Here is a 72,089-nt window from a genome sequence, read left to right as displayed (position 1 = left end):
CTATCATCTTTATTGAGGATATTGTGTACAAATTTTTATGATGCTATCCCAGAAACAATTAGTCTATGTTGCAATAGTGTACTGTTTTCAGAGCATGTTCTGCTACCGCTGATTCCTCAAGGTACTGTGTTCCACACTGCACTGTTCAGTAATATGCACAGTCTATTTCGCATAAAACTATCCACACACACAAGGTATTTTATATACTTCTGGCGTTCTGAAGCCTATATTGTCTTTCACAGTCCTCACAGGATGTCTGTTTTTTGTGTACATGTCTTTGGAAAGATGGCTTGCAAAATGTGACAGTTGTTGCAGCTGTATTCCTTAAACTTTTTCTCTAAGTGGCTCAGTTCCTTCAGCAGGTTTCCAGCATCTGAGTCAGAGTACGCTTAATGAACCAAGGTCCCAAAAACAGAACAGTTCTGTGACAGTTGGTGGCAGCTGGTAGCATACAGATATTGGTCTGTGTGGTTTGGTTTATGGTAAACACTGTGGCTGAGAAACCCACTTCGTTTACAACAGACCAGGACGGGAAGGAACAATAAGGTACTGTCCATCTCTACCTCTATTGTGAACTTGATGTTGTTTTGGATGTTATTCATATGGTTCAAGAATTTTACGAGCTTTTCATATCCAGGAGACAAGGCAATCAATGTGTTATCCATGTGATGATAAAAACAACTAAGCTTTGGAGGGGTTATTTCCAGGGTGATGTCCTCAAAGTGCTAAATAAATGCACTTGCTATAACTACAGCCAATGGGCTTCCCATCACAATTCCATCCATTTGATTAAAACATTTTCCATCATATAAGAAATACGATATCCTCAGTGCCTGCTGAAATAAGAATATTGTCAAATAACTGGAAGAGCAGATCTATAGCGTCCTTTGTAGGAATGTGCATGACATATGATATTACATCAAAGCTGACCATGATACCTCCTTCTCCAAGACTCATTTCTTTAGTTTGGCTTTCGAAGACGGTTGTATTCTTGATATGATGCACATACTGACCAATGTGCTGAGTAAGGTGGCTGACTAGAGGTTCGCTAGTCTCTAAGTTGGCAGTCCAATAGTCCTTCCGATGGGATGGAGGGGGTGTGTTCATCTTATAAACTTTTGGAAGGCCCTGCAATGTAGATGGTCAATGTGCCTGATGGAGGAGATTTATTATGACTTTCTCTTCCAGTGAGGTGCACTTGAAAATCTTCCTCATTGCTCTGGTGTTGATTCCCTTGAGAATTTTTATACTTCTCTTCCTCCAGCATCAATAGAATCTTGGAATCATGATAGGCTCATTGTATAATTACAGCTGCACTGATCTTGTCAGCTTGCAGAATGTAATGAGAGGATCATTGCATAGCTTGTGAAGACCATTACACTCAGCTCTTGTCATGTTCAAGGTTGATGGCTTGAGTTTTGACAGAATGTAGTTTGTTTCTGATGACTTTCATCTACATTTTCATTGAGAATCTTGAAAACAGCTTGTTCCACGCCACTTATTACGTGAATGAAAGGGAAACTTCGTGGCAATGATGCAAAGTTAAGCCCTTCTTAAGAGCCTACCTGGCACCTGTGTAATGTTTCTCATAATCATGCTAAAAAAATTGCTCTGAGCACTATGGGACTTAACATCTGAGGTCATGAGTCCCCTCGAACTTAGAACTACTTAAACCTAACTAATATAAGGACATCACACACATCCATGCCCATGGCAGGATTCGAACCTGTGACCATATCGGTCGCGTGGTTCCAGACTGAAGCACCTAGAACTGCTTGGCCACTCCGGCCAGCCATAATCATGTTGATGGTGTGTTCTATTGTTTTACCTTCTGCTCCACATGTTGTTGCTTTGAAAGTAGACTGATTTACCGTTTCTTCCTTTACATTGTTTTCCTCTATTATGGCATCTGTTGTACTACTGTGGCTTCATCAAGCAAGTCCCAGTCCAAGGCTGAGAGCCAATCCAGTAGCCACAGGTGAATGGGACGAAACTTAGCTGATGGCCATTTATATGTAATTGCTTTGTGGTGTGACTTATTCTGTCTCAGAGTAGGGTGAAGGTGACATGACGAAATATACTCCTGACCACAGCAGTGTTGATATGGTGGTTCATGACGTCAAAATGCAGATGTATCTTCTCTTCACGGCAGCATAATAGGAAGGTTAGAGAGCTTAATAAACTAACATTTTCGAGATTTGGCATCCCCAGGTCATTACTGCTGCACCATGTTTCCTCCCCATAGAGATACATAGTACCGGGTCCAGCAAAAATACCTCCCATATTTCAGAAGGTAGTTACAAACAAACAAAGAAAGATACAGAGAAAATACTTTTATTTGTGAACGGCATCTACTATGCCATTTTACATTAGTTGGTTTTAAAATTTATGTTTGGTAAATAGAGTCCTCCATTGTTGACACATTGATGAAGTCCTTCCCAGAAGTTCTCCATAATCCTTTGTGTCATTTCTGGTAGAAGACCTCTATCATATGACAGTAGCAATTTGAACTAACCATTACAGATATGCCATCTACTTCAAACAAATATGGACTCGACACACCAAATTCAGCAACAACACAGCAAACTGTCACATGATGGCTGCAAAGTGGTTGCTGGTGAAGCTCCTGAAGATTTTCTGCTACCAGACAGCGGAAATTTTGTTTATTTACAGCACCTGACAATCGAAAATTGGGTCTTAACAGAAGAAATCAAAACAGCGACAAAGGGGGATGTTCTGAATAACATTTAGAGCTCTGCGAGTTTCAAAATCTCTTTATGTTAATTCTTGCGTAGCCATCATTTTGTGTGTGTGCATGTGAAGAACTCTCTGCAGAATTCATCTGACACTCCTGTCACACAATCCCAGGACAGCTGCATGTTGAAGTGCTGAACGCTTTGCGATTGCTGAAAAGATACTCTCGCATGGGCCACGTTTTCTGGCTTTGTCACAGTCCAATGTCAGCCAGTAGGTATTCCTTTCAGTGCAGAACCTGACATTCTAAAGTTAGGTACCCAAACTCGAATACATTTTGTGATTAACTCACCCCATAGGAAAAATCATTATCAAAATCTGAACTGTTAAGTCACCCAAAATTCTAATTGGAAAACAAATTATTTGTTATACTTCTCAGTTGGTCACAATCTCACTTTATTTATGAACGGAAAAACCAAATGTTTACGAGAAACTGCCTGAGTCAACAAAATTGTGAACATACCCTCCAAAACTTTAAAAACATCAAAGATAATCTCTGACAGAATTTAGAAAAGGTGACAAAAATTCGGGAATCACATACAACTCTGTTAATAATTACATGAAAACAGGGGGATTCACCATATATATATATATATATATATATATATATATATATATATATATATATATATATATATATATATATATACTTTTTTAGTGTAACCAGCATCTCTCAATACTACAACTCATAGCAATACCATATCAAAGATTTTAATACAGTGTGAACATTCCTCATGTGTTTTGAGAAGTGACATATGATTCGCGCACACGGCAGGAAATGCATCAATGGTGAAATAGCAGCTTTTATGTCTTTGGTCGGATCTCAGGCAGTTATGGCGGTCAACGTAATTTACGCACATAGCAGTATTTCACGACAAAATACACTTATTAGTCACTATCACTTTGCTGTACACATAACAATACATAAAATCGCCTAAAATAATGCGGTTGCAATAATTTTGACATGTAAGGGGAAATAGTTCTTATGAGAGGAAAAAGTTTATATTTAGCAGTGTTTCAACAATGACTACCATGCAACTATTAGTTCACTAATGATACTTTTATTTTCGATTGCAGAAAGCAAAAATAAACAAGTGAAGAACTGATTTGAATAGAGTCCATAATTCTACTACTTTTAACAGAGAAAGAAAGTTTTTAGACCAGGGGATAGCGAAATATCTTAACTTTTCGTTGCATACGAAGAGTTGCGCGGGGCACCACGACGTCGGCGGGTTACGATGTTGTGAGCAGGATACAGGCAGTTCCACTTGCTAATCTTCTCCGGCGAAACGCGAACAAAGTTTCTGCACAGCTGTATCAGTAACCCCGTGGCGATTAACAAACCTCAAATGCGACCGTTGTTGACATGTCCCCCCATGCAAAGCACATTACATACACAGTGTCCGTTTACACTTTGTACACTGTCCATTACGCTTTCATTTCATAGTTACACTGTTTGTCACATTCCTATAGCCGCAGCCACAAATACACAGCTCATGGAATTGTTTTTTTTACGTGATGCACACCGTAAACAATATCCACTCTGTTCTTGCAGTTCAAACTTCTGTAATGTCATTGAAAGTCTCCAGTTTCACAGCTTGACAGAACGCGAAAGACGATGGCTCCACCATCCAAATATCAATGCCAATAAAGTTCATTCGCAACAAAGCCTTGTTAGCTGCACTTTCATAGTTCAGTTTATATGTTCCTAAAGTTCGCTGTCGATAGCATTACGTACCGCAGCGGTAAAGCGAATTGACATTCTCATAGGTCGGTATCACTATCCATACAATCCCGGGTGCTTTTCATAAAAACATAGTACCATTTTCCCGCGCACGCTTCACAGACGCATTGTCCACCGTACCTTCTATTACTCATCGTCCGTTCGACTATCGATATCGCTATCGCTGTTCCCTGTCTACAGATGTTACATCATTCGTAAACTACATAGATCTTTATAAATGTTCTTGACTGCATTTTTCAAAATAATATACAAATAAAGAAATTTACAAATTTTTCCACAGTTACAAAGCAAGAAACATGTTTATGCATTGGCAAACGAAATAATCACAATTACATCTTTACATTTAAAAACCGCAGTAGTATGTTATATCATCATAATTACATACACCAGTAGGAACAAAAGAAAAAAATAGAAAACGAAAGTAAATCATGGCAAAAAATTTTATAAGTGTAATTAGCAATGCCTTGACAATTTCCCGTCAGGAACAGGTTCATGTTAGCCAAGCTTAATCCTAATGCGAAATGCTTGCTGAGTAGTAGTTACAGAACCATCATATAAACATACTCCTCCACAACAAACATGCAATGGTTACCCACCCAAGCCATTGAACATACTGAAAATGGCACATACACTGCTATCGATCGATATCCCCTCCACATCAGTATGCCCACCAAAAACATATACAGCTGCCTTACCAAACATGGGAGATCTTTTTGCTAGACTCTTTACATGATTGTTGGTTTCATGGCGGTATATACTTAAAAAATTCTTTTGGACCTCCACTCATTTCAAGTGGTTTAAAATCCACAAGCTTTCAGCTGAGTGCTCCTCAGCCATTATCAGGTGGAGACTGTCATATTAGTGATGGAGCCATCCTTATAGAGCCATGCTGCCTTATGTGACATCACTGGTGCACGCTCCAGTTCTATATATGGTAATGTTTTCGTTAAGCACCCGCTACACCCATTTCAAATTGCCAGTGGCTGGATCCAAAGATGTCCTTAGCTGTAGTCCATTGTATTTATTGAGAGTACAGTAAATAAATTTGTATCTCCATCATGTCTTTCATGATGCTATACCAGAAAGAATAATAACAGATACTTCATCCTCCCAAATGGAGGTCCACCACTGAGTGACACAATCTATGCCTGACACAATGTCCAGTGAAGACAATCACAGGAGTGCCACATTTGGTGTACTCTATCAGTTCAATGTCCTGATGAGCCCTCAAGATCTGGAACACTCTAATGAAAAGGGCGTGTACTATGGCTGAAAGGAAGAAAACTGTCACAGTGGGAGTGAGCCCCAGCACAATACTTATGGTGTCAACGTCAGGAGCTCTAGCCAGGGTTTTTGGAGATTTCTGCTTAGCCATAAGGCAAATACTGGAGCTGTCCCACAAATGACCCCTGCAAGATTCCTAAATGGGAGGCAAATCCTCCTAGTCTATTTTCCCCCAACGCATAATAAACAGACACAGAACAATGGCTGCAAAGAATCTGAGACCTCTCGCTCAGCCTGCCAAATCCTCTCAGGGAAGGGAATTAAAAGCTACCAAAAACGATTACAATACACTGTCCACTTTTTAGAGCATGTTCCACTATCACTAACTTCTCAGAATATCGTAGGTGAAAATGTCTCTTGTGTTATACATGGCACTGGTCAATTGTATGCACAGTCTGTTCAGCATGAAACTGTCCACACCTGCAAGGTATTTTCTATAATTCTGGTGTTCTGAAATCTAAATTGTTTTTTGCGCACCTCATAATAACTGTATTACTATTAATCATCTTGGTATTGAAGCTCTTTTTTCCGTGTTTGCTTTAACAATATATATGTTTTTGGATAGGGTCCGCCTTTAGCAAAACACAGTTTTGTTTTTTAACCCAAACATGTTTCACTGCAGTTGCAGCATCCTCAGTGGGCTTTTATTTTCCATCTGTTAAAGATAAAGAACGTTCTTTGTTGTTTTGTATACATGTAGCTATTAGTTTTTTTTATAAAAAATGTAATTATAGATATTTGAAAAAACACATAAATTATGAAAATCCATACCTTTTTACCACATGGTGTGGTTTTTTCTGACGTCTTGTGTTTCTACAATGACCGACAGTTTGTCATCTGCAACCACTTATACCTTAAAGTAGATAAATTGTTTAAGCCAAAATTACGATTTGAAGAACTATGTTATTATTATGCCTGAAATTATTTAATTCTATGTGTTTGTGTGTGTGTGTGTGTGTGAGTGTCTATTTACATGGTGTTTCACTTACTCTTTTTTCGTCTTCATCTCTGTCAAACACTGAATATTGAGTTGCCACTGCCACTGTCACTGTCACTCACTGTTTCACTGTTTATCAGCTATAAAAACAAAACATGGCTGGCAGTGGAACAGCTGGAGGTGTAAAAACAAGATGGCTGACAGTGGAACAGTTGAAGGTGTTCCTGGCGGCTGTTTTGAACCTTTCAGAGGTGACTGAGATATTTTTACTTTTTTATTATTTTTTTTAGTGTGTGTTTGTGTGTGTCTGTGTGTGTGTGTGTGTGTGTGTGTGTGTGTGTGTGTGTGTGTGTAAAAGGGGGAGACAGAGAGAGAAAGAGAGGGAGAGAGAAAGGGAGGGAGAGAGAGATTTTAGGTTTCAGGATCTTTTTTTTTTTTTTTTTTTTTTGTGGTTGGGGGAGGGGGGTTAAGATCTCTATAGGTTGGTTTTGTCTGTTAATTCTTTGAGGGCAGAGAACAGAGTGCCATTGCAGAGAGCTGTGTATTCATTTATTATTTGTTTGCCTTCTACTATGGCTTTTTGTATCTGGTAATTTTCTTCGATTATCAGTTTCTGTGAGGGGCTGTTGCTGCATTTGAGAATTTTCAAATCCGTGTTGATGTTTGTTGGGCTATGTTTCTTGTCCATGAGGTGTTCAGCAAATGTGGAATGACAGCTGTTACTTTTTAATGCTCTTTTGTGTTCTGTATATCTGGTATTAAAGTTTCTGGTTGTCTGTCCTATATAAACTGCTTTGCAATCCTGGCATGTTAATTGGTAAATACCAGATGTGTTGTGTTTGTCTGTGCTTGTGTTGGTTGTCCTTAGTTTTTTCTGTGTTGAGTTGTCTGTCCTGTAGGCTATTTTTATCCCTTGTTTTTTGAGTATGTTGCCTATTCTGTGTACTGTTTTGTTGTTATAGGTGAGAGTGAACCATCTGTTTGTCATTGTGGGTGTTTCCTGTTCATGTGTGTTTGTAGGTTAAGGCTTTTGCTTTTGACTTTGTATGTTGGGTGTCCTTTTTAGTTTTGCTTTAATTTTGTGGTTTAGTTTATCTATAGTGTTTGTGTCATATCCATTCTCCACTGCTATTTGTCTGATTGTCTGCAATTCATTCTTGTAGTTGTTATCAGTGAGTGGGGTTTTGTTTAGTCTGTGTAGCATGTATTGGAAGCTGGCTAGTTTGTGTGTAATCGGATGATTAGAGTCTTTGTGAATGGTTGTGCTAGTGGTGGTCGCTTTCCTGAATATGGAGAATTGGTGTTGATTGTTGTGTCTGTATATTGTGAGGTCAAGGAAGTTTAGCCTTTTGTCATGTTCTGTTTCTATGGTGAATTTTATTTTTGGGTGTACTTTGTTTATATCACTGTGGAGTTGTTGGATGCGACTTGGTGTTTCATCTATAAGGCATATGATGTCATCTACATAACGGTACCAATATATTATCCGGTATTGTTTGGGTCTAACTATTGTTTCGAATATTTTATTTTCAATGTGATTGAGAAAAGATGTTGGCTAGGACTCCACTGGCTGGTGACCCCATTGGAAGCCCATCTTCTTGTGAGTAAAACTGATTGTCAAAGGAAAAGTAGTTTTGTTGTGTGATAAGTTTTAGGATGCTAGCTATTTCTTTTATGTGGGGTTCGGGAATTTTGGCTTGTTCTTCTAATTGTTGTCTGATGATGTTGATGGTTTCAGTGGTGGGGATATTGGTGTACATGGATGTGATGTCAAATGATGTGAGTGTGGCTGTTGTGGGTATGTTGATGTCTTTGATTTGCTGTATCAGCTCTTCGGTGTTGCGTATGCTTCTGTTATTTGTGTATATGTAATGTTTCTGTATGTATGTGTGAATTTCTCTGGCTAAGTGGTATGTGGGTGCACTTCTGAAATTGACTACAGGGCGTATAGGAATGCCATCCTTGTGGAGCTTTAGTAGGCTGTTCAGTGTGGGTGCTTGGGGGTTTTTTTGTTTCAGCCATTTTGCTTTCTGATTTGTGAATATGTGTGATATATTTTTTAGGATTGTTATTGTGTTTTTCTGGTATCTTTGTGTTGGGTCACTGGTTAGCTTTGTTATGTTGTTGTCTTCCAGGAATTTTAAGGTTTTTTGCTTGTATTCATCCTGTTTAATTATTATCATGGTGTTGCCCTTGTCTGATCTTGTGATGAGTGCCTCATTGTTTTTAAGTTTGTCCTTTATTTTTCCAGAGGTTTTTTCTTCCTCAGTTTTTGTTCCTGTCAATATGTTGTTTTTGTTTTCTTTTATTATGTATCTTATTTCTTCTGTGATTAATTCTCTTGTCAGACCTGCATTGAAGTTTTGATTATTGTTTCTTTCTTGTTCTTTTATGATGTACTCACTTTCTGTGATAAGATTCTCCACCGTCTTGTGTGTGATGTGTGTGTTGACATTGTATTTTGGGCCTTTTTCTAGAAAACTTATTTCTTGGTTGGTTAGTGGTATGTCAGTAAGGTTTACCAGACGTTTGTGGAATGTGTGGTTTGCTTGCTTTCTATTTTTATGTGCAAAAGCTTTGTTTTGTTTTAAAAGAGTGTTTAGTTTTTGTTGTTGTTTATTCCATTTTGATTTTATTTGTGTTTCTGTGTTTTGTTTGACTGTATTCATGATATCGTTGAATATTTCAGAGACTTTAATGTGGTTTCCTAGTTCCAGGTGAATTTTGAATAGTTCAACATTGAGTTCTTGCTTTTTTGTATGTAGGTTTCTAATTTCTTGCTTCAGCCACTCAATTTCAGCTTTATGTTTGGCATGACGAGCTGCAGGTGACATACTGTTTACATTTACATGTATATAGTTTGGTATTACATTATATGAAAGACAAAGTCTATTGAATTTTATATTTAAAATAGTTTGATGTAACTTTGCTGTGGTGTTCCGGAATTTGTTGTAGAGCTTGCTCGGAAATGCCTGGCAAGGCGTCGAAATAATCATCTTGGTATTGAAGCTCTTTTTTCCGTGTTTGCTTTAACAATATATATGTTTTTGGATAGGGTCCGCCTTTAGCAAAACACAGTTTCGTTTTTTAACCCAAACATGTTTCACTGCAGTTGCAGCATCCTCAGTGGGCTTTTATTTTCCATCTGTTAAAGATAAAGAACGTTCTTTGTTGTTTTGTATACATGTAGCTATTAGTTTTTTTTATAAAAAATGTAATTATAGATATTTGAAAAAACACATAAATTATGAAAATCCATACCTTTTTACCACATGGTGTGGTTTTTTCTGACGTCTTGTGTTTCTACAATGACCGACAGTTTGTCATCTGCAACCACTTATACCTTAAAGTAGATAAATTGTTTAAGCCAAAATTACGATTTGAAGAACTATGTTATTATTATGCCTGAAATTATTTAATTCTATGTGTTTGTGTGTGTGTGTGTGTGAGTGTCTATTTACATGGTGTTTCACTTACTCTTTTTTCGTCTTCATCTCTATCAAACACTGAATATTGAGTTGCCACTGCCACTGTCACTGTCACTCACTGTTTCACTGTTTATCAGCTATAAAAACAAAACATGGCTGGCAGTGGAACAGCTGGAGGTGTAAAAACAAGATGGCTGACAGTGGAACAGTTGAAGGTGTTCCTGGCGGCTGTAGGACAGACAACCAGAAACTTTAATACCAGATATACAGAACACAAAAGAGCATTAAAAAGTAACAGCTGTCATTCCACATTTGCTGAACACCTCATGGACAAGAAACATAGCCCAACAAACATCAACACGGATTTGAAAATTCTCAAATGCAGCAACAGCCCCTCACAGAAACTGATAATCGAAGAAAATTACCAGATACAAAAAGCCATAGTAGAAGGCAAACAAATAATAAATAAATACACAGCTCTCTGCAATGGCACTCTGTTCTCTGCCCTCAAAGAATTAACAGACAAAACCAACCTATAGAGATCTTAACCCCCCTCCCCCAACCACCAAAAAAAAAAAAAAAAAAAGAAGATCCTGAAACCTAAAATCTCTCTCTCCCTCCCTTTCTCTCTCCCTCTCTTTCTCTCTCTGTCTCCCCCTTTTACACACACACACACACACACACACACACACACACACACACACACACACACACACACGACACACACAAACACACACTAAAAAAAAATAATAAAAAAGGAAAAATATCTCAGTCACCTCTGAAAGGTTCAAAACAGCCGCCAGGAACACCTTCAACTGTTCCACTGTCAGCCATCTTGTTTTTACACCTCCAGCTGTTCCACTGCCAGCCATGTTTTGTTTTTATAGCTGATAAACAGTGAAACAGTGAGTGACAGTGACAGTGGCAGTGGCAACTCAATATTCAGTGTTTGACAGAGATGAAGACGAAAAAAGAGTAAGTGAAACACCATGTAAATAGACACTCACACACACACACACAAACACATAGAATTAAATAATTTCAGGCATAATAATAACATAGTTCTTCAAATCGTAATTTTGGCTTAAACAATTTATCTACTTTAAGGTATAAGTGGTTGCAGATGACAAACTGTCGGTCATTGTAGAAACACAAGACGTCAGAAAAAACCACACCATGTGGTAAAAAGGTATGGATTTTCATAATTTATGTGTTTTTTCAAATATCTATAATTACATTTTTTATAAAAAAAACTAATAGCTACATGTATACAAAACAACAAAGAACGTTCTTTATCTTTAACAGATGGAAAATAAAAGCCCACTGAGGATGCTGCAACTGCAGTGAAACATGTTTGGGTTAAAAAACAAAACTGTGTTTTGCTAAAGGCGGACCCTATCCAAAAACATATATATTGTTAAAGCAAACACGGAAAAAAGAGCTTCAATACCAAGATGATTATTTCGACGCCTTGCCAGGCATTTCCGAGCAAGCTCTACAACAAATTCCGGAACACCACAGCAAAGTTACATCAAACTATTTTAAATATAAAATTCAATAGACTTTGTCTTTCATATAATGTAATACCAAACTATATACATGTAAATGTAAACAGTATGTCACCTGCAGCTCGTCATGCCAAACATAAAGCTGAAATTGAGTGGCTGAAGCAAGAAATTAGAAACCTACATACAAAAAAGCAAGAACTCAATGTTGAACTATTCAAAATTCACCTGGAACTAGGAAACCACATTAAAGTCTCTGAAATATTCAACGATATCATGAATACAGTCAAACAAAACACAGAAACACAAATAAAATCAAAATGGAATAAACAACAACAAAAACTAAACACTCTTTTAAAACAAAACAAAGCTTTTGCACATAAAAATAGAAAGCAAGCAAACCACACATTCCACAAACGTCTGGTAAACCTTACTGACATACCACTAACCAACCAAGAAATAAGTTTTCTAGAAAAAGGCCCAAAATACAATGTCAACACACACATCACACACAAGACGGTGGAGAATCTTATCACAGAAAGTGAGTACATCATAAAAGAACAAGAAAGAAACAATAATCAAAACTTCAATGCAGGTCTGACAAGAGAATTAATCACAGAAGAAATAAGATACATAATAAAAGAAAACAAAAACAACATATTGACAGGAACAAAAACTGAGGAAGAAAAAACCTCTGGAAAAATAAAGGACAAACTTAAAAACAATGAGGCACTCATCACAAGATCAGACAAGGGCAACACCATGATAATAATTAAACAGGATGAATACAAGCAAAAAACCTTAAAATTCCTGGAAGACAACAACATAACAAAGCTAACCAGTGACCCAACACAAAGATACCAGAAAAACACAATAACAATCCTAAAAAATATATCACACATATTCACAAATCAGAAAGCAAAATGGCTGAAACAAAAAAACCCCCAAGCACCCACACTGAACAGCCTACTAAAGCTCCACAAGGATGGCATTCCTATACGCCCTGTAGTCAATTTCAGAAGTGCACCCACATACCACTTAGCCAGAGAAATTCACACATACATACAGAAACATTACATATACACAAATAACAGAAGCATACGCAACACCGAAGAGCTGATACAGCAAATCAAAGACATCAACATACCCACAACAGCCACACTCACATCATTTGACATCACATCCATGTACACCAATATCCCCACCACTGAAACCATCAACATCATCAGACAACAATTAGAAGAACAAGCCAAAATTCCCGAACCCCACATAAAAGAAATAGCTAGCATCCTAAAACTTATCACACAACAAAACTACTTTTCCTTTGACAATCAGTTTTACTCACAAGAAGATGGGCTTCCAATGGGGTCACCAGCCAGTGGAGTCCTAGCCAACATCTTTTCTCAATCACATTGAAAATAAAATATTCGAAACAATAGTTAGACCCAAACAATACCGGATAATATATTGGTACCGTTATGTAGATGACATCATATGCCTTATAGATGAAACACCAAGTCGCATCCAACAACTCCACAGTGATATAAACAAAGTACACCCAAAAATAAAATTCACCATAGAAACAGAACATGACAAAAGGCTAAACTTCCTTGACCTCACAATATACAGACACAACAATCAACACCAATTCTCCATATTCAGGAAAGCGACCACCACTAGCACAACCATTCACAAAGACTCTAATCATCCGATTACACACAAACTAGCCAGCTTCCAATACATGCTACACAGACTAAACAAAACCCCACTCACTGATAACAACTACAAGAATGAATTGCAGACAATCAGACAAATAGCAGTGGAGAATGGATATGACACAAACACTATAGATAAACTAAACCACAAAATTAAAGCAAAACTAAAAAGGACACCCAACATACAAAGTCAAAAGCAAAAGCCTTAACCTACAAACACACATGAACAGGAAACACCCACAATGACAAACAGATGGTTCACTCTCACCTATAACAACAAAACAGTACACAGAATAGGCAACATACTCAAAAAACAAGGGATAAAAATAGCCTACAGGACAGACAACTCAACACAGAAAAAACTAAGGACAACCAACACAAGCACAGACAAACACAACACATCTGGTATTTACCAATTAACATGCCAGGATTGCAAAGCAGTTTATATAGGACAGACAACCAGAAACTTTAATACCAGATATACAGAACACAAAAGAGCATTAAAAAGTAACAGCTGTCATTCCACATTTGCTGAACACCTCATGGACAAGAAACATAGCCCAACAAACATCAACACGGATTTGAAAATTCTCAAATGCAGCAACAGCCCCTCACAGAAACTGATAATCGAAGAAAATTACCAGATACAAAAAGCCATAGTAGAAGGCAAACAAATAATAAATGAATACACAGCTCTCTGCAATGGCACTCTGTTCTCTGCCCTCAAAGAATTAACAGACAAAACCAACCTATAGAGATCTTAACCCCCCTCCCCCAACCACAAAAAAAAAAAAAAAAAAAAAAAAAAAAAAAAAGATCCTGAAACCTAAAATCTCTCTCTCCCTCCCTTTCTCTCTCCCTCTCTTTCTCTCTCTGTCTCCCCCTTTTACACACACACACACACACACACACACACACACACACACACACACACACACACACACACACACACACAGACACACACAAACACACACTAAAAAAAAATAATAAAAAAGTAAAAATATCTCAGTCACCTCTGAAAGGTTCAAAACAGCCGCCAGGAACACCTTCAACTGTTCCACTGTCAGCCATCTTGTTTTTACACCTCCAGCTGTTCCACTGCCAGCCATGTTTTGTTTTTATAGCTGATAAACAGTGAAACAGTGAGTGACAGTGACAGTGGCAGTGGCAACTCAATATTCAGTGTTTGACAGAGATGAAGACGAAAAAAGAGTAAGTGAAACACCATGTAAATAGACACTCACACACACACACACACAAACACATAGAATTAAATAATTTCAGGCATAATAATAACATAGTTCTTCAAATCGTAATTTTGGCTTAAACAATTTATCTACTTTAAGGTATAAGTGGTTGCAGATGACAAACTGTCGGTCATTGTAGAAACACAAGACGTCAGAAAAAACCACACCATGTGGTAAAAAGGTATGGATTTTCATAATTTATGTGTTTTTTCAAATATCTATAATTACATTTTTTATAAAAAAAACTAATAGCTACATGTATACAAAACAACAAAGAACGTTCTTTATCTTTAACAGATGGAAAATAAAAGCCCACTGAGGATGCTGCAACTGCAGTGAAACATGTTTGGGTTAAAAAACGAAACTGTGTTTTGCTAAAGGCGGACCCTATCCAAAAACATATATATTGTATTACTATTATTATTTCTTACCTTTCTCAGACGTTATGTCTGGTTAAAAATGAAAAGTGACGCAGACCTTGATCAAGCGTCACTTCTTTTTAACTGTACAGTAAATGTTACATTGCATTTAGGAACTTTCGGGTAATTGAACATGTATCAATATTAACAGATTTCTGCAGTTGTATATATACGTTTGGATGTAGCTGTATTGCGTTGATGTACTGGTGGATATTGTGTGGTATGTCTCCTGTAGTTGATAGTATAATTGGTGTAATGTCAACTTTATCCTGATGCCACATGACCTTGACTTCTTCAGCCAGTTGGATGAATTTTTGAATTTTTTCGCCTGTTTTCTTCTGTATATTTGCTGTATTATGTATGGATATTTCGATTAGTTGTGTTAATTTATTCTTTTATTGGTGAGTATGATGTCAGGTTTGATATGTGGCGTTGTTTTAACTGTTATAATGGTTCTGTTCCAGTATAATTTGTATTCATCACTCTCCAGTACATTTGTGGTGCATATATATACACCACAAATGTACTGGAGAGTGATCAATGCAAATTATACTGGAACAGAACCATTATAACAGTTAAAACAACGCCACATAATATATATATATATATATATATATATATATATATATATATATATATATATATATATATATATATATATATATATATATTCCTGGAAATTCAAATAAGAACACTGTGAATTCATTGTCCCAGGAAGGGGAAACTTTATTGACACATTCCTGGGGTCAGATACATCACATGATCACACTGACAGAACCACAGGCACATAGACACAGGCAACAGAGCATGCACAATGTCGGCACTAGTACAGTGTATATCCACCTTTCGCAGCAATGCAGGCTGCTATTCTCCCATGGAGACGATCGTAGAGATGCTGGATGTAGTCCTGTGGAACAGCTTGCCATGCCATTTCCACCTGGCGCCTCAGTTGGACCAGCGTTCGTGCTGGAAGTGCAGACCGCGTGAGACGACGCTTCAGCCAGTCCCAAACATGCCAATGGGGGACAGAACCGGAGATCTTGCTGGCCAGGGTAGTTGACTTACACCTTCTAGAGCACGTTGGGTGGTACGGGATACATGCGGACGTGGATTGTACTGTTGGAACAGCAAGTTCCCTTGTCGGTCTAGGAATGGTAGAACGATGGGTTCGATGACGGTTTGGATGTACCGTCCACTATTCAGTGTCCCCTCAACGATCACCAGAGGTGTACGGCCAGTGTAGGAGATCGCTCCCCACACCATGATGCCGGATGTTGGCCCTGTGTGCCTCGGTCGTATGCAGTCCTGATTGTGGCGCTCACCTGCACGGCGCCAAACACGCATACGACCATCATTGGCACCAAGGCAGAAGCGACTCTCATCGCTGAAGACAACACGTCTCCATTCGTCCCTCCATTCACGCCTGTCGCGACACCACTGGAGGCGGGCTGCACGATGTTGGGGCGTGAGCGGAAGACGGCCTAACGGTGTGCGGGACCGTAGCCCAGCTTCATGGAGATGGTTGCGAATGGTCCTCGCCGATACCCCAGGAGCAACAGTGTCCCTAATTTGCTGGGAAGTGGCAGTGCGGTCCCCTACGGCACTGCGTAGGATCCTACGGTCTTGGCGTGCATCCATGCGTCGCTGCGGTCCGGTCCCAGGTCGACGGGCACGTGCACCTTCCGCCGACCACTGGCGACAACATCGATGTACTGTGGAGACCTCACACCCCACGTGTTGAGCAATTCGGCGGTACGTCCACCCGGCCTCCCGCATGCCCACTATACGCCCTCGCTCAAAGTCCGTCAACTGCACATACGGTTCACGTCCACGCTGTCGCGGCATGCTACCAGTGTTAAAGACTGCGATGGAGCTCCGTATGCCACGGCAAACTGGCTGACACTGACGGCGGCGGTGCACAAATGCTGCGTAGTTAGCGCCATTCGACGGCCAACACCGCGGTTCCTGGTGTGTCCGCTGTGCCGTGCGTGTGATCATTGCTTGTACAGCCCTCTCGCAGTGTCCGGAGCAAGTATGGTGGGTCTGACACACCGGTGTCAATGTGTTCTTTTTTCCATTTCCAGGAGTATATATATATATATATATATATATATATATATATATATATATATATATATATATATATACTATTGCTGGAGACCTGAATGTCGTTTCGTTTATGTGCCTCTTTAGCCTCAAAATGGCAAAAAAGCTTGCATCTCTGTGTGCTCCATGGGGGCCTAGTGTTTGCATGTCTTTGGGAAGATGGCTTGCACAATATGACAGCTGTTGTAGCTGTATTACTTGAACAGTTTCCGTAAGTAGCTCAGTTCCTTTGGAAGGTTTTTCAGCATCTGGGTCGGCTTAACTCGTTGAACCAAGGTCCTCAAAACAGATATGTTCTGTGACAGGTGGTGACAGATGGTAGGAGTCGATAGGGGTTGTATTTATGGTAAACACTGTGGCTGAGCATGCATTTGCTTTACAGTGACCCAGGACATCAAGGAACAACAGGGCACCATCCGTCTCTAGTTCCACCACGAACTTGATGTCATGGATGTTGTTCATATGGTTCAAGAATTTTACAAGCTTTTCATGTCCATCAGACCAGAAAACGAATGTTTCGTTCACGTAATGATACACTCCTGGAAATGGAAAAAAGAACACATTGACACCGGTGTGTCAGACCCACCATACTTGCTCCGAACACTGCGAGAGGGCTGTACAAGCAATGATCACATGCACGTCACAGCGGACACACCAGGAACCGCGGTGTTGGCCGTAGAATGGCGCTAGCTGCACAGCATTTGTGCACCACCGCCGTCAGTGTCAGCCAGTTTGCCGTGGCATACGGAGCTCCATCGCAGTCTTTAACACTGGTAGCATGCCGCGACAGCGTGGACGTGAACCGTATGTGCAGTTGACGGACTTTGAGCGAGGGCGTATAGTGGGCATGCGGGAGGCCGGGTGGACGTACCGCCGAATTGCTCAACACGTGGGGCGTGAGGTCTCCACAGTACATCGATGTTGTCGCCAGTGGTCGGCGGAAGGTGCACGTGCCCGTCGACCTGAGACCGGACCGCAGCGACGCACAGATGCACACCAAGACCGTAGGATCCTACGCAGTGCCATAGGGCACCGCACCGCCACTTCCCAGCAAATTAGGGACACTGTTGCTCCTGGGGTATCGGCGAGGACCATTCGCAACCGTCTCCATGAAGCTGGGCTACGGTCCCGCACACCGTTAGGCCGTCTTCCGCTCACGCCCCAGCATCGTGCAGCCCGCCTCCAGTGGTGTCGCGACAGGCGTGAATGGAGGGACGAATGGAGACGTGTCGTCTTCAGCGATGAGAGTCGCTTCTGCCTTGGTGCCAATGATGGTCGTATGCGTGTTTGGCGCCGTGCAGGTGAGCGCCACAATCAGGACTGCATACGACCAAGGCACACAGGGCCAACACCCGTCATCATGGTGTGGGGAGCGATCTCCTACACTGGCCGTACACCTCTGGTGATCGTCGAGGGGACACTGAATAGTGCATAGTACATCCAAACCGTCATCGAACCCATCGTTCTACCATTCCTAGACCGGCAAGGGAACTTGCTGTTCCAACAGGACAATGCACGTCCGCATGTATCCCTTGCCACCTAACGTGCTCTATAAGGTGTAAGTCAACTACCCTGGCCAGCAAGATCTCCGGTTCTGTCCCCCATTGAGCATGTTTGGGACTGGCTGAAGCGTCGTCTCACGCGGTCTGCACGTCCAGCACGAACGCTGGTCCAACTGAGGCGCCAGGTGGAAATGGCATGGCAAGCCGTGCCACAGGACTACATCCAGCATCTCTACGATCGTCTCCATGGGAGAATAGCAGCCTGCATTGCTGTGAAAGGTGGATATACACTGTACTAGTGCCAACATTGTGCATGCTCTGTTGCCTGTGTCTATGTGCCTGTGGTTCTGTCAGTGTGATCATGTGATGTATCTGACCCCAGGAATGTGTCAATAAAGTTTCCCCTTCCTGGGACAATGAATTCACGGTGTTCTTATTTCAATTTCCAGGAGTGTAAAAGCAACTAGGTTTTGCAGGAGTGATGTCCATAGTGATATCCTCAAACTACTCCATAAACATATTGACTATAACTGATGCTAATGTGCTTCTCATCACAATGCCGTCTTTCTCCTCTGAATACGAAAATATTTTGTTGGCACTCACCTACATCATAATAAAATAATAGAAATCAAAGCTTGAACAGAAAGTTTTAGGTGTTCCTTTCTCCCATGCATCATTCGAGAGTGGAATGGTAGAGAAGTAGTATGAAAATGGTTCGATGAACCCTCTGCCAGGCACTTAAGTGTGAATTGCTGAGCAACCATGTAGATGCAGATGCAGATGTAGTTAAAATACTGTCCACCATACAAAAAATACGATGATGTCATAGAATGCACGAATAAATCCGTAACAGTGTCGTCAAACAATTGTGAGAGTTTATCTATAGAATCGTTAATGGGAATGCTCGTGAATAATGACTTCACATGAAAGCTAAATATCATATTTCCTTCTCCAAGACTCATACCTTTAATGTGGCTGGTGAACTGAGTCCTATTCTTGATACGTTGCATGCAGTATTCGCAAGTACAAGTCTGTGAACCCCGTGCACATTGCTTGCAAGCTTAACATTCCTAATGACAATTAGTTCTGTAATATGAAATCAATAGATTAGCCCTGTGGTTATCTGAGACCACTATTTCCTATACGCTTTCCTATTTTACCAAAGGGAGATAGCAGTAATGGTACTATTATGTATGTAGGCCATTACCCAAGGCCAGTGTGCATACCAGAAAGATGATAACTAATAATTTGTATTTTCATGCAAGAGACATGCAATTGCAGACGTCATAGCACGGTGATGATGCAGGATGATTCAGAATTCGTATTACACATTTCTAGGGAATGTAGAGGGGACTTAGTAGATGACAAGAAACCATGTCCACAAATTTACCCTTTGGATGTAAAATAAGTTTGAAGATCGGATCACATTCAAATCTCTCTCTTCACTGGTACACACACTAGCTGAGAAGAGAGCGCCATAGTTAGTCCCTGTTGGTGACATCACATAACACATTCGATATAATAACCTTTGTCAGACTGCAACACTGGCTACGAGAAATTGGTATGTTGGAAACTAGGGTTGGTTGTGGTGCTCCATGGATGATCTGCACTCTAGACTTGGAAGATGACATCCTTGTCACATAGAAGGGAACCCAAGAACAAGTACTCGAAATAATACCTATACCTTATGCTTAGGGCTATCATACGTTCTCATTTATGCAGACATGTCAGCATTTTAGACTTTTGATGTAGTGTCAGTGCACTTTTTACGATTTCTACAAATGTCCGCATTTTTTAGTTTCATGAAAGAAGAACTGTTAATTTTTGTTTTCATCTTGTATCATGAACAATTTATATACTTTTTTATTTTGGTTATTGAATTACATCTTTATTTATTTATTTGTCCATATAAAGCTCTTTTTAAGTACATATATTGTACATAGGATATTGGACAGAAAACTTTTTTAGCTATTGGATTTTCAAATGTCAAACATTAATTTTATAAATTTTTATGACAAATTGGATCTATACAGTTAATAATTACAAATTTTTGAAATACTGTATATTTATAACTTATTTCTACAATTAAAGATACGAATTACATTTTTTCTTGCATAAGATACTGTGAGACTGAATAGTAGCAGTTTTTCAGAAGGTAGGATGTCACAGACTTTTTAAAGCTTTGTAGTTCAATAAGAGATTTTATAGGTCTTGGTAATCTGTTGTAAAGTTTTGTTCCTGCATGATATACACCTTTTGGGCATAATGTGGTGTTACAATGATTGACATGTATGTCACTGTCTGACCTGGTACTGTAATCATGGACACTTTTGTTTTGAGGAAAAAGGTTTTCTTTTCTCAGTACTCCTTTTTTGACATGCGTGACTACTTCCAGTATATAAATGCAGGGAAGGGGTAGGATCTTTAGATCTTTAAAGAAAGGTTTGCATGATTTTCTGCTGCTCACTTGTTTCACTATTCTTATAATTGCCTTTTGTTTCCTGAAAACTGTTATGGCCTGATGTACATTTCCCCAGAAAATGATACCGTACTTCAGTATTGAATGTACACGAGCAAAGTATACAGCCCTAACTGTTTCTGCACTAGTACTGTTGCAGAGAATTCTTACCACATAGCTCATTTTTCTAGTTTTGAATTTAGGGCTGTGATATGAGTGTTCCATTTAAGATTTTCCTGGATATGAATCCCAAGAAATTTAGTTTCATTGACAGAACTAATGTTTTGGTTATCTATACATATTACAGGTTGTGCCGGATTTTTATTTTGATCAGTGTGGACATTCATGAGTACCGTTTTTTGGGGATTAACTATTAGCCTGTTTGTAGTAAACCATTCAGACACTCCTTTTGTAATATCTTTTGCAGATGCAGTAACATTTTCTTCATTATTCCCTTCAATCAATAGACTGGTGTCATCTGCAAACAGTACTGGTTCAGAATCCCTAACGTGTGATGGAAAATCATTTGCTTAAAGTCCGTCAGTCAGTTAGACTTTTGAACTGCAAAAGCTTTTTTAAATATTTGTATCAACAAAAGGAACTTTTAAAAATGATTCAGTTAGATGACAAATACACATGAGACATGGGCTCTAAAGTAATGTAGGCCTGTCTGATGTGTGAAATATTTTTTTCTTTTGTTTGCTTCATGCATAATATAGCCATTTAGCGACATAAAATTGAAATAATACTGTTTCATTTAGCAGTTATAAAGGGGTTAGTTCGGATCACGACAGGAACGTGGCCTGTCACTGCTTTATGGCAATAGTGCTTTCATACAGATACGAGGTACGACGATCATACTTTTTTAAGTAAAAAAGAAAAACTCCTACACCACACAGATCAGAGATCATTATCTCCGCCATGAGCGTACCGGGAAGAGGGAGAAATGAAAGTGATCCGATTTTGCTACCAATGGGTGCATTTCGGAACAGAGATTCCTTATCCGAATTTTTATCTACTAAGCCCCTTCTACAACTCTTAGAAGGCTATAATAGGAATTTTGAATCACAGTCTATAAAACAACACGCATGGGGAGCGCACTGCCCGAAAACGCATATTTATTGTTGTTTCGTTAGAATGAAAAAAAAAAATGGTTCAAATGGCTCTGAGCACTGTGGGACTTAACATCTATGGCCATAAGTCCTCTAGAACTTAGAACTACTTAAACCTAACTAACCTATGGACATCACACAACACCCAGCCATCACGAGGCAGAGAAAATACCTAACCCCGCCGGGAATCGAACCCGGGAACCGGGGCGTGGGAAGCGAGAACGCTACCGCACGACCACGAAATGCGGGCGTTAGAATGCGAATATTTATTTTGTGAACAGTTAAATAAAGAAAGAGGTAATTATATATATGTGACATTTAACAAATGTTAGCACCTAAAGTTGTATTGTAACTCCCAAAAAATTCCACCTGTCAAATACCATAGCCGGCGCCAGTGGCTTCGGATCGATTCAATACAGGTTTCCACCCCACACCCCAAGTGGGTAAGGGCGTTGTGTGTAGTAGCGAGAGTGTGTTATGGAGGATCTGATTTTCATGGAAAATGAAATATAGTATGCAAATTGGTGAAATAAATAAATAAATAAAGTGACAAATATATTTATGCATAATGCGTGCCATCAAGTTGCGAAGTTATTCTTAAGAACTGTATGCAAGCAAAAATGGAAACGGAAATAAAAGCGAAAATTGTTGCTTCTGACAAACAATGTTTTAGTGAAAATGCCATTCACGAGCAGATACTGCACATTAAGGTACATTGAATGGGATGCATGTGCATATAAGCATGTGATTTACTGCCAGAGTTTCACTGAAACGTATTGATGTTATTTATATAAAAGTTTAATAATGTCCACCTTCACAAGAGCATGCAGCCCCTTTAATACAATTTCCACGTTTGGTTCAGTTTCTTAAATGAAATTAGTATTACGTAACTGGTATATTCTCACATGAAATGAATTCAGTATTTCGTATCTGGTATATTATGACATCTATATAGGCTTCCGAATTGTTTTACGGCTGCCACTTTATCTTTCACAGGAGAATATTCTTTTGCATTTGTTTTGTACAAAAGTTCTACTTTAGTTGACGAAAAACACTTCGACTGTTATAGTTTTTCTGCACATCATGTTGTGTAGTTTTAACATTGTTTGCGATGCATAAGAAATGCAGCATGGATCAAGTTGCGTTGAACCGTAAAACAGTAAATGCAGCTGAATCTAATATCATGGGTGAATAGCCTATCATGCATAGGTGATAACGTATAAATATATCATAAATAAATTGGATTTAGTTCTCCAGTGAATAGCCCTTGCATTATAATTAGAATCAAAATTTTTATTAATCATAACATACAAAGTCAAATCACAGATCTGATGTACTGAGGACTCGTCAACATTACGTTTACATTTCAATTAAATTTGTATATACAGTATTACAAAAACAATATATCAACATTCCAGTTTACATGTACTACAAATTAATATATAACAAATGCATTTACATAGTGAACATATTTTTACAATCATTTATTTGACACAAAACTTAACACAAGCTTAATTTACAGGTGATGTTTCCTTGCTCAGACTTCCACATCATCATTCATAAATATCCTCAACCTATAAATTCATTGCTTTGTTCAAACTTATGTAGAGAGACAATAGCAATACATCTTTTCAGTTTTTTGCTTTTTCTTGACTTCACTGTTAATGTGTCATTATTATCAAATGTACCATACGAATATCTTTCCCAGTTTAGCATAACAAGATCTGTCTGCATCATTTTTCCACTAACAACATTTTTAAATATGATTCTGCTGTCTCAAATTCTTGATGTGTTTTTTTTCTCCCTTTTCCCCATGTTCAGTTGTTTAATTCATTCATACACATAAGAAGAATTGCACACTACTTGCAATTCACACTAACATAGTGTGTGGCATAGGCCTAATGTTGATCACATTTCTAAACTTTTGTAGTGAGTGGAATGAAAACAGATAGGTGGATATATATCATTCACTACTAATTTAGGGAGAATTGCGAGCTTGTAAAACTTGCACACATTCATGATATTCCAAACAAAACTAGACATTTCTGTTTTTCTTTATGGACTAATATCTTGATGGAAGAATTCACCATCATCACCAAAGACAGTGTTGGATGAATCCTGTTGTGAAACAGAACCTTAGGGATATGGAACAATGTAAGGTATAGCCACTTGTAACAGGAAAGATATGAAGCTGTCTGGATTACTAAGGAACTTTTAGCCATGGTGCTTGGTATGCACTTGTTTTTAGACCTGTGGACAAGTAGTTAGCTATGGAATTGTACTAGTGCTCTGTCAGAAAGTGTCATGTACAAGGTCTGCCACAAAAGCAAACTATAGATGAGGCATTTAAACATTGGAGTTTGTCATATGCCTATAACACCACCATATATATTTCAATTTACATTATTGTTTATAGCAATTTTTTTAGCTAGTCCTTGAAGCAATCCATGAGGTCTTCTGCCAGTACTGAACTGTATTTATTTATTTAACCTGATCAGATTAGGGCCATCAGGCCCTCTCTTACATCGGATCAGTGTTCCACACATGCAGCATTTCACGCATCAGAATTACATCATGACCATAGTTTAAATGAGAAAATTAGCTTACTCTAGTGACAATATGAATAAAGGGTAATGACTAAGACCTAATAAAGTAAATGTGCCAGTATTTTTACAACAGGTGCTATACATACAGATTATGATAAAAGCAATAATAATAACAGTAAAAAAATATAATGATAGACATGACTAAGACCTAATAAATTAAATGCTGGCAGTATTTTTACAGCAGGTGCTATACATACAGTTTATGATAAAAGCAATAATAATAAAAGTAAAAAAAATCAAATAATAATGACAAAAATGAGAAGGATTGGCAATAGTAATGAAGGTTTGTGCAGATGTACATAATATCTTGGTGTGTAAAGTAGATGTTTACTAGTTAAGCTTTTGTGGGAAAGTCTGTCATTACTTACATATTGGGCAAGTTAAATTCATCTGATCAGGATCAGATGAACTCTTATAAAAACTGTAGCATTGGTTACATATTACTCCTAGCTGAGTTTCACAATTGACCAAAGCTTCTACTGGTAATAGAGCTATTTCTTCACACCTCAGCCTAAAGCATCGAAGTTTCAGAAGCATAATGCAGTTTAGAGAAAACTATTACCTGGTACACCATCTGCTTGGTAGTAAACACTTTTTTTGAATAGTGGTGCCCCACAGCTTACATGAATTTCAAGAAGATATCTCATTCCACCTCTCAGCTGTATTAAAAACTTTATAGTTTGGCCGATTTCAAGCCTAGTCCATCACAATGGAAACTGAAAGAGGATAAAAGAACAGTTAATCAGTTTGATAACTTTGTCAAATAAACTTGTCAAAAAATCATAAGAAACAACAAAATATGGTTGCAGGACTTTCAAACATGTTATTGATCCAGTATGGGTTTTCATTTCATAACTGATCTGGCAGGATTCAGTCATGTCATAAATTGAAAGCATTGCACAATATGACATATAATTTCACATTTCCACTATAATAAGAGACAATGTAATAGGGGGTAAACATGACCATTAGGTTGTTTCGTATACCATATTCAGATAATGGAAAATATAGGATGGAATGTAACAATATTATGAAAAGGAAAGTTGCTACTCACCACATAGCAGAAATGCTGAGTCGCAGATAGGCACAACAAAAAGACTGTCACAAGTGTGGCTCCAGCTGTTTCCCATGGTTTGCCTAAATATCTTAAGGTAAATGTTGGGACAATTCTGTAATGACCTCATCAGTGATGAGCCATTTGAACCATAATCATCTTTCCTGCCTGCTCCAGATGTGTGTCAAAGATTGTATTTTCATAGTCTGGAAAGAGAGAAAGAATGGGGAATTGGTTCCAGGATATGTTGTGCAAGCTTTGTCATTTTCTGAGTATATACAGTGAGGCAAAAATTGCCATATGCCATATGGATACTAGAAGCTGTTGAGAAGTTACTCAGTTCTTCAGAAAGAGAATCTCTATTCAGCTTTCAGTATTTTTTCGTTCAATCGGCTTTGTCAAAGGTTACATTAGAATCAATCAGTTATCAGTTACACATAAATTTAAGAACTAAAAGGTTTTCTTTGTCACTGAGGAAAAACATATAATTATTTGTTCTTAGGAATTCAATTGAATAGAATTCATTTTATTTGAGCCAAGTTTTTAATATGAACTTATATTTATTTAGCAGTACTGTATGAGCTGAGTATGGTAACTTATTGAAAATGTTTATGCATAAGTACTTATAGTTATCATGGATTATAGCAACTCTTGAGGAAAGTAAATCCAACAAGTGATTGCTTGTAGTATTGTGTAAATGCATGCCACATCTTATGTTGAATTTTCCCTGATTTTCAATAGAATACATTAAGCTGTTATATACATACAGGCTAAAGTGCTATGATTATTCTGAGACTGTTCAGATGTGCGAGCTGGAGTTGGATTGTCATCTGTATCAGATGTGATCACTGGTAGTGAAAATAAATATATGTCCCTTAAGACAAGCCAAAGAGTTGAAATTAAAATGTGATGGGATAAAACATTTGCTTCATATGATTAGAATGACCAAAATGTGTATGGTTGAATGGGTAATATACTGTAGATGAAACATTTGATTCCACATTTCATCATATTCTGACCCCTTCCAGTTGTTACATGTGTACAACATTTCAACTGCAAGTAACCTGACCTAGCTGGGAGAATCAGCATAAGGTTTGTAAATAACCATTGTCTACAGGAAAACATAACAAGATTCAATGAAAATTTAACAAGAAAAGTAACTGAAAACAATAAGATTCTTAAAAAGAAAAAGAAAAAATTGCAACACATGAAACAGCATGCTTATCAATATGTTCCAGACTTTGCACATAAAAACATGGTTTTCCAGGGCCCATACTTCAGGCTCTGTTGGTGATACAAAGGCATGCCCTTGTACTATAAACCATTTGTATTCCCAACAGAAGAATCGTCATAGTATCACCATCCTACAGTAAGGGTTTAAGTATTAATATTACACACTACTTTCAGTTTAGGCAAATGTAGCAAATTGGTTGCAACTTTTTTTTATGTGATCTGTGGTGCAGCTTGTGGAGGTGCCATTAGTTCATGTGCAGTTCCTTAGAAAACCTGAAAAAAAAATATTTTATGTATTTTTTGTAGCAAAACCAAGTTGTGGTGTCCAAGACGGCTTTGCAGAGCAGATGACTGAAATTTTTACAATAATCTCCTAAGACCTGCCTTAAACAACCTATAAAATTGTCTTGATATCTTTATCTGTTTCTGAGATATAGATGTTTGATGTTATCTTATGCTTACATGTAAAATCTGTAGTGTATAAAGTGATGCAGCAAAAAGGAATATGCTACAAAATGTGTCTGTTATCATTATGTTGGTATGGGAACTGCATGTTGTAGTACTAAAGTATACACAAAAACCTTTTTGCACATAAAATCTGGTCTGAGGTGTACAATTAGTTTTGTGTTATTTCAAATTCATGGAAGTAAACTATCAAAATTTTACTCACCAATACATTTCTTTTCATTTGAGTGACTACCCTGTTGCAACAGGGAGAAGAAGGGAACCAGTGGAATAATGCTCCTCTCAGAGCACAAAAAATTTGAATATTTTCCTGTTTATTTAAAAGACTGACTAAAAAGTGGGATTTTGGCTGCCTCATTCAACCTTCTTCAGCACCTTTAAAAATATTGGAATGCAAAAATTTGCACTTTTGATGCTGAGAGAGAAGAAGGCAGTGGCAGTCACAAAGAGACAGAAAAGTAACAAATGCTGCTTGTGTTATAGAAAGAAAGAAGGAAATAAAGGCAGTGTGGCAGAAAGAAAGGGGCACAGTGGCAGCAGAACATAGTTGGTAGTGAGAGAACAGTGTTAGGTAAAGAGTGAAGAAGACAGTGCCAGTGGGAGAGGAATAGAGAGGAGGACACATTGGATGTGTTTGAAAACTAGTGATAATGAGAGACAGAGTCTATGACAGTGACAACGAGGAGGAGATAGTGACAGTAAGAAGAGACAGCAGCAGTGAGATAGAATGAAAGAGATAGTAGCAGAAAGAGAGAGCAATGGGGAGACAGTGACGGTGAGAGAAGACAGAAGCAGTAGGACACAATGAAGGAGACTGGCTGTGAGACAGGTGACAGTGACAGTTTGGCAGACACAAAGGGATAATGGCAATGAGTTGGGCTGAAAGAATGAATCAAAATGGGCAAACGAGAGTGGTTGGGTGTGAATGACTTACAGCAATGGACTAGTGGATGTGAGTGAGTTACGGTTAGGTGAGCTTGTGAGAGTTAGAGGTGACTTGCATATTGAAAGGAGTGCGGATATGTTCACATGCCAAAATTTTTGGGAAAATTTTTAAGGGAGCTGTGGGAGGTAAAATGAAGCATCTGGCACCCCACTCTTCAGTCAGTTTTTTGTAAATAAACAGGAACATACTTGCATTTTTTGCACTCAGGTAGGAGCATTTACCTATTGGTAAAAAAAAAAATTAAAAAAACCAAGAGAAATACTGGGTAGACAACACATTTCAACAATTAAGATGGCAGATGGACAGAAACTAACAACAAAGAGAAAAGTATTCAAGCATATGAACATTTCTTTACATGTTTTTATAATCAGATGGTTCAAAAATTAATGCCAGATAAGGTGTGAAAAAGCATTTGAGACATAAAGCAAGGAAAAGGTACTTTGAGAGGATGATATATCTACAGCTACATTCTGCAAACCACCATGAAGTGCATGGTAGAGGGCACTTCCTATTATACCGCGTACTAGGGATTGTTACTGTTCCACCCGTGCATGGAGCACAGGAAGAACATTTGCTTACATACATCTGTGCTTGCTGTAATTAATCTAATCTTGTCTTCAGAGTCACTACATGAGCAGTACATAGGGAGCAGTAGTTTATTCCCAGATTCTTCACTTAATACAGATTCTAGAAAAGTTTTAATTAGGCTTTTGTGGATAGTTGGCATCTTTCTTCAAGCATCTGCCAGTTGAGATTTTTCATTATCTCTGTGACTCTCCTAAGGATCAAACAAAACAAACTGCCCTTTATATACATTCTGTATCCCCAGTAGAGGTGTTTAGTATGAGTCCCACACACTAGAGCAATATTCAAAGATGGGTCACTTAAGTGTTTTATAAAGAAACACCTATGAAAACTGATTATATTTTCCTAGTATCCTACAATCAAACATAGTCTGCCACTTGCTCTACCTATAACTGAATCCATGTGATGATACCATTTTGTATCCTTAAAGGGATTTGAATTAGATGACTAATTCCAGTTAGGGTTCATTTTTTCAGACAGTGTTTCATTACCAATTACTGCATCATCTGCAAAAGGTCTGAGCTTACTATTAATATTGCCTGGTAGATCATTAATATACAGCATGATTAGCAAGGGTTTTAACACACTTCCCGGGGAGATGCTTGAAGTTATTTCTACACATCTAGAAGACTGTCCATCCAAGGTAACATGCTATATCTTCCCTTTCAAGAATTTCTCGATCCATTCACAAATTTCATTTGATGCATCTATCATTGTAATTTCCTTAATAAGCAGTAGGGTAGTACCTGCATGTATCTGAATGCTGTGATCTCCATAGCTTTCTGTATGTCAAGTGAGAAAAATGCAGGTTGAGTCTGTACCCTGTTTTTGGAATCCACACTAGCTGACATGAAGGAGGTAATTCTGTTTTAGATAGCTCATTATGTTTGAGCTCAGAACATGTTCTAAGATTGTACAATAGACTAATGTCAAAGATACTCAGAAGTAGTTTTGTGAATTATCTCTGCTACTCTCGTAGATGAGAGTGATCTGTGCTTTCTTCCACCTTTTGGGCTAATTGTTTTGTTCAAGTGATCTACAGTATATTATTGTTAAAACAGGCTAACTCAGTTGCAACTGCTTGTAGAATATGATAGAGATTCCATTGGGCCCTCGAGCCTTGTTCAATTTTTTGGTGATATCAACTATTTATCAGTCTCATTAACACTAATATCCACACTGCCTGACCAAAAAGTGAAGCACCCAGAAGGGGAGTAGGAAACAAAATGAAACTTTGTGGATTGAGAGGGTATGTTATGTTGTTTCAGTGATTTATAATATCAAATCAAATTTTTAAAGAACTTTGCAGTATGGGCCACATATTAGTATGACAGTGCAACCCTCTGGCCTTGGTGCATACACTATTTCAACAGCAAAGGATCTCATAAAGCCATTGTATCCTCTCCTGCAGTAACGTGGCCCACAGCTGTCATTAAATGGTCCATGAGATTCGGAATGCTGACACTGGGATAGAGTAAACATCCGAGCTGGTCCCACTCATGTTCTATTGGGGACAGATCTGGGGATCTTGCTGGCCATGGGAGTGCATCAACATCAGAATGACAGTTCATAGAGACATGTGCCACATCCAGTCCTGGATTGAAGCCTTTTTAGCAGGGAGGACACAGCATGTTTCCTTTGGTGGAGAGTCGTCATCAGATGTAGAAGTAATTTCGGGTGTGCCCCAGGGAAGTGTGTTGGGACCCTCGCTGTTCATGTTGTATATTAATGACCTTGCAGACAATATTAATAGTAAAACCAGGCTTTTGCAGGTGATGCACTTTCCTATAATGAAGTACTGTCTGAAAGAAGCAGTTTAATACTCAGATCTTGGTAAGATTTCATCATGGTGCAAAGATTGGCAACTTGCTGTAAATGTTGCACTACACACACACACACGAAATAAAAACTTAGTATCCCTTGATTATAATATCTGTGAGTTACTGTTGGAATTGGCCAACTCATACACATACCTGGGTGTAACACTTCGTAGGGATATGACAAGAAATGATCACATGGGTTCAGTTGTGGGTAAAGCAGGTGGTAGACTTCGGTTTACTGGTAGAATACTGTGGAAGTGGACCCTGTCTACAAAGGAGAACAAATCACTCGTGCGACTGGTTCTAGAATACTGTTTAAGTTTATGGGACGCATACCAGATACACATAGGAGTATTGAACATATACAGAGAAGGGCAGCACAAATGGGCACAGATTTGTTTAATCTTTGGGAGAGTGTCACAGAGATACTGAAGGAATTGAACTGGAGACTCTTGAAGATAGATGTAAACTGTCCTGAGAAAGACCATTAACAGACATTCAAGAACCAGCTTTAAATGGTTACTCTAGGAATATATTACAATCTCCTATGTATCACCCACATAGGAAATATGAGCCTAAAATTAGAATCATTACTGCATGTGCAGAGGCATTCAAGCAGCCATCCTTCCTGTGCCTCATACATGAATGGAATAGGAACAAACCCTAGTAACTTGTACGATGGGAAGTATCCTCTGCCATGCACCTCACAGTAATTTGCAGAGTAAAGATGTAGATGTAGATATGGTCAAGCATTGTCATGTTGAAAAGTGGTGCCACGGCACTGTCACATGAGAGGAAAAACATGAGGATGCAGGATTTGCATAATGTACTGTTACGCGTTAAGAGTTCCCTCAGTCACTATCAGCCATGACCTGGAAGTCATGCCAGGAGTGACACTGCTGTGAAACATTAGAAGAATGAGACCCCTTCCCAGGTCAGCACCATACTCACTGACAATGGTCACTTGGGGTAGTGCAGAATCACAATTCATCGTTGAACACAGTGTGATTCTGTTCGTCAGAAGTCCATGCTTTCTGGTGACAGGAACCACTCCAAACACAGCCATTTGTGTTGTGGTGTTAACAGCAGCCTATGCGTGGGCTGGTAGTTCCTTAGTCCAGCTGCTGCTATCCTCCATGCAATAGTGTGGAATGATAAAGACTGTTGCAGAGCATCTATTACTTTTTCTCAGATTGCAGGCACAGATGTGGAAAGTTATGGAGTGCTTGGTGCACTGATTCTCCCTTATGGGGTCAGACATAGTCGACCAGAACCTTGAAAAATGAGTATACCTCGCTTTCCCATGCAGTCAAACATGGTGTTACTGTCACATCTGAATGCCCCAAAAATCTGGATATTGCACAATTCAACCAGCAGACCAAATGGAGACTGACTATGAGGTGCCTTCCAAATTCTGCCAAGTGCTGATCATCGTGTCTCACGTGAGTACACTGCATCTCCGTCTCCATCACAGTGATCACCCAGCATATAACAGTGTTCATGGCCCTTATATACTCTACCAGACCTGGTAAGAACACTAATGAAGTTTGGTCACAATTCTACCTATCACAGAGAATTATAACACTAATCATTTCATACCCGCCATTGTTGGTACATGCGCAAAGTTACATTCATGTCAGATCATGTCTTCTTGGCGCTTCAGCTGTTTTGTCAGGCTGCGTGTATTACTTATCTGTGGTGTGTTATGCATATTTAACTGGGTCAGTACTTCTGTATCTTCCTTTGTAAAGGAACATTTGAAAATGGAGTTTTTGATTTTGATTTGAGTTCCAGCATCCTCCATCTGGATGCAGGCTTTAGTACCACTGACAGCCTTCATTTATAACCAAAATTTCCTGGGGTTTTGTAGATGTTTCTTGACAAGATTCTCTGACTGTAGTCATTGAAGGTTTCACATATTGCCTTCTTGACAGCCAAACACATTTCCTTTAGCATTAACCTATCTACATCCCTAGGCTTTGTGCAGTAGTCACTGTTTATTTAGATGTTTCTTTACAGAGACCTATGTACCATGGAAGGCCCTTCCCATCACGAACTGTTCTGCTAAGTACATATGTCTCTAGTGCTTGCCCAGCTACTCTTTAGTGACAGTTCCTATACATACTCCTCCCAGAGCTAATCATTTCAAGTTCCTCCTTGAGATATGACTTTAACTTCAAACTGAGCATACTAATTCTCTTTTAATTTCTGGTTCTGTTATGTTGCAAGTATTCCGTTTCCTTTAAAAAGAGAACTGAAGCAATTAACACCCAACAAAGAGATATATGTTATGACAGGAGAAAACCTTGGATAACATTTCCTGATTTTCTGGAGCTACTTGGAACTTAACGTTTTTCAAGGCTGTTATTAATAACAAAAACAAACTCATGGAACAAAATTGAAAATAGTGGAAGCTAATGATAAAAAGCAAACTGTATACACCCCTGCAGAAATGGAAAACTGAGTTAGATAACAAAATATACAGAGTGAGTATAATTAAAGTTAAACTTTCAAACTGCTGTAGAAATAACATGACTGGTCAGAATGACATCAAATTGCAACGGAATATTATCGGTGAAGGTGGAAAACGTGTGGCAGAACAAAAATAAATAGTTCCAAAATGTAGCAATAGATATTCGCTGTAAGCATCATAATTTAATAGTGGTCGGCTACAAATGACAAATGAATCAGACAGCAATGCCTAAGGTGTACGTTTGGCGTTAAACAAACTGTACTACTCAGTGTGCGTGGATGTACAGGTGTGATATTGTTAGTTATGTAAGCCCATCCACCATGGCAATGTCATATCACATGGGATGGTAAAATTGTTTTTTATTGTCCTGAGGCCAAAAACATATAAAAAGCATGAATCACATCGATTTCTAATTGTCCTGAGGCCAAAAACTGCATAAAAAGCATCAATTAAAAAAATCTGATTATTAATTTCCATGTGACTGGCACAAATCATGTTCAATATGCTGTCAACTGTTTTCTGCAACAAGTTCCACAAATGACTGAAGTGTTTCCAGGGTCGCATTCAGAACGTGTTGCCCAATGCATGTCTTCAATGCAGCCAAAAGTAAGGGATTAAGATCAGGTGATTGGGATGGCCAGGCTGTGGGGAAATGGCAGCCGATAATTCTAGAATTACCAATGACAGTACAGGTAACAGGACTGGAAGCACTTGTCTCTTTTAAAAAATATGGCCCTGTGATAAATGATGGCATAAACCCACACCACTCAGTGACGTTTTTAGGATGAAGTGGTACTGGTTGATTTGCATGTAGATTTTCCATTGCCCAATTTCAACAATTCTGTGTATTGACATATCCTGTTGATGGAGGTGGGCTTTGCCTGTCCACAAATCTTCCATGGCCAATGATTGTCAACCTCCCTGTGAGCAAATCCCTGTGAGATGGTCTCTCTTGGGGGCAGGTCAACAGGAAGCAATGTGTGTACATGGGTAGTTTTGAATGGATAGCAAAGAAGGATGTTTCGGAGGATTTTACGCACCGTGCTCACAGATATGTCCAATATTTGGGCAATTCTCCATGCACTACATGTTTACACACCATCACGCATCTCCTCCTGCATTGCTATGGCCATTGCTTCCACTGATGTTGAAAATGTTCATTTCCCCCCTCTACCAGGTTGCACACCAACAGAACCCATCTTTTCTAATCATTTTCTCCACAGCCACAGCAGTCATCGGACCAATGCCTTTTTTTCAAACCCTTCAGTGTCTGGAACTTCTGCAGAGCGACGTGTGCACAGTCATCATTCTTGTAATACAGCTTTACAAGCAGAGTGTGATCCCGCATTGAGACAGTCATGGCGAATGTCGCAGACACGAAAGGAGGAAAATCCATGTTTATATCAACTTCAGTGGGTCGTGCACATGACAGGTGTTTTCATTTATGTATTCTGACACATACAGAACCTTCTATTGATGAATTTTCACACTATTTTTTTCTTCTGCCATACGTTTTCCCCCTTCTCCGATAATATTCTGTTACAATTTGATGTCATTCTGACCATTGGTGTTATTACTACAGCATTTTGAAAGTTTATCTTTAATTATAATCACCCTGTATATCCCAGAAACTGTAACTCATTAGACTTATGACAAAATATATTATACACAACACCTGAAACTCTGAAAATCCTCAAATTATACATGTATCCATGTAAACATATAATGAAATTTGTTGTGAACAAGATTTTTTCATGGCTAAACTAAGACCATAATTGTATAAAGCACAATGCTTTAATGAGAATGGTTAAAGCTGGAAAAGTGTAATACAAAAATCGAATCTGTAAAATTATGAATGAAATGTCTGTGGTGGAAGACAGTTCTCAAATACTGAATTGAAGTTTTGCTTCATCAGAAACGAGACAGATGTCTGTCAACCTACTCTCCATACTGTATAAGATAATCAATGAAAACACAAAACACTGTTGTAATAGTCTACAATATTCATAATTTTATTTTACAGACTGGTTTTCAGCTTTTACGCCATCCTCGGGTACAAATATAAATGTATGTGGCAGTGGAATTTTTGTAAGATCAAAGATTTTGAACTAGTGCATCTATGAAGTATCTCACAAGTTTTGAAACATGGCAGTTGTTAATGTTTAATTTATGACTAAAATGGGAGAAATTCAGTTGACTTAGTGATAAAGTTAAATATGCCCAATTCCACCATAGTGCCAGGCTATATTGTCAGCAGCTTATTCACTAAAACAGCATGAGTCAAAAAGGACTTTACAACTTTGGAATGATATAAAAATTTATTGTGATAACTTACGAGAGGCAGTAGACATGTCATTTTGTAGCAAACAACTCCAAGTTTCACATAAAAGTGTCATGTGTGATTTTGGTTTGATGTGACTACCATTTGTGATACAGCAAGCATCCCACTGGTAATCAGTTTCGTTCCACACTTGTTGCAGAACATTGGGTGTAACCTGTACAACGGCACTCTAGATTCGATGTTTCATGTCAGCTAAACTGTCTGGTAGGGGAGGAACATACATATGGTTTTTAATGAAACCCCACAGAAAGAAATCCAGTGTTGTCAAGTCTGGGGAGCAAGGTAACCATGTGATTGGCCCTTCAAGGTCCATCCACAGACTTAGGGAACAATTATTGGAAACCTTGAACTTCTAAGAGGAAATGAGATGGTGCGCCATCTTGCTGGTAATAAACCCTTCCATTTTGGTCATCTTCTTCAATCTGAGGAACTAAAACTTTTTCATGCATATCCAATACATAATACTAGTGACAGTTTCCTCCACAAAGAAGAAAGAGCCATACATTACTTAGTGGCAGAATGGGGTACTGATGCACTACGTGAATCAAACTTGAGAATGATTACTATAAAATGATACATGTACTAACTCTATCTCAATAAATTTCTATAACATGAACCATGGACCTTGCCGTTGGTGGGGAGGCTTGCGTGTGCAAGCACAACGGAGGGGTATCTGTTGAGAGGCCAGACAAACGTGTGGTTCCTGAAGAGGGGCAGTAGTTGCAGGGGCAACAGTCTGGATTATTAACTGATCTGGCCTTGTAACACTAACCAAAACGGCCTTGCTGTTGTGGTACTGCGAACAGCTGAAAGCAAGGGGAAACTACAGCCGTAATTTTTCCCGAGGGCATGCAGCTTTACTGTATGGTTAAATGATGATGACGATCTTGGGTAAAATATTCCAGAGGTAAAATAGTCCCCCATTCGGATCTCCGGGCAGGGACTACTCAAGAGGACGTCATTATCAGGAGAAAGAAAACTGGCATTCTACGGATTGGAGCGTGGAATGTCGGATCCCTTAATCAGGCAGGTAGGTTAGAAAATTTGAAAAGGGAAATGGATAGGTTAAAATTAGATATAGTGGGAATTAGTGAAGTTCGGTGGCAGGAGGAACAAGACTTCTGGTCAGTTGAATACAGGGTTATATATACAAAATCAAATATGGGTAATGCAGGAGTAGGTTTAATAATGAATAAAAAAAATAGGAGTGTTGGTAAGCTAATACAAACAGCATAGTGAATGTAGTGGCCAAGATAGACATGAAGCCCATGCCTACTACAGTAGTACAAGTTTAAATGCCAACTAGCTCTGCAGACGACGAAGAAATTGAAGAAATGTATGATGAGATAAAGGAAATTATTCAGGTAGTGAAGGGAGACGAAAATTTAATAGTCATGGGTGAATGGAATTCTAGAGTAGGAAAAGGGAGAGAAGGAAACATAGTAGGTGAATATGGATTGGGGCTAAGAAATGAAAGAGGAAGCTGTTTGTTAGAATTTTGCACAGAGCATAACTTAATCATAGCTAACACTTGTTTCAAGAATCATAAAAGAAGGTTGTATACATGGAAGAATCCTGGAGATACTAAAAGGTATCAGATAGATTATATAATGGTAAGACAGAGATTTAGGAACCAAGTTTTAAATTGTAGGAAATTTCCAGGGGCAGATGTAGACTCTGACCACAATCTATTGGTTATGAACTGTAGATTAAAACTGAAGAAATTGCAGAATTTAAGGAGGTGGGATCTGGATACACTGAAAGAACCAGAGGTTGTACAGAGTTTCAGGGAGAGCATAAGGGAACAATTGACAGGAATGGGGGAAAGAAATACAGTAGAAGAAGAGTGGGTAGCTCTGAGGGACGAAGTAGTGAAGGCAGCAGAGGATCAAGTAGGTAAAAAGACGAGGGCTAGTAGAAATCCTTGGGTAACAGAAGAAATATGGAATTTAATTGATGAAAGGAGAAAATATAAAAATGCCAGTATATGAAGCAGGCAAAAAGGAATACAAACGTCTCAAAAATGAGATCGACAGGAAGTGCAAAATGGCTAAGCAGTGATGGCTAGAGGACAAATGTAAGGATGTAGAGGCTTATCTCACTAGGGGTAAGATAGATACTGCCTACAGGAAAATTAAAGAGACCTTTGGAGAAAAGAGAGCCACTTGTATGAATATCAAGAGCTCAGATGGAAACCCAGTTCTACGCAAAGAGGGGAAAGCAGAAAGGTGGAAGGAGTATATAGAAGGTCTATACAAAGGCAATGTACTTGAGGACAATATTATGGAATAGAAAAGGATGTTGATGAAGATGAAATGGGAGATACAATACTGCGTGAAGAGTTTGATAGAGCACTGAAAGACCTGAGTCGAAACAAGGACCCGGGAGTAGACAACATTCCATTAGAACTACTGATGGCCTTGGGAGAGCCAGTCCTGACAAAACTCTACCATCTGGTGAGCAAGATTTACTAGACAGGCGAAATACCCTCAGACTTCAAGAAGAAAATAGTAATTCCAATCCCAAAGAAAGCAGGTGTTGACAGATGTGAAAATTACCAAACTATCAGTTTAATAAGTCACATCTGCAAAATACTAACGCGAATTACTTACAGTCGAATGGAAAAACTGGTAGAAGCCGACCTCGGGGAAGATCAGTTTGGATTCTGTAGAAATGGTGGAACACGTGAGGCAATACTGACCATACGACTTATCTTAGAAGAAAGATTAAGGAAAGGCAAACCTACATTTCTAGCATTTGTAGATAATGTTGATTAGAATACTCTCTTTCAAATTCCCGAAGGTGGCAGGGGTAAATACTGGGAGCGAAAGGCTATTTATAATTTGTACAGTAACCAGATGGCAGTTATAAGAGTTGAGGGGCATGAAAGGGAAGCAGTGGTTGGGAAGGGAGTGAGACAGGGTTGTAGCCTCTCCCCGATGTTATTCAATCTGTATATTGAGCAAGCAGTAAAGGAAACAAAAGAAAAATTCGAAGTAGGTACTAAAATCCATGGAGAATAAATAACAACTTTGAGGCTCGCCGATGACATTGTAATTCTGTCAGAGACAGCAAAGGACTTGGAAGAGCAGTTGGATGGAATGGACAGTGTCTTGAAAGGAGGGTACAAGATGTACATCAACAAAAGCAAAACGAGAATAATGGAATGTAGTCGAATTAAGTTGGGCGATGCTGCGGGAATTAGATTAGGAAATGAGACACTTAAAGTAGTAAAGGAGTTTTGCTATTTGGGGAGAAAAATAACTGATGATGGTCGAAGTAGAAGAAAAGTCTCTCTGAACGTAGCCAGAAGGCATAAATCCAAGAAGTTTAAAACATCATTTTATCTGCATAACACTACTGGACTGTTTTTGACCAAAGTTAATGACAGAACTTAGCTTAGGAGAAGAGAAGAGTGGAATACACAAAATCACTTGTAATTGTGGCAAATTTCACAAAGGTCAGTCTAGTAGGGCAATGTGTGCTTGCTTGAAGAAACACCATATAAGTTGGAAACTTAGAAATAGAGACTCTACTTTCACAGACCACCTGCTTAAAGAATGCTGAAGTTACAAGGTGTGACATGAAGTCTTATATGACATCAATAAAAGGAGGAAGATGAACCATCTTGAAATAATGCAAATTAATAAACATATGGCCATTTGCACTCCAAGTTTAGTACTGAGTGACCAGACACAGTTGCCTTACTCCCCACTTCTGACAGCAGATACTACTCATAATCCCATCCAGGCCATGTTGTGGATTATCCCTCCTACTCATATGTCCCAATGTTCCAGTCACCACAGTTTCATTTGTAATATTGGGCCTGTTAAGGATAAGATTATCCTGTTCAGCCATTCCCTTGGAGCATGTCATCAATGTTTATTGTCCTGAGAACAATTTTGTAGTTTATTATATAATTCATTATTTAATGGGTCACATTTTGTCTTGGTTAAATAGTTTTACATCACATTTTCACATAAAGATTTCTTGTTTTAGTCATAAATCAAACATTGATTCTTTGGAAACCAGATGAGATACTTTGTAGAAGTGCTTATTTAAAATCTTTGATTCTACAAAACTTTCACAGCCACACATACACACATCAAAAAAAGTTTTGCATCACCTCAGTTCTGAGTGTTCCGGAACCTCTACAGAAAATTGAAATAGAGATCAACATAAACATCATTCCTGCCCTTTTTATTGGTCATGAAAACCACACATTGCATGTTGTGCCACCACACAGCGAGGCCTTCAGAGCTGTACACACCTGTACCTCTAATACCCAGTAGCATGTTCTCTTGCATTGATGCATGCCTGTATTCGTCATGGCATACTATCCCCAAGTTCATCAAGGCACTGTTGGTCCAGATTTTCCCACTCTTCAACAGCGATTTGGCATAGATCCCTCAAAGTGGTTGGTGGGTCATGTTGTCCATAAACAGCCCTTTTCAAACTATCCCAGGCATGTTCGATAGGGTTCATGTCCGGAGAACATGCTGCCCACTCTAGTCAAGCGATATTGTTATCGTGAAGATTCACAAGAGGTGCACGATGGGGACGCAAATTGTTGTCCATGAAGATGAATGCCTCGCCAATATGCTGCCGATATGGTTGTACTATTGGCCAAAGGATGACATTCATATATTGTATAGCCATTACAGCACCTTGCATGACCACCAGCTGTGTATGTCGGTCCCACATAAAGCCACCCCAAAACAGCAGTTAACCTCCATCTTGCTGCACTCTCTGGACTGTGTGTCTAAGGTGTTCAGCCTGACTGGGTTGCCTCCAAACATGTCTCTGATGATTGATTGAAGGCACATGCAACACTGTGTGTGGTTCAGAGTGGAGTTATTTACTCAGATGCAGAGATTTTCTGCAAGCTCTCATATGACATACAGCAAGAAATTGGGAATTCCTGCCAGTCCAAAACAAAATTAAAAACATAACTCACTAGAAACTCTTTCAACAAAGTATATGAGTTCAAAAACTGAAAAATTTTGTTAGCTACACGACAAGACCAGTGATCATCGTAAAGCTGCATACGAAGTAGTAATGAACTGTAAACAAGAGTCAGTGTTCGCAGATGAAGTAATTATTTTCTTTGAAAAATGGTAGTGTAATTAAGTAAAGATTAATAAGGACTTGGATAGATAAAAATTTACTCACCAGGCAGCAGCAGGAGAACACACAAATGACAGTTATTACAGTTTGCAAGTTTTTGGGACCAGTGACTCCTTCTTCTGGCAGAAGGGTTGAAGGAGAAGGAGGCGGCATGAACGAAAATGGGTATGGTTCAGAAAAGTCGCCCAGAACCCCAGGTCAGGGAGACTTATCGGATGCAATGAGAATGAAAGACTGATTTGATGGGGACTGCACCAGACAAGGTTTGAAAACCAGAGAGCTTAAATGTGGATGACAGGGTAATAGGCAAGACAGAGATTACTGCTAAAACATTGGGAATGAGTTAATAAGAGTGAAAAGCTAAGTGCATTGTATGTGAGAGAGATGGAAGAAGGACAGCAAAAAATAGGCAGGCCAGAAAATGAAAGATGCAGAAAAAAACCTGCTGATCCTACCTAAAAAACAACTAAGGAGTAAACCTCTTATCACTCAGTATTATCCTAGTCTTGAATGTATTAATCAGCTATTTCAACAATGCTATGAATTATTAAAATCATGCCATGAAATGAGGTCCACTCTGTCTGAGATTTTGCCTCCCACACTTAGAATAGCTTTTCATTGCCCTCCCAATGTCCACAATATTCGTGTCAGACTGCTCATACACCAGCTGGTATGAAGCACTGTATAGCCTGATACAGTGACATGACTACCATCAAGTTATCAGCTAGGATGACTGGGCATAGGCAGAGGGTGTATACTAACAACACACAATAGCCTGTTGCAGAGCAAACTCAACAACATGAGAGTTGTGACCTCAGTGCATTTCACATGTGCCATCTGCATTTTCCCCCCAGACACCAGTTTCTCAGAACTCCACAGCTTGGAACTAGCACAACAACATGTCCTTGGCTCTCGGAACACACCTGGCTTTAATTTATGGTAATTTCTTCAGTATTGCCATTTCTTCATGGTACAGTTTTCTACATCTTTCATTTTATTACCTATCCATTTTTTGCCGTCTGCCTCCCGTCTCTATTACATATAATGCACTTAGCTTTTCGCTCTTATTAACCTGTGCATAGTGTTTTAGCAGTAATCTCTGTCTTGCATGTTACTCATTCTTCCGCCTTCAAGCTGTCAGGTTTTCAAATCTCGTCTGGTGCAGTCCTCAAAAATCAGTCTTTCTTTCTCATCTCGTCTGGTAAGTCTTCCCTGGGTGACTTTTCTGAAAGCTACCTCTTTTCCTAAATGTCACCAGTCCTTTTCCTTCACCCCTCTTACTTCTCATTCAATCCTTCTGCCAGAAGAAGGAGCCACTGGCTCCAAAAGCTTACAAACTGTAATACCTTTTATATGTGTGTTGTTCTGTTGCCACTTGGTGATTAGATTTTTTTTATCTACCCAGTTACTCATATTTTCAAAAATTGATTATTTTTGTTGATATAAGTAAATATTAAGGCATAAATCAGAGATAAACAATAGTTTTAGCATAACTGAGGAAGTAGCACCTTTTACATGACAGCAGCTTTCTTTTTAATGTACTGGATTAAATTTAGCTGGCATAAGCATTAATAGAACTAAGCAATATAATGATAATTTACAGTTAATACAGTATGCAGATTAAGTTTCTACAGTCTGCTTGTCTTTTGTCTACCTTGCCTCATTCCACATCCCTTGAGGTTCTCCTTCTTGGTTTGGATATGTGGAACATGATGAATGAATTAATTACTTACTACTATGGGACAGTTTTCTTTCTCTCTTTCCTCCACCTCCAATGTAGTGTTATATTGAGGATCTTTAGTCATAAGGATAACAGCGACTGTTCTGTTGCATCTAATTTTTTCATGTTTCTTCAACGCTATTGATCAGGTGCAGCAATTCAATGAAAGACAGCAGCAATGTTAAAGACAGAGTGCTTCATCTGTCACTATTCAGCAACTGAAAGGGATGTGTGTGCTACACATTGATGACATCATCATGCCTTTTACTTTTGCCTGTGTGACAACCATGCACAAAATGTGCAACATTACTGATCCTATTAAATAAAAAAAATCAGTTGTGAGGTCAAAACATATGGGTGACACAGGTCACCGGGGGGTGTACCTGGGATTGTTGCAGTGTCCCGTGTGTCAAATAGGCCACAGTGCACAGTGTAGCTGATAACACTCAGTTTGCATGTGAGCACTATCAATATATGCTTATAACATCTTGCAGGTCACACGGATTGATAAATGGATCCCAAAACATTGCAATTGGGCATAAGGAAAGATGGCTTGAATTGATGAGTTGCATCATACTTTGGTACATGCTACAGGCACAGTTTGAGTATATCAAAGTATATATCAAAGCAGGTAGAAGACAGCTCTTGCCATCTAAAGGGCACATTTTTAGCTGTGCTGGTGTTAATCCATGGAATGAAATAAGCTCCTGGAATACCATCTACTGTTGCTCACAGATAAAAGAGTCAGAGACTTGGTGGTAGATCATACATATCAGTCCCTTCACATGCAGCTCTCTGTACATTTAACACAACAATGTAGCACCTATTTCCCCAAACTCTATCACAGCAGTTTGATGAACACTGTAGAGGACAGAGATACTTGTCTCATCATGAAGCAGCATGACATTAGTCACACTGAAAATGTGGACTGTGTGAGGTGGCACAGAGTGTAAGACACTACACTTAAATTTGAGAGGAGACAGATTGAAATGCCTGTCCAGCCATCCAGCTTCATGGTTTTCATGTTTTCCCTAAACCTCTTACACTAATGCTAAGATGGTACTTCAAAATGAATATGGCCAGTTTTCCTCCTCATCCTTGTACAACCTGAGCTTGATCACATTAAAAGTGGGTCATTATGCCCTAATCTTCCTTGAGAACAGCTGGAATGCTGAAACTTCCAGGCAGATTAAAACTGTGTCCCAGACTGAGACTCAAATTCGAGCTCTTTATTCGCACGAAGTAATGGCCGCTATCGACAGGGGATCTCAAGTTGATTCCGTATTTCTAGATTTCCGGAAAGCTTTTGACACCGTTCCTCACAAGCGACTTCTAATCAAGCTGCGGAGCTATGGGGTATCGTCTCAGTTGTGCGACTGGATTCGTGATTTCCTGTCAGGAAGGTCGCAGTTCGTAGTAATAGACGGCAAATCATCGAGTAAAACTGAAGTGATATCAGGTGTTCCCCAGGGAAGCGTCCTGGGACCTCTACTGTTCCTGATCTATATAAATGACCTGGGTGACAATCTGAGCAGTTCTCTTAGGTTGTTCGCAGATGATGCTGTAATTTACCGTCTAGTAAGGTCATCCGAAGACCAGTATCAGCTGCAAAGCGATTTAGAAAAGATTGCTGTATGGTGTGTCAGGTGGCAGTTGACGCTAAATAACGAAAAGTGTGAGATGATCCACATGAGTTCCAAAAGAAATCCGTTGGAATTCGATTACTCGATAAATAGTACAATTCTCAAGGCTGTCAATTCAACTAAGTACCTGGGTGTTAAAATTACAAACAACTTCAGTTGGAAGGACCACATAGATAATATTGTCGGGAAGGCGAGCCAAAGGTTGCGTTTCATTGGCAGGACACTTAGAAGATGCAACAAGTCCACTAAAGAGACAGCTTACACTACACTCGTTCGTCCTCTGTTAGAATATTGCTGCGCGGTGTGGGATCCTTACCAGGTGGGATTGACGGAGGACATCGAGAGGGTGCACAAAAGGGCAGCTCGTTTTGTATTATCGCGTTATAGGGGAGAGAGTGTGGCAGATATGGTAAGCGAGTTGGGATGGAAGTCATTACAGCATAGACGTTTTTCGTCGCGGCGAGAGCTTTTTACGAAATTTCAGTCACCAACTTTCTCTTCCGAATGCGAAAATATTTTGTTGAGCCCAACCTACATAGGTAGGAATGATCATCAAAATAAAATAAGAGAAATCAGAGCTCGAACAGAAAGGTTTAGGTGTTCGTTTTTCCCGCTCGCTGTTCGGGAGTGGAATAGTAGAGAGATAGTATGATTGTGGTTCGATGAACCCTCTGCCAAGCACTTAAATGTGAATTGCAGAGTAGTCATGTAGATGTAGATGTAGATGTAGACCTTTGCCTTTCACGGGCAAGTGCTCTGCAGGAGAGCTTCTGTGAAGTCTGGAAGGTAGGAGATGAGGTACTGGCAGAATTAAGGCTGTGAGGATGGAGTCGTGAGTTGTGCTTGGGTAGCTCATGTGGCAGAGCACTTGTCTATGAAAGGCAAAGGTTCCAAGTTTGAATCTCGATCCGGCACACAATTTTAATCAGCCAGGAAGTTTCATATCAGCGCACACTCCGCTGCAGAGTGAAATTCTTAATCTGGAATGCTGCTGAGAGCAGTAATGCATCAGAATGGCTTCCCAATGCTTGCACTGTTTCTGGAGCCCATGTCACAATGAGAGATGGAGCATGCTACAGGCTACTAAGAATATATCTGATTAAGTTACACATTAGTGTTAGTCATAATTCTGACTTTCCTATTTAGTTTTAGCTGAATTCAACTTGTATTTTATGTGATTAATTATACTCTTATAATCACTAAATCACATATGAATGCAGCAGCATTTCTTTGGGAACTGTGTCACTGAGCTGCATGATGGTTATATGACACAGATAACCTTTTACTGGAACAGATAATCTCCCAGAGAACTGTTTCATAATCCAGTTTAGTATGTTATTTTGGATAGTGCTAGTAAGATGACTACATATTTGTATACATGTTCAATAAAGCACTACTGTTGTGACATCCTAAACTCGATAAGTTCTCTGCAAAGGCCAGACAACAAGGAGAATACTAAGTTAATAATAATAATAATAATAATAATAATAAGACATTAGACCATTCTTGCATAGACAACCAAATAACCCACAAGTCGAAACAACAATAACGACTATCAACACAATCATACACAACAAAATAAATGAAAATACAACTATGGTAGAGTTACAACTACTGGTTTATATAGGAGCACTCACTACACTAAATATACACACTAGGCAGAGATCAGAACCAACCAACACAAAGAAGTAACCCACAAAACCAGCATGGCAACACAGGCTACAGATCTGAATAGAAAAACTTAGAAAAGACATCGGACAGCTAACACAATTTATAAGAAATGAAATATCAGACAAAAAACGAAAACGTTAGGTAAAATCTCACAACAAGAAGCGATAGAGCAATTAGATGAAAAGAAGCAAAGATTACAAGCATTGGCCAAACGACTTAGAAGATACAAAAAAAGTGAAAATAGAAGGAAACAAAATCAAACATTCAACACAAACCAAAAGAGATTTTACCAGACAATGGATAACACACACATTAAAACAGACAATCCACCAAACATAACAGATATGGAACACTTTTGGAGCAGCATTTGGTCAAACCCGGTACACCATAACAGACATGCACGGTGGATACAAGCAGAAACAGACACATATGCACGGTGGATACAAGCAGAAACAGGCACATATGCACGGTGGATACAAGCAGAAACAGACACATACAAGATGATACCACAAATGCCTGAAGTGGTAATTTTCCAACATGAAGTCACCCGAGCAATTAATTCTACTCACAATTGGAAAGCCCCTGGAAAAGATAAAATAGCAAATTTCTGGCTAAAGAAGTTCACCTCAACACTTTCACATCTAACTAAATTATTTAACAGTTACATTGCACACCCATACACATTCCCTGATACACTTACACATGGAATAAACTATCTGAAACCTAAAGATCAAGCAGACACAGCAAACCTCAGCTAAATATCGCCCCATAACATGCCTACCAAAAATATACAAAATATTAACTTCAGTCATTGTACAGAAATTAATGACACATACAACACAGAACAAAATTATAAATGAAGAACAAAAAGGCTGTCGCAAAGGAGCACAAGGATGTAAAGAGCAACTGATAATAGATGCAGAAGTGACATATCAAGCTAAAACTAAACAAAAGTCACTACACTACACATACATTGGTTACCAAAAAGCTTTTGATACTGTACCCCATTCATGGTTACTACAAATATTGAAAATATATAAAGTAGATCCTAAATTGATACAGTTCCTAAACATAGTAATGAAAAATTGGAAAACCACACTTAGTATCCAAACAAATTCAAATAATATCACATCACAGCCAATACAGATTAAGCGTGGAATATACCAAGGGGACTCATTAAGTCCTTTCTGGTTCTGCCTTGCCCTGAACCCACTATCCAACATGCTAAACAATACAAATTATGGATACAATATTACTGGAACATACCAACAAAAAATCACACATTTGCTATACATGGATGATCTAAAACTACTGGCAGCAACAAATCAACAACTAAACCAATTATTAAAGATAACAGAAGTATTCAGCAATGATATAAACATGGCTTTTGGAACAGACAAATGTAAGAAAAATAGCATAGTCAAGGGAAAACACACTAAACAGGAAGATTACATATTGGATAACCACATCGACTGCATAGAAGCGATGGAAAAAACAGATGCCTATAAATATCTAGGATACAGACAAAAAATAGGAATAGATAATACAAATATTAAAGAAGAACTAAAAGAAAAATATAGACAAAGACTAACAAAAACACTGAAAACAGAATTGACAGCAAGAAACAAGACAAAAGCTATAAATACTTATGCTATACCAATATTGACCTACTCATTTTGAATAGTGAAATGGAGTAACACAGACCTAGAAGCACTCAATACACTTACACAATCACAATGCCACAAATATAGAATCCATCACATACATTCAGCAACAGAAAGATTCACATTAAGCAGAAAGGAAGGAGGAAGGGGATTTATAGACATAAAAAACTTACATTACGGACAGGTAGACAATTTAAGAAAATTCTTTCTAGAACAAGCAGAAACTAGCAAAATACACAAAGCAATCACTCATATAAATACATCGCCTATACCTCTGCAATTTCATAACCACTTCTACAACCCTTTAGATCACATAAAATCAACAGATACGAAGAAAGTAAATTGGAAAAAGAAAACACTACATGGCAAGCACCCGTATCATCTAACACAGTCACACATCGATCAAGACGCATCTAACACATGGCTAACAAAAGGCAATATATACAGTGAGACGGAAGGATGCATGATTGCAATACAGGATCAAACAATAAACACCAGATATTACAGCAAGCATATTATTTAAGATCCCAATACCACAACAGATAAATGCAGACTTTGCAAACAACAAATGGAAACAGTAGATCACATAACAACTGGATGTACAATACTAGCAAATACAGAATACCCCAGAAGACATGACAATGTAGCAAAAATAATACATCAACAACTTGCCATACAACATAAACTAATAAAACAACATGTTCCCACTTACAAGTATGCACCACAAAATGTACTGGAGAATGATGAATACAAATTATACTGGAACAGAACCATTATAACAGATAAAACAACACCACATAACAAACCTGACATCATACTCACCAATAAAAAGAAGAAATCAACACAACTAATCGAAATATCCATACCCAATGCAACAAATATACAGAAGAAAACAGGAGAAAAAATTGAAATATACATCCAACTGGCTGAGGAAGTCAAGGACATGTGGCATCAGGATAAACTTTTCATTTTTAACCAGACCTAAGGTCTGAGAAAGGAAAGAAGATAATAATAATAATAATAATAATTTCACTGTTTGACATGTCACATTGTCTGCAATTAAAGACAAGCATTATTTATATGCAAAGAAATTTTATTTACATACTTCTTTCCCTCTGTCACCAGACATTGTAAGCCAAGTTTGTAGTAATTTGATAAATATTTTATGTTAATGGCTCTTAATCATGTATATATCAATATGAACTTCCCACAGTCGTTTTCATGTTGTCATATTATATGTCACTGAATGTTAATAAAAATTATGTAATTTTCATACAGGACAAGGAAAATGGTGTCGTGCTGTGTGCTCCTTCTGCTGAAAGTGACTTGTGCCAAGAAAACAGAAATAATGCAAAACATGTGACTAATTTTCACCAGAGTAATGTTGAAAGATGTGACAGTAATAATAAAAATGTTGGCAGTGAAGAGACATGCAAGATTGAAATGTCGCCACCATCAGAAATTTGCAGCATTCCTATCCCACTTTCAGAAACAGTTAAATTACATCCTTCTGACAAGACAAGTACAACAACTGAAAGTCTTAGTCAGAGTGAACAAAGTTTAGATTTTGATGCTGTGCGGGATACTACAGGGGCTCATAAACTGAAATCTAGAAAGCATGTCAATATCTGCACAGAGAGTGAGGACCAAGAGGAAGATGGGATCAATAATTTTGAGACTATGGCCCTTCGAGGTTCTGAGACATCAGAATCTGTAGCGGATCATTCAGCAGTGAGCAACAGCACTGATGGATGCCTTACAGTTACTGGAACCATTAAACGTGGCAAGAAGGCAGGTCAGTGTGTGGATATTAGACTGAATATGTCTCGTGAAGAGCTTGAGCATCTTGAAGCAAATATAACTGCAAAAAAATCCAGTTCCAGTTCAGCTTCAACTTGGTTATCATGTGGTATTAAGAGTGGTCCCCATATAATGCTAATAACTGTCCTTATTTTACCTCTTGTAAGTCTTGTGTCGGGTGCGTATTCATTTTACATTGGAACAATTACTTGGTACAACATTTTTACATATTATACTGAAGAAAAGCCTACATTCTGTAGGGTACTTGTCTCTCCCATTCTCATTTTATTGTATCCTTTTCTTATAGTTATTTTTACTCTTGGTCTTGGCATTTATGCAGGTTTTGTTCAGCTGTCATGGTTTTATGACAGCTGGTATAAGGAAATAACAGATCTAGAGAAAGGGTTTTATGGCTGGTTGTGTGCTGTACTGAGGCACGAGGAATGCTCTCCATATGAAGTTGTAATCTTAACAGACATCCAGGGAACAGGCAGAGTGGAACCTATTGAAAGATCATCATCTGGAGATCTATCAGGTTAAGGACAGACTTTATAATCTTCAATATGTTTGACTGTATATAAAAATTTATCTGGTTTAAATTACATCATGTGAGCTGGATATGAAAAAGCATGCATGTGATAAATGACTACCTTGTACAAAATGTGTATGTAATACTTCAAAATAGTTTCAGACTGGGGCAAAGGACCTTTTAAAGTAACCAGAAATTATGACTGAACACTGCCAGAAACTAATATTTGTCGAACATAATTAATTGTACAAAATGTGAAAACAGTAGGAAAGCAAGCCTGACCCATCTGGTATTCAACAATGAGCTTCATGTATTAATGTAAAAGTAAGAGTCTGTATATGGATCTTTCATGTTTATATGATTGCAAGAGAAGTTTTATGTAGTTTTCTAAATCCTCAGTTAGAAAATTACATATTAAGGCTGCTGTGCCCCAACTCCAAAAGTCTGCTGCATCCCAACTCCGAAAGTCTGCTGTGCCCCAACTCCAAATAATAATAATATTTTAGTGAAAATTAGGTAATTTCTTTCACTGTGCTACACAAAACCCATTTTGCTTTTCGCTAAAAGAAGAACATGTCTTGTTTTTTATGCTGTAGTCACACAAAGAAAGTAGTTAAAACATATTATTACGATACATTTCTGTAATATTTCTGAAAACTTCCTCTTCGAAAACATATCATGTTTTTCTTTCTTAAATTTTCTTCGTGATCTTTGATCTTTATTGTAATTCTCATAAGCAAAAACATATCACAGGATATTGTTTATGGGATAGCATTGATTTGTTTTGTTTTTTGTTTTTTTTTTTACTGTTCTTTTATGAGACTGCTTATGTCCTGTGTAATAACTGGTGCTCAGTGACAAATTTATATTCTCTTGACATAATACTTTCAAGGATATGACTCAATAGTGTGTGTTATGGTGAGTTCAGCAGAATATGAAATTGTTTGTAAATAGAATATTAAATTGTTTGTAAATTGTGTGTAATTGACACTTCAAATATGTCATGGGATTGTAATACACATTTTCACATACAGATATGCATATGCCATGAGTACTACCAGTTGTGATGTTACGTATGCAGTAGTTTTTAAAAAAAAGCAGGCTTGAGAGATGAGCATGCATTTCATAGAATGTAACCATTAAGCTTTGGATGGAGCACCATGGTTTAAATAACTTTCTAGAGCTGTTACATGATGTGTGTTTCTTATGCTGAATGTGATGCATTTTGGAGGTGAGCTCCAGCATTTTTACAAACTTGATATAAATAATTAAGACTTGGTACTGGGTTGATATTTTTACCACTAAATAATAATACAAGTGAAACATCTTCAGAACAAGATTGCATGAAATGTTAAGTAAGAATGAGACTGAATAATTTCATAATACAGTTTATTAAAAATACTCATATTTGTAACAAAATGCTGATTTCTATACTTTCTCTTTTTCATGTCTGAATGTTTTATAACTCATATAGTAGCAGATATGGCACCATATTTTATATATCAGTTCTTTATATAATAAGTGGAATGATGTTTTGTAAATAAACATTTTGATAGATGTTTTTACTGTCAAATTGATAAGTGTTGCCAAAAAATTGTAATACTTCAAATCAAATTTTATACTTTATTGATAAGTCCAAGGCTTAGTCATTTATTAAAGCATAATTAATAACCATTTGGCATTTTACTTACATGAACTGAACTGTACTGACAACAATAAAATGTATGGTAGTTACAACAGAAATGAGTCTGTCATTTCACATCTGATTTCATTCGGTATTACATAGCTTTTGCCTTCTTGACTACATCTATAAGGTGGTGACAAGAAAGAAAATCTCTTCTGATCTTTGGGTACTTGTCATCTTGACCTTTAATGTATATACCAAAATAACTTGCAGCAGTTCAGTTTAAAACTGATGAAAAAAATCAAACTTTCCACTAATATAAATGTAAAACAACTTTAAAATGAATAGTGAAGAGACTAAAATACTACAGCAGTACATGTGGCTGAATGATCACTAAATTAGAACAAGATGAACCAGCCAGTCTGAAATCTCCAACCTAAAGTTTTAGCCTGGATTCCAGACAATATAACTTTGTGAAATCCTAAAAGAAGCTGTTGTATCTTCTTTGGATTACATAATAGTTTAGTTGGTGAGAACTGGCACAGTACAGATTCAAGTGAGTCCTGTGTAACCTCCTTCAGCGCTAAGATGTTCTGATGTGATGTAAGTTACGCATATGCCAGCCTGATATATTTAATGAAGCAGGTCATTGATAGCGTAAATGCAAAAGAAGGGTCCAATCATAGAGCACTGTAAAAAACCATTACAAATTCCTGTTAAAGAAGAGTGTTTATTTTTGACTGCAACAAACTGTAAGTAATTACTGATAATGCAGATCTATGCAACTGGGCTGGTCACTGATAGCAATAATGCTGAAGAAAGATATAAGGACAGAGCCTTGGGGAAAACCACTACTCATTTCTATTACAGAAGAGTGTTTCTTTTTAACTGAGATAAACTAAGTAATTACTGCTAATGCAGAACTACATTACATAATAAAATGCCAGCCATTCAATTAGGATGTCAAAGGGAACGTATTAACATGCCTTCTATAGTTCACATAACATACACTGAAGAGCCAAAGAAACGGCTACACCTGCCTAATATCATGTAGGGCTCCTGCGAGCGTGCAGAAGTGCTGCAACACAACATGGTGTGGACTCGACTAATCTCTGAAGTAGTGATGGAAGGAACTGACACCATGAATCATGCAGAGCTGTCCATAAATCTGTGAGAGTATGAACAGCACGTTGCAAGGCATCCCAGATATGCTCAATAATACTCATGTCTGGGGATTTTTGTGGCCAGCATAAGTGTTTAAACTCTGAAGAGTGTTCCTGGAGCCAGTCTGTACCAATTCTGGATGTGTGGAGTGTCACACTGTCCTTCTGGAATTGCCCAAGTCCGCCGGAATGTACAATGGACATGCATGAATGCAGGTGATGCTTATGTATGTGTCACCTGTCAGAGTCGTATCTAGACGTATCAGGGGTCCCATATCACTTCAACTGCACATGCCCCACACCATTACAGAGCATCTGTCAGTTTGAACAGTCTGCTTCTAACATGCAGGGTCCATGGGTTCATGAGGTTGTCTCCATACCCGTAAACGTTCATCCGGTCGATACAATTTGAAATGAGACTCGCCGAACCACGCAACGTGATTCCAGTCATCAACAGTCCAAGGTCAGTGTTGATGGGCCCAGGCAAGGTGTAAAGCATTGTGTTGTGCAGTCGTGAGGGTACACAAGTGGGCCTTTGGCTCCAAAGCCCACATCGATTAAGTTTCATTGAATGGTTCCCATGCAGACCCTTGTTAATGGGTTGGGCTGTTTGAGGGAAGAGACCAAACTACGAGGTCATTGGTCTCACCTTGTTAATGGCCCACTTCCAAAATCTGCACCAGTTTGCAGAAGTATTGCTCTTTTGTTATGTTGAACAATTCACTTCAGTCATCATTGGTCCCATTCTTGCAGGATCTTTTTCTGGCCGCAGCGATGTCGCAGATTTGATGTTGTACCAGATTCCTGATATTCTAGGTACATTCGTAAAATGGTGGTACAGGAATATCCCCACTTCATCACTATCTTGGAGATGCTGTGTCCCATCACTCGTGCACTGACTGTAACACCATGTTCAGATTCACTTAAATCCTGATAACCTGCCATTATAGCAGCAGTAACCAATCATATACAGGCATTGCTGACCACAGTACCATATTCTGCCTGTTTACATACCTCTCTATTTGAATATGCACCCCTGGTACCAGTTTCTTTGGCACTTCAGTGTGTGTGATACCATATTCTTATTTTCAAAGGCTGCTAATGTCTGATCAAAGTGCCTGTCTAATTAATTTCTTTCCTTTGGGGTGGCCTACGTTATCTTAGCAACTCTTGAGCTAATGAAATGCACTAAAGGATACAATTTCATGTCTAATACAATTCTTCTAGTGTTTCACCAGTAAAACCCTCACACTCTTATTATTTAAAAAAATCAATCACCCATTTATAAAACAGCTTCAAAGTCTGATTAGTATGCAAATGAGTTAATGTTTTAAATATTTTCCATTAAGCACGTAAGTGAGAACAACTTCAATGAATGTTTGAAGTTATGTTTAACATTTCTTGGCAGTTGTTAAGTGGTCTCATTCTCAAGTATTGGATGAATATAGTCAGGTAATTTGTGCAGCATGATTAATGCTGCCTCAAGACATACGATACAAACAGTGTATAACAATAGTACTTATCTTACTGTATTACACATTTAACATAGATTACACTAGTGAGTAGATTATTCCAGCATTTTAAATTCAGTCAATAATTATACAAAATACTGAAAATCAAATTTCTATTGCCCCTGGAAGCCATTAGACAGGCAACCTGCAACTGGGAGTGCACCATGAACTGGGTTAGCCCCTTTACTAATACTTGTGGGTTAACGAGTATTTGCGCTAAACACACAAAATTCTATAGAATATCCAGAATGTCCTCCAGATATAAAAAAGGAAGAGAGGTTTCATCTTTTTTTGGTTATCAAGCTGAACCATGCGCAACCTGTCCTCTTACCCCTCCTCCCTCACACACATGCAGACATACTGAGTGCATGCATTTTTTTTACTTGGTTGGTATTAGGCACATACAAAGTGCCTTGGAGAGAGTAGTAGTAGTATTACCAGTTGAAGGAATGAAATGCAGAAGGAGTGAAAGATTAAATTTTCATGTGATCAAAGTTGAAATCTCAGTTGTTTATGTAGCATGACAGAATAAAAAAATTAATTAGCCAACACTTAGGATAGACAATTGGTCCTCTTGCTATCTACTGTTGAGTTTCAGTGTTATTCTTAAAAGTATAGAGAAAAAGAAATTATATGATGATAAAAAAATGTGGATCTATACTGAAATGAGGACGCGAAGTTGCCATTATATTTAAATTTGCCTTATTGTCCTGTTCTGAGGTACAGGCACTGCGACTGTTCATATTATGATGTTCACAGAAGTAGACAGTTGGTGACTGTGCATATGTGAAAAGGTATATATTGATACTGGTCACTAAGCTCGTGAAAACAATTAATCTAGAATTACGTATGAAAGTTTCGTGATGGTTGGGTCTGCAGTGAAATACATGTCTTGAAAGGACATTGCAAGTAAGGTTCCAGTATCACTGCTTAAAACATTTATTGGTTATTATGATAGCTGTTTTGGAAGAGTTCCACTTTCAAGTACATCTACATTGTCCTGATGTATATATAACACCTGGTGTGACTGTATCTGGCAACTGTACCGTTTACATTTCACATGAAATTCACATCGATTTTGTTCTATTTTATACTGTGTGCCACATTATTTTTGTGCTAGGCACAAAAACTGTACAGAATATCCAGAACGTTCTCCAGATATAAAGAAGGAAGAGGTGTTTCATCTTTTTGGTTATCAAGCTGAACAAGACAATGAACGCATGCATATTTTTTCCCCCTTGGTTATTATTAGGTACACGAAAAGTGCCTTGGAGAGACTGTCACCATGTAAATATAAATTATCTATGGTGTGAACTGTCTAACCATAACACACTGTTACTATGTAAAAATAAAACATCTTTGGTGTGAACTGCCGAAAATTACAGGATATATCTACAATATTACATCAAAATAGTACACCACACTGTATGAAACAGTACAAAATCAATGTGAAATCATTATTTTAGAATTTCACGTGAAATAAATCAGAACGGTGACCAGATACTGTCACACCAGATGTTATATACACTGAAGAGCCAAAGAAACTGGTACACCTGGCTAATATCATGTAGGGTCCCCACAAGCACGCAGACGTGCCGCAACGTTTTGTGGCATGGACTTGGTTAATGTCTGAAGTAGTGCTGGAGGTAACTGACAGCATGAATCCTGCAGGGCTGTCCATTAATCTGTAAGAGTATGAGGGGATGGAGATCTCTTCTGAACAGCAAGTTGCAAGGCATCACAGATATGCTCAATAATACTCAAGTCTGGAGAGGTCTGGTGGCCAGCGGAAGTGTTTAAACTCGGGATAGTGTTCCTGGAGCCAGTCTGAAGCAATTCTGGATGTGTGCGGTGTCGCACTGTCTTGCTCAAGTCCATCGGAATGCACAATGGACATGAATGGATGCAGGTGAGCAGACAGGATGCTTACATATGTGTCACCTGTCAGAGTTGTATCTAGATGTATCAGGGGTCCCATATAACTCCACCTACACATGCCCCACACCACTACGAAGTCTCCACCAGCTTGAACAGTTCCCTGCTTACATGCAGGGTCCATGGATTGATGAGGTTGTCTCCATACCCAAACACATCCATCCACTCAGTACAATTTGAAATGAGACTTGTCTAACCAGGCAACATGATTCAAGTCATCAACAGTCCAATGTTGGTGTTGACATGCCCAGGTGAGGTGTAAAACTTTGTGTTGTGCCGTCACGAAGGGTACACAAGTGGACCTTCGGCTCTGAAGCCCATATTGATGATGTTTCGTTGAACGGTTCACACGCTGACACTTGTTGATAGTCCACCTTTGAAATCTGTAGCAATTTGTGGAACGGATGCACTTCTGCCATGTTGAATGATTCAAGTGAGTTGTCATTCTTGCAGAATCCATTTCTAGCTGCAGAGATTCCTAATATTCACGGTACACTGGTGAAATTGTCATATGGGAAAATCTCCACTTCATCGCTTCCTTGGATATGCTCTGTCCCATCACTGGTGCACTGACTAAAACACCACATTCAAACTCACTTAAATCTTGATCTGCCATTGTAGCAGCTGCAACCGATCTAGCAACTGGCCAGACACTTATTGTCTTATATAGGCATTGCCGACTGCAGCACTGAATTCTGCCTGTTTACATCTCTCTGTATTTGAATATGCATGCCTATTCCAATTTCTTTGGCACTTCAGTGTATTTATCAGGAGAACATAGATGTACTTGAAAATGGAAATCTTCCTAAACAGCTGTCATAATAATCAATAAAGGTTTTAGCAGTGTTACTCAAACCTTACTTACATGTGAAAGTCTTTCATTTTTATTGTACGAGTGCCAAGCTTTACCTTAAAAAGCACAGTAGAAAGTACTGAATACCTGCTGTTGTGGCAGGTATTGCACCTAAAGCAAGGAAAAAAGTGTTGGTTCTAGAGAAGCGTGCAATAAGAATATAGTGGAAAGTTGACTATCAAACAGCTTGCAGAAGCCTCTTCATGGACACAGGATTCTTACACTCACAGGGCAGAACATGTAGTCCCTAATGGCATTTGTGGTTAATACCAAGAGTAAATTTAGGATGAATTCGGCAATTCAAAACCACAAATAATGTTTGTATACTCGATTAATCCTTCTCCAGGATTGAGAATTGAGTTTTTTTTTATTCTGTTGCAAAAGTCTACAAGAAGTTACCAGTGGATATCAGGCAGCAAATTGAACACCCCAAATATTTAAAAAACAAAGTAAAAGAAAACCTCATTCTCACTCTTTCTACACTTTATCAGAATACAGTACTTGGACATGTGTATGTAAATTCTGCTAAACTCTGACACTTGTGCTCATGTAAAGTTACATAAATGCTTTGTTTGAAGTATTAGAAAATAACAGCAGCTGAGTAGTATAGCAGGAGAAGAAATGCCCCCTTTTTTTTAAGCAGTAGTTTTCCCCCCCCCCCCCCCCCCTAACATACATCACCATTAGTCAGTTTACTCATTGCTAAGTGTGATAACCTCATTTCTTCATTCACTTAATAAGTAACTGAATTTCCAATTAGATGCCTCCACAACAGCTATTTTCAATGCTTCTTAATATCATGTGAGGACGACGGCTTGTAACCTCCTTTGCTTCATCCAACCAACTACTTGCTGCTCTTCGTCATTGTCTCCTGACTTCAATTTTGCCTTACACATGATCTCATTGGAATTTACTAACTCCCCCTCCACCCTTCCTTCTCAGATTTTCATATTGTGTGTGTTTGCATTTCAACTTGGGAGAAATATTTATTCAGCATCGAAGATGATGCAATGCAGAAAATCGGCACGCAGCAACATTTCAATTGCAACACTGGCACATAAACTGTAGTCTGCAGACTTTATAGCTTGTAATAGGTAGGCAAACAACACCGGCCGACTTAATCTTTTATTTGATGTCTTATTTATAATTGTGATCTGAATGCAATAAATGATGCAAAGCCTTAAAACTGTGACATTCATTTTGAAACACCCAGTATTTCCCTTTTTACCAGATAGAAGGGCTACTTCTCATTCCATTCCCGTTTGGAGAGCAGGAAGAATGGTTACTTAAACAACTTTGTGCCAGGTCTACTTAATCTAATCCTATATTCACAATCCCTCTTGGATAGCATTTACGGTATAATCCTACGGTCATAATTTAAAACTCTCTCTTGAAACTTCGTAAGTAATTTCAGAATAGTCTGCATCTATCTTAAAGTATCTGACAGTTCAGCACCTCAGTGATACTCTCCCGTGGGTCAGATAAACCTTCACATATTTGTGCTACATTTAGTAGCCCTTTTTAGTCCTATATGGTATGGGTCCCATACACTTGGGAAATATTCTGCAATGAGTCAAATTATTGTTTTGTAAGCAGTTTCATTCGCAGAATAGTATTTTATCAATGAACCAAAGTCTGTACTTGCTTTTATCTGTGACCGAGCCTATGCGATTGTTCCAATTCATATCCCTACAAATTGTTACACCTGCGTGACTTACCAGACTCCAGTTGTCTCTCACTGAAGCTGTAGTCATAGGATACTATGTATTTTGTGAACTGCACAATTTTACATTCCTGAACTCTTAAAGTAAGTTGACAGCTTTGAAATATCACAATTCAACTGAATATTGCTGCAGTTTTTATTTTATTTACTTTTTTTTCCAGACAGAATCATCTGCAAAATGTCTGAAGTTGCTACTAATACTGTCTGCAAGGTCATTAATATACTAGATGAACAGCATGGGTACCAAAACACTGCCCTGAGTCATACCTGACTTCTACATTTGCCGACAATTCTTCATCCAAGATAACAAGCTCTATCTTCCTTATAAAGAAATCCTCAGTCCAGTCGAAAATTTTGCTTGACAAGCCATACAAACCTGCTCTTGATAATATGAGTAGGTGTGGTATTGAGTCAAATGCTTTCCAGAACTCAAAAAATACTGCATATACTTTACTTCCTTCATCCTAGGCTGCCAGGTTGTCATGTGAGAAAAGCATGAGTTGGGTTATACAGATGATGTTTTCAGAATCTGTGCTTGTCGTGAAAGGTCATTCTGTTTGAGGTCACTCATTGTTTGAAATCAGAATATATTCCAAGATTCTTTAACAAAGGTATATCAAGGATGCTGGATGGTTGTTTTTGAACTACTTCTGCTATCCTTGTACATGGGTGTGATCTATGCTTTCTTCCAAGTATTGGGTGTGGTTTTTGTTCGGTGGATCTACAGTATATTGTGGTTAAAAGAGAAGCTAACACTGTTGCGAATTTGGTATAGAATCTCACTTGGATTTTATCGGACCTTGGTTCAGTTGTTTTTCAAGACCACTGAAACTAATATCAGTATCACTGACCTCTACAATAATTAAACTGGGGAAATACCCCTGAATTTTCCTCTGACAATCGAAATGAGATGTTTTAATAGAGTGTTTATTTGTGTTGCTGTGCTCTATCAATTACGAAATTATTGACTTAAAACATGCTCATGCCAGATGATTGGGTATGGCACTTATGGCTACATATAGGCAGTCACTTTCACTCAGCATCATGTGTACAAAGAGAAGGAAATTTAAAATGTAAGAAGACTGGCACAAGTGCCATGGAATGCCCACTGTTGCAGTGACATGCAGACTATAGATGTTGATGTATGGAGTTGAGTGTTGAAAGTACATGGGCATATATATTTCTTTTACCTCTGGAGGTAGCGAGTGACAATTCAGTCTCTGCTTGACTTGCTAACTTTCAACATGAGAGAAGTTATGTGCTTTAAGCAAAAAATATGTTCTATGGTTCACTCGACTTGGGGCAGAAGTACAATACTTTGTCCATAAACTGAGAAAGTGTTAAACATACTGACAGGGTCGTGAATCATGCTTGGATAGCTCAGTCAGTAGAAATTTGCCTATGACAGGCAGAGGTCCAAAGTGTGAGTCTCATCCTGGCACATGGTTTTAATCTGCCAGAAAGTTTCAGAATGACAGAAGACACAAATTTTCTAGTATTTTAAATATGATCAGATAATTACCCAAAACTTCTAAGAATTTTTGTACAAGAGCTGTTTGGGTCAAATAATTACCTGTCTCAGAACAAGCGATTATTGTTTTTCAACAAAAACATTGTGAAACAATGCAAGTTATTTTCAGTGCTCCATTTAACTGATCATGATTGGAATTCATTCCTGATGTTCATAGTCTGTTATCCCTAAACTTTTTAAGAACGAGCACACTTTCAGAGATTATCTTTAGCAGTTCAAACTTGATGTTTCTATTTTTTTGCGAGTTTATCAGAGATTTATGTGGTGTCCATATTGCTACACTTAGCTATGTGAATGATATTAATACATTTATGACAAAATCCATTTCAAGACATCTTACTTAGGATTGCATCCATATTTTTTCATTCATTTAGAAATGCCAAATACACTTGTGTGCTAGAAACAACATTACATTTTTTTTTTAAATTCCCTTAGACATGTGGACACTACTTAGTTTCTAAACTTTCAAGTTACTATTTAATGACAAGCCCAGAGATGGATTGTTTGTAATGTGAAATGGTAATATATGAACGGGCTGATGATAATGTAAGAGACATCTACAGTGTCATATCCAATAAAATCGAGGAATAGACCACAGGTGATTGACAATTAGTTGGAAACTGATGGAATCTAAAGCAAAAGGTGATGAATAAAATATGTTGTAGCAGTACACATGTGCTGTCACAACTGATATATTTGCTGCCTTGTGAAAGAGATTATGTTTGTGGTATTTTTACTCAATGACAGCCTGCAATTTTCTACTGTCACCAAAGGTAGCTTTCAGAGAAAGAAAGAAAACTTCGACAAATTCTGACAATGCTAATTCAGCTACCTACATCCATTTTACTTGTTATACAGCAGATCAATACTCCTGATGAAGTACTGTTGTGTAAACAATTTCACCAACATGTGACACTATTCATTGTAAAATTAAGTGAATCATCTACTTTCATTTTGATGTTGTACTGGTTCTTGTTTTCCTTTTCAATTAATTATTGGCACAATTTTGCTGTCTTTGTCTTCTATACTCACCAGAACAATTTATGGATGTCATTCTTGAGTTAATAACTATTATCACTCACTTATTCACCTACCCAAAGCATAGCTGATAACCAGACCTTGCAGCAAATATCTAGTTTGATCCTGTCTACTGAGAACACTAGTAAAAGATGAATGCAGAAAAAAGTCTGCCTACTTTTGAACTATCGCCTGAAATGTAATTTCCTTTTTACGTGAGGCTTGTCATATACTGATACACTATTTATAATCATTTTCTCAACCTGGTGTCTTTCAGTGTTAAAATAGTGACTACCTCCAGGGTCTAACAGTATTACAGCCTACCGAGACAGGGCCTGGGTTCAATTCTCAGTGACCATGTCATACTTTTCTGTGGCAGACACATTTGGTATTGTGATCACTCAGCCTCTTGGAACAAACATTAAGCTGTTTCAAGAAACAGAATGTGACACAGCTTACATGGTATTACAATGAAAGGCTTGCACCACAATGGGAGCAATTCAACTTCAACGTTTTTTTGCAGGAGCAGGCCCAATCTCTTACACAGAAGACCATGTTGTGTCTGTGTGTCAGGAAAAATCGTGACTCTTATTTTTCAATAAACATGCCAAATGTTTGTATCCAAATTATGTACTTTATTTTAAATGTTATTGTTAAACCCAGCAGAAGTCAAATGCAGAACCTTCTAACCAATGATAACAAGCCAGTAAAGAGAAATGGTGATGCTAACTATGTAGTGAACAAATGAACTACATAAGCTGAAATGCATGAGAGCAGCAGCAGTGCCACCAGTGTGAATAAAAGTATCTGTGATGCATTATTTATCTTGTGAAAGAAACACTTTTTTATTTCCATGCTAATAAAAGTATGTGTAGAGTTCAATAAAACATGAACCTGAAGCTGTTCCTGACTGTTCAATAAAAAGTATGCAAGCACTTAGATTGTCTCATTAAGGACGGATCATTGAGAGAGAACACATTTAAGAAATAAAAATGAAGAAATTATTTTAAATTTAGGCCAATTAATCTGTATAATGAATTGTCGCTATCAAGTGTGTGACACAATGCTGCAGACTATCCCCATGTTATTCAGTTGGAAATACGGAAGCGTCCGATCCCGCCTGTCTGCTTTGACCCACGACGTCACAAATAGGGTGGAAATGACATAAACCACGATTCCAATATGGCGCATATAAAGTCGTTACGCACACATTATGAGGACAAAAGTGTGTGTGTGTGTGTGTGTGTGTGTGTGTGTGTGTGTGTGTGTGTGTGTGTGTGTGTGTGGTCGCACGCACGCACGCACGCACACACACACCCCAAAAGGCTAATGACACTAACGGACAAGCGCGGGAAATAGGGGGTTTTTGGGTGGAGAAAAACTAAATATAAACCAATTTAGAAACCCACCCCCGTACACAACCACACAAAATGACGAAAAAACCGACATCACTAAACTCCCCAAATACCACTAAACACAATAACATCTGGAATCTGACACTTCCCTTGACCTATATAGCTCAACAGCAGCTCCCGATCTCATAAATTGGGATCGAACACTTCCCTTGACCTGTTATCCTTACGACATCTCCACATACAGTTGTCCCTGGTCCGAGACGCCGGAACTTTAAGTAAGCTTCATTTCTTCACGACATACTGAACACTTCACGACTTCATCCAAAAATCCGAATGGTTGAAGAAATTTTATTAGAGACAACACACTGTCCCCTATCATAGCCGACAACCGAAAACTGTTGACCCTTTCAGTCATATCCATACCTACCAAAGACATAAAAAAAGCAGTTTACCAAAATTCACACACGCCGCCACACTCACAAAGCCGACGGGTGGGATCGGACGCTTCGGTTGACCCATTCAGTTTGTACACAGAGCAAGCAGTATAGGAAACCAAGGAGAAATTTGGAAAAGGAATTAAAATTTCAGGATGAATAAAAGCTTTTAATTTTCCTGTGAGAATTATATCCCATTCTTTAAAGTCTTGGAAAGGCAGTTGAAGGGAATTGATAGTTTCCTGAAAAGATGTTGTAAGATGGACAAGAAGATAGATAAAACGTGGGTAACAAACAGTCACATCAGGTGATACCAAGGAACTAATTCACTGTGAGTAGTGGCTGAGTTTTTCTATTTCACCAGCAAAATAACAGTAAAAAATAAAGAAAATATAAAATGCAGGCCAATAGCAAGAAAATATTTCAGAAAAGGAGAAATATGTTAATATCTACCACAAATTTGCCTTTTCTGATACTTTTTGTCTGCAACATTGCATCAAATGGAAAATGGGCAATAAACAGTACAGACAAGAAGAGAACAGAAGCTTTAGCAATGCTTTGCTACAAAAGTGTGCTTGAGATTAGATGAGCAGATCGGATAACTAATAAAGAAGTACTGAATCGAGTTGGGGAGAATGGAATTTAACTTGACTGATAGGACCCACCCTGAGCCATCAAGGAATAGTTAATTTGAGGCTCGAGAGATTTGTAGAGAGATAACAATTTAGACAGAGACCATGGCTTAAGTTCAAGTGGATGAGGACAGGATAGACAAGCGTGGAGAGCTGTATCAAATCGGACTTTGCACTGTTGATGTCAGCAGCAGCAGCTTCGTAGGAAATAAATGTGGATACATTGTTCCAATGTGTGGATTTAGTGTTTGCAACCGTCAAGACTCAAATGCTGCACAAGTCACCAACCGATAGATAGATGGTGAATTGGTCATGATGATCCCATGTGTTTAGACTTCAGAGCACTCAGGCCTGAACAGGGATTACTGTACCACACCTTATTACAGGACTTTGTCTATCTAGACAATAATGTGGACCTCTGAAGTCCATCTGCGTCTATTCCTTTTTTTAGTACCAAAGATAGTCAGAAATTTAAGAACAAAAGATAGGTTAGTGGAGATGGAAGTGGACTTACTTAAGAACAAATAGAGCAGAAACAAAATATTTAAAAACAAGCCGAACATTTTACTACAGAGAAATCAAACATGAAGGTTATACAGGTTCAGGCTTTACTTTAAAAAGAAAATTAAACTATAGCAATCACAATACTGCTCATTCTTTAAGGTTCTTTAAATTTGGCCAAATGTTCTAAAACTTGCATTTAAAACATGAATAATAAAGGAGGAAAGCAAAAATACACTGAAGGGGGAAATTGTAACACCAAGGGGCTGTGCGATGTAAATAAAAGTTGGCAAGTGTGTTTCCACATCTGAAAGATGATTTCCATTCAAATTATGCTCCAGAACGGAAATAGTAGCACCACTATGAGGATGCAAACCAGGTTTGATGCTTTAAATAAACATTGTGATTGTTGTGGATGTTAGTTACCTTTGAGATTGGACGTTGTGAGTTGATGATGGTCCAGAATGCCTTTAAGGCAACATAGACGTCATTATCAACACCTCACTGAGGTCGTGTATAGCTTGATGTTCCTTCTGCGACATTGCAGAAAGACTTGGCAGGAATGTAGCCACTGTACATGATTCCTAGCAACAATGGTCACAAGAAGACCGGGCTCTGGACGATAATGTGGCACTACCGATAGGGAAGACCACTGTGTCCAGCATAAGGCTCTTGTCACATCACAATGCATCTCCAGTAGCAATCTGATTAGTAGTTGGCACCATAGTGATACAACAAACTGTTATAAATCAGTTACTTCAAGGACAGCTCAGAGTCTGATGCTCTGTAGGGTGCATTCCACTGACCTCAAACCATTGCCATTTGTGACTTCAGTGGTGTCAAGCGAGAGCTGACTGGAGGGCATGGTGGAGGCCTGTTGTGTTTTCTGATGAAAGATGGATCTGCCTGGTATCAATGATGGCCATGTTAGGAAGAGGCCAGCTGAGGACCTGCAATCAACCTGTCTTTATGCTAGACACTGGACCTAAACCTGGAGTTATGGTCTGGGGTGCAATTTTGTATGACAACAGGAGTACTCTTGTGGGTATCCCACTCACACTGACTGCAAATACGTATGTCATTCAGGAACAGCATTTGAGGGGATGTTTTCCAACACGATAACCCTCTCCCACATACCGCTGCTGTAACCTAACATGGTCTACAGTGTGTCGACATGGCTTGGCCTGCTCAGTCACCAAATCTATCTCCAATCAAGCACATACGGACATCATCCGATGACAACCCCAGCATCATCCACAAACACATTAAACATCCTTGTATTGACCAACCAAGCACTATGGACATGAACACCAGCCCACAAAGTGACATCCAGCACCTGTACAAAACAAAGCATGCATATTTGTATTCCGCAATCTGGTGGTTACACCAGTTATTAACATACCAGTGTTTCACATTTACCATGGCTTATCTCATACTTACATCAACCTGTGATCTAGCAATATTAATCGTTTAAATATGTTACTTAGATAAATGTATTCCCCAAAATTTCATTACTGTACATTAATTATTTTTTTGTGTTGTGATTTTTTCCAACAGTGCAATTATACTGGGATATGAGGCTGTCTGATCACTTACATAAAATATAGATGAGCCAATTACCCTAATAACACAGAAACTTCTCACTAAAATGATAGGGAACAAATTAGATATTTCACACAACCTTAAAAATCACACCACACTCCTCTCATTGTCAGTTAAAATAGATGGCAAATATGTAGTAAACCAACTATTGCCCACTAGTTTAAATATAAAACACAATCAACCAAAGTGTGACACATTGGGATCTGAATAGCACAAGCATTACACATGGGAAAGTCATCTCACTGAAGCAGGAAGCCACGCATCATAGGGCTGTGTCTACTCAAAGGTGAGTGAGACAAACCTCATCTCATATGGAAGGAGGTAAGCCATGGCTGATTCTTTGACTTTACTACGGGCAGTTTATTGTCTGCCACTTTAAGCCACCCATCTTCCAATCCACGGATTGTTAATAGCACATAGGGGGGTGTGTGTGTGTGTGTGTGTGTGTGTGTGTGTGTGTGTGTGTGTGTGTGTGTGTGTGTGTGTGTGTGTGTGAGTGAGTGAGAGAGAGAGAGAGATATGCTTATTTATGTTGTAAGGCATCACAGTGTAAAAACAGATGCAGGTGTGCAGCCTCTCCTGCACCACATCAAAGAATCTAAAATTACTCTGGACCTTGCGATAACCAAGGCGGCAGTCAGTTCCAGATTTGAATTTCTGCTTTCCCTACAGCATGTGACTCCAGCTGAGCCTTCACGTGGACCCCAGATCGCCTTGTTGCTCATGGAAAATTTGAGGAAAGGTGTTCCATAGCTGGACAAGAAACAGCATGGTATACTAGTGAACTTGAAAAAGCGAGGAACTTATATGTTTGGCGCACCATGAGGACTTGACACAATAGGGTCAGTGTCATTTTGCGAGCCTCAGCACAGAGACTGGGTATGAAGCTGGCCAGCCTGGTACCCTCATGGTGGATAGCATCAACAGTCTTCAGGTAAGGTCTCACTGATCTGTACATCCACAGTCTGCTTTCTGGGTCCTTGCCTTCAAGTTATTTAGGTGTAGTAACATGGTAACACCTGACCCCCCCCCCCCCCCCCACACACACACACACACACTGACACACACGCGTGCGCGCGCCTGCTGAAAATTTAAAACCTGTCTTTGCAGACCACTTCACAAACCTTTTAAGCTGTAACAAGTCATTGTAGCAGGGTTAGAAAAGGAACAACTGAAAAATCGTCCGCAAGTAAGCAGCATTATGTTGGATTCCATGTGTTATATTACTTATGGCTGTAGCAAAGAAGGTAACACTTCTCTTAATTAAAAAACTATTTGACAGCACATCACCACGTTCATGCCTAAAAAGGTGTTTACCACCAGCCCTGATGCAATCATTGCACAGGTTTTTACATTGGTATATTTAAATATTGGCATGAACGGCCACTGCCAAACAGTGGCCGAGAGCATAGTAGACCACCCTGTGGCACAGCATACAGCTGAACATAACCACACACTATTTAAATGGTTGCTTTACTGTCCAAACCATCTGGATCCTTCCCTCCACCACCAGCTTTTCTGAACTGCACTGATGGGTGTTATTCTTACAACACATTCTATGCTTCCCATAATTATCACAGCCTCAAACTACAATAACACACTGCCCCACACCCTCCATCCAACAGTTTCCACCCCTTCCATCCTGTAATCTTCTACCCATTCTCATCTCCAACCCCGTTTATTTGCAGCCCTCTGCCAATGCATCCACCCATCTTTCCCCGCCCCCTCCCCCACCTCCGCAATTTCCTGATGCTGTGCCTGTTGGCAATCTAGTCCGTTCACACTTCACCAGACTGCATTCATCTCTCTCCCCACCTGTACACCACTATACCTTCCCCTTCAAATGGCTGCATGCAACCTACGTGATGTTGCATTCTGGCCCGAAATGCTGGTGTTAGCAGTCTTGTAGGCATGAGGTATGCTTGTTTAGTGTGTGTGTGTGTGTGTGTGTGTGTGTGTGTGTGTGTGTGTGTGTGTGTTTGTACTGACGAAGGCTTTGGCCAAAAGCTTTATGTGAGTGTCTTCCATAGTCTTTCCTACACAGATAGTTGACACTTTTTTCAGTGCTGGGGCGCTTTGGGTCCTTCCCTTATTCGAAGAGAGGTATCAGTGTTACTTGTCCACCAGTTGGGAAGTTGTCCTGTCCACCATAACGAATTGAAACATTCCTCAACGACTTCCTTTGACTACATTTGCAAGTTTCGAGCATGCTACATTGGGTTTGGCTGCAATGGTGCAGTATCACGACCCTCAAGCAGTGCCAAGCCCTCCTCCCACATGGAGGAAGGGCAGGTGTAATACTCAAAGTTGTTCGAATCTTATTTCCAATTCAATCCTTATCCATGGTCAAATGACAATACTTCTTGTAAATATAAACAACATGTTTTCCAACCGAGTCACTCAATTCCAAACAACAATGCTCTTACATTGTGGTGGAATGTCTTTAGAATGATGTCACATGGCAACAAATCACACATGATGATAATGGGGAGGACCATTAGTGTGAAAGTAAAACAAAATTAAATAATGTTTCTTCAGTAAGACACTTCTGGTATGATAGAGGTTATCTGTAGGAGAAATTTTCCAAAAAAAGCAATTGTTAGTCATGGACACACTCATTGACAAGAAAATAAATGGAAAATGAAGTTGATTAGGAACAAATATCTATAATTTGTCACATAATACAGAAATCATGCAAAGTGTACCACTCTTAAACCATAACAGAAATTAAAGTGATGAAAAATTGGAATGATGCTACTTACAATACATAAAAACAGAAATAAACTCAGACCAACAGAGTAATAGAATCTATGTAGCTACAGGCAGATACACTAGACAGCATTAAGGAAAGAGTTCAGCATCTCAGAAAATGAAGATTATACTGAGATGAAGAGGACAACTTCTTCACAAAGACACTTACGACAAATGAGAAGAAAACTTCAAAAAGGCAGTTCATAAACAGAAAGAGTTGCAAGCGAAACAATATTGGTACACAATAGAAAACATGAATTAAACAAAACTGTTCAGAAATGTTTCCAAGAGGATGGAAGCAGGGACAACATACAATGAAAATTTAATGAGACAGACAATGGAAAATAAGAACAGCATGTAGAAAACATGAGAAATTTATAACAAGCCATTTGATGCACGATGAAAGTTTCTAGGATGGAGATACAAGAATGATACGGAAGTGTGCAGAAGATATACTACGATCAACGTGTCTTTTGACTAGACAGAGGATCATCTGATCAGATATCTGTGGTAAGACAAATGATGGAAAAGTTCTATGAATATGATATAAATCTGCGTTTCCTATTCATCGACTTCAAACAGGCCTTTGACAGCAAAAACTATACTGAGTATTGAAAGAAGTTGGTATATGCGCTAAACTCATAAGACTAATCAGAATGACAATGACACAGACAAGTGCAAAATTAAAGACCTTTCTTTAGTAGAACAAGTGAAAGCTTTGACTTTAACAAGGGCATGAAGCAAGGTGATAAGTCTCTCCACTGTGCTATTTACAATATAGCCCTGCATAGTGAGTAAATAAAGTCAACAAAATAGGCACCACATTTATGAGAGCTATCCGGATATGTGCATAGGCTGATGACATTGCTATAATAGAAAGAAATATCAATGCATTCCAAGAAATATGCTGGGCAGTTGATGCAGAATCGTTAATAACTGGCCTCATAGTAAATGAAAACACAACGAAATATATGGTAATGTCACAATTTGAGGCTAGAATAACCCCTAAAGACCTAAAAATCAATGGGAACTGCTTCAAAGGAGTGTCCTCTTTTAATTACTTGGGAGCCCTAATATCAAATGGTAACCGTATTGGAAGGGCTATAAGCGAAAGAAAATAAGCAGGAAACAGAGCTTACTCTGCAAATATGCAACTTTCCAGAAATAGTCTAGCTGCAACAAAAACAAAACTACTAATATATAAATCCCTAGTGCGCCCAGTTATCACATACAGGTCAGAAGCATGGATGTTGACAGAACATGATCAAAACACAAAGAGAGGAAGAAGGCTGTAGAACACATTACAATGCCAAATTACAAGTATTAATACATTAATCCAAGTTATGGACATAAAATTTGTGAAATCACAGAATTCCAAAGAAAATAATGAATGGTACTTTACATTCAGCTAGGTGAAAACGGAGACCATGAAGAAGATGGATTGACGATGACAATGTAATAGTGGATCTCTCCAGTATGGAAGTCCAGGGGTGGAAAAGTTTGGCAAACAACTGAGAAATGCGGAGGAAAATTGTTGAAGAAGACTAGGCTCAACAAGGGCTATAGCAGTACCAAAGAAGAAGATACAAGAACTTAGAAAAATATTTACAAAACATCTACACTATAATGCAATTTCCCAATATTGGAAAACAATGTATCTATTACAAAAATGGAAACAACAAATTAATCGCAGTGTTACATACCATTCTGCCTACTCACAATCAAATGATAACTTTTCAACCTAAGCTCCACCTCTGCAATAAACAGGATATTCTCTAGAACCATGACAAACCACATGGGATTTTATTCAAGCAAAGGAAAAAGCTGCCTGCAGAAATGGATATTGCACAACAAACCATTTACAACTTATAAATAAAATTATAGAATAGAATAATGAGGACGTATACTATCAGTATGTTTTTGTCCACAAGCAACAGATTTTGAGAAGATTTATCACTCATTTTCAACATGATATGTACTGATAATATTTGAGAAAAAACTGTAGACCTATTGAACTAATTGAACTCTAGCTGATGAGCCAGAATGTTATGAACAGCTACTTAATGTTGTGCTACTCAATCTCTGGAGTGCAATACAGGAGTGATTCTGTGACATGGATTTGACAAGTCCACGGTAGGTTTCCAGAGCTATGTGGCACCAAAATGTTATGCACACTTCATGCAATTCCCAAGAAATAGTGGTTTGTGGGTGTGGAACTGGTGCCTAATAGCATCCCAGATGAGTTCCATTGGGTTCAGATTGACGGAATTTGGTGACCAAGTCATCAATACAAGTTCATCATCATCCTCCGTAAACTGCTGTGCCAGGGTCTAATATCGATGATCTAATTCCCACTGCAATCAGAACCAGTAATATTGTTGAGTCAGCATGGGAACAGGTACGAACTGGCTGTTGCAGTGCCACGTGCTTGATAATGTGTGGTGAATAGTGTGCTCTGAAACACACGTCTGCTCTAGCATTGTACTCTGTCATCAGACCAGCACCCATTGTGCTTTACAGCAAGACCTGCATATTCTGTGATAAGGAGTGGATGCCCAACACCTTATCGCCTACTCATAGTTTCACCAGCCATCAACCATGTCCCTTATTGCTCAAGACAACAGTACACAAATAGCCTACCAGCTTTGCCGTTTCTGAGACTCATTACCTGTCACTTATTTCAGTGCATTTCCCCATTTGCAACCCATATTGTAATTAGAATAATTCTGTAGTCATCTCTGCTCCACTTACATGTTTTCCATATCGTGTCTAGTGCCCACAAGGTGGCCTTCATCTCATGGTGGTCAATGATCATGGAGGTGAGACACTGGTGGAAAGTAAAGTTGTGAGGAGGTGGCCATGAGTTGGACTTTGACAGCTCAGCCAGCATATCACTTGCCTGTGAAAGGCAAAGGTCCAAGTTTTGAATCCTAGTCTAGCATGCAGTTTTAGTCAGCCAGGAAGTTTCAGCAATCCTAATATTTCCATCACATCAGAGTATATTAGTATACTGACAAACACATACATAATGCTACAGTCTGCATTATGCATGATAAGGATAGTGAGAATTTTAGAATTTAAAGAGGTACAAAAAAGGGAAAAAAAGGTAATGTCACTGTTCTGTTTGCCTCTAGTCCACACAAACTTGTGCAGAGAATGAAAGAGCTTGTGTAAATGGCCTTAAAAATAATTATAACATGTTTAAAGAAATGTGTAATCAACACTAAAAAGAAAGTCACAAAACCAGTTAATGAACTTTTGTAAGAAAATTATAATGATAAAAAAAATATAGATATGTAGGCCTATATCAGAGGGTCAATGAATAAGATGGTGTTTGGGACATGCAACCAGGTGAATGGGTGGTAGATGTGCCAAAGCTGTTTTTTACTGTATTCCACAAAGTAAGGAAAGACTGAGGCAATGACTTCACAGAATGTGGACAGATGACATTAGAAAATATTGATAAGCAACAGAGATTTGGGCGTATTCAAGGTAATTTTAAGATGACTATTTCCACCAGTGGATATCAAGCAGGTAGTAATGAACTTGAACAAAGAAGCATGACAGAG

The 72,089-nt window shown here is 38.6% G+C and overlaps 1 protein-coding gene across 1 annotated transcript; it reads left to right on the top strand.

Moving 5' to 3' along the window:
- The first annotated feature begins 22,606 nt into the window (after positions 1-22,606).
- Positions 22,607-53,980, top strand: LOC126269112 (uncharacterized). The gene is made up of 2 exons (XM_049973967.1): positions 22,607-22,921; positions 48,838-53,980. The coding sequence occupies exons 1-2, from the start codon at positions 22,820-22,822 to the stop codon at positions 49,897-49,899; spliced, it is 1,164 nt and encodes a 387-aa protein (XP_049829924.1). The 5' UTR covers positions 22,607-22,819; the 3' UTR covers positions 49,900-53,980.
- Positions 53,981-72,089: the final 18,109 nt, after the last annotated feature.

This window comes from Schistocerca gregaria, chromosome 1, assembly GCF_023897955.1.
Source record: "Schistocerca gregaria isolate iqSchGreg1 chromosome 1, iqSchGreg1.2, whole genome shotgun sequence".
NCBI lineage: Eukaryota > Metazoa > Arthropoda > Insecta > Orthoptera > Acrididae > Schistocerca > Schistocerca gregaria.
This window is presented reverse-complemented; position numbering and strand designations above follow the sequence as displayed.

What these genes read in the sequence shown, in the direction of transcription:
- LOC126269112 (XM_049973967.1), top strand. Translation starts at nt 22,820, where the DNA reads ATGCAAGCAAAAATGGAAACGGAAATAAAAGCGAAAATTGTTGCTTCT. An exon ending in AGCAGATACTGCACATTAAG is followed by an intron (nt 22,922 to 48,837) that starts GTACATTGAATG and finishes ATTTTCATACAG; the next exon opens with GACAAGGAAAATGGTGTCGT.